We start from the raw sequence: 71,812 nt of genomic DNA, 5'->3' as shown, positions 1-71,812 counted from the left end.
GTTATTGTCATTTTATTTCCTGTCAGTAGCTGAAGTACTGGTGACAAAAGAGAACGGTTGAGTTCCGCCTCATAAAACTGACACCGCTCCACTAATTAGAGTGGAGTAGAAGGGCGTAGTCAGTAACCACTCTTTCAGTCTAATACCAGAGAAGGCTCTGCAGTTCTGTTTTAATGGGTAATCAGCCCACTAAGTTTACTGTTGACGAACAGTGGTTAGGAAAAAAGTGTCCAGGCGCCGGACAAATTAGTGTGCAAAGATGGAGAAATTCTAAAAAGACTAAATGAGAATGTAGCCCATCTGCATTAATACAACTTAAAGAAGCATTACTGAAAAGAAATAGGAGAGACTAAATAAAGAAAGAAAGAAGGAAAACGCACGTAAGAATTGGAATATTTCCAAGCATGGAAGAGAGAGGCAGATAGACGATGTGAGAATAAACAAAAGAAACACGAAAAGAAGAAAGAAAAGGCAGAGGTATTAGACCCCCCACCATATGCTCCACTCGCTGCTGCGAGGCCGACCCCCACTTTTGCTGCTGTGAAACCAGCCCCCACTTCCGCTGCTGCGACCCCCCTTAAACAATCCTGTGATCCGTTCAGACCTCAACCTGGTCCTTATGCAGAGGCACAAAACATGTTAGATAAAATAGCACTAGGTGAAAATCCACAGAAAAGAAAAAAAAAAAAAAAAAAAAAAAAAAAAAATAGGAAAAGATCGCTACGGACGAGATATGGGAGGTGATGTTGATCCACCTGGTCCTCCCGGCATTTTTCCTATGATAGCAGTACTAAACCCCAGATACGGCCAACCCGCAGGGGAAGGTGGAGAAGGTGGAGAGGTAACAGACAGGGACAGAGGAGGATTTAAAGGAAAGGGCCAGAGATATGTAGGACAGACAGACTTACGCGAAAGAAGTGAAGAAAGAGATAATACGTGTTGGAATTGTGGCAAGGAAGGGCGTTTCGCCAGAGATTGCAGACATAAAACAGACAAACGGCAATATTCAAATGAATGACTAAATGAGAAAAAGCCAAATGAAAATGATAAAAGTGACGCAGAAGTATTTACTGTCTATCAATTAGTGTCTGAAGTAAAAGGCAAACCTACACTGACAGTATATGTTAATAGCAAACCAGTGCAGATGTTATGTGATACAGGAGTATGTAAAACCGTTTTGAACAGAAGACCACAGGAAGTACAATTCTCAGAAGATACTCTAATAGTAAAATCAGCATCAGGTCACACTACAGTGCAGTGACTAATAAAACCCTTATTAAGTGAAAACTAGAGATCAAAATAGTTTAAAGTAGTTTAAAAAGGTTGGAAACAGACCCCACCGAATAGATATAAATATAAGAAGTACAAAAATAAAATAAATAAAGACAAAATTATATTAGAACTTATTTTTACCGTATTGAAACTAATAATAGGAAGGATAACAACCTGTAAGCTGATATTAACAATGAAACATAGTTGGCATGACAATCATGCCCAGAATGTATAAAATCAATAAAAGGAAATAATTCACACGAAAACCTTTTAAATAAAATAGAGAGGTGCATAAGGTACATTAGGGCTGTGTCATTGTTCAGCCAAGGAAAGTGTGTGAAAAGGTAAATGTCTCCAGCTTGGGAAAGGGTGAAACTGCAGATCACCCGAAGCCCTTGATGGATACAAAATAAAATATAAAATATATAATAATAAATTGCTTGGTTCGTCACGCAACAGAGAGAATGAATGTGACTGAAGGTTGGATCTGAGATGAGACAAACAGAAGACCAGTCTAAGAAGTAGGTGCAAACCTGTTTAGAGAAAAGCAAATTTGTACAGATTGGATGAATTCTAAATTATCTGTTTGCTGAGTAAGATGATCCTAACTATTAAATTGGCTCAGTAGTAGTATAGTGGTATACACTAATAAAATATTGTAGTATACTATTGTCATAATATAGAAAGACAAAGATGATAATATTAATAATGACATAATATTAATAATGAGAAGCAACCTAGTCAGTTATGATGTGAGGTGGATGATTGTTATGAAGTAATCTGCATCAAGCTTAAGGTTGCTCAAACTCAGTATAATGACACATTAGATGAAGAAAATAAAGAAACTATCTAAACTAATTACGTGCATAGAGGTACTTAACCTGCTTAAACATCTGTCATTTATCCTGGATAAAATATTACTGAGATATAGAGCACACCTATAACAACAACTAATAAGCCAAACCCTGTAGACAACAGCTAAAGCTACAGGATTGAGAAGCTGAATTAAATATGTGGACACCGCTAAGTTGATGAGCATGTTACACATTTTCTTTTATTTTTATTTATTTGTTTTTAGAGCAGAAGCTGCATTAAAAGCCAACACACGCAGCTGTCTGTGAGCTCAGTTTTTCCCTCACACTTCTGCTCTGTTTCAGTAGCAGCATTTTTCTTTTTGTGTCCTGACTCATGTATGTTTTTTGTTTGATTATTTTATTTTGTTGATTTGGAAGCGAATTTGTGACCATACTTGTGGATCACAGTGACACATAGTGATTAGGCATATGATTTACAAATGCCTAGTTTTAGAACTGTGAGCAATTCAAAATTTAAAAAATATATATATAAAAACCCTAACTTCAAAGTTTGAAATGTGTGAGATGGGTGGATTCTTTGAAAAACTAGAAATTATCTAAAAATGCATTAAGTGAAGATGTAATGTTGCATCTATAGAGAAGAAAGACGAAGCATTCAGTTATTTAAAAATAGGCATTACAGACAGATACAGTTTTAGCACTGCCTGACTATGATAAGCCTTTCTACTTACGTGTAGATAGAGGAGCAGGTTATATGGAAGCTGTGATAACACAGGCATTTGGAGAAAAACAACGCTCGTTAACATTCCTGGTGAAATTTAGACTCGTGTAAATTAGACTCTGTAGCGTCAGGCCTGCCTGCATATGCAAGGCTATGCAGCCGCAGCAGAGGCAGTAAAAGAGTCGGCTGCACGTATGCAGTCATATGTGCATATGAATTGCACGCAGGCCAAAATATAAATATATACACTGACAGCCAGTTTGTTTTTTCAGCAGTGCACCACTTTGCAAAAATTTGGCATAACAGAGGTATGGTCACCTCTACGGATAACCCCGTGCAACACGGCAGCTTATTAAAAATCTTATTGGAAGTGATCACCTTGCCAAAACAATTGGCACTTTGTAAATGTGCAGCACATCAAAAAGACAATTTTATTGTCACAAAAGGAAATAATTTTGCAGATCAAACAGCAAAGCAGGCTGCACAACAAACGATAACGCTTCTAACATCCGAACATTGTACACAAATACCACTTGATGTACTAAAAACCGAACAAAAAGCTGCAACAATCACTGAACAGAACAAGTGGCTGAAATGTGGAGCACAACTGAAAGATGACTTAATGGTCTGTGATGGAAAACCAATATTACCAGAGTCGTTACACAGGACAGTGGCTGTAGTGACACATGAAGTAATACATGTGTCAACAGGAGGGAAATATAGTATAGATAAATAATACTTTTACACTATAAATTTTGAAACTTCAGCGAAAAATTTGTAAGAACATGCCTATTCTGTCAAAAACACAACTCATAAGGAAACTTAAGACCTAAGAGAGGCCAGTTCTCCACACCATCCACATGGATTTTATTGAATTGAATGAATGTCAAGGATTAAAATATGCCTTAGTGTTCATAGATGTGTTTTCAAACTGACCAGAGATATATCCAGTGAAAGCAGAGGCAATCTCCATTGCAAAATGTTTATGTAATCATTTTATTCCAACATATGGTATCCCTTCTCTGATAAGATCAGACAATGGGACACATTTTGTCAATGATGTGATCAGTAAGGTCTCTGAAGCACTAGGATTCAGCATAAGAAATCACTGTGCTTATCATCTATGGAGTGCAGGGTTAGTAGAGAGAACTAACGGCACCATAAAACAGAGACTCAGAAAATGTCTGAAATAGATAAAAATGCAAAGAGTTTAGTTTATTTAAAAGGCAGTGTGTGTGAGAGGATTATGAAATTATTGTGTGAATGACGTTACATTTTAGATTAGAAGTTAGTAGAATTACAGAGGGTTTGTAGACTGTAAATACAAAATGAGTTTGATTAGCCTGTAGAAACACAAAAGAGAGTAACAGGAAGTGTGTGTGTGACAGGAACTTTGCATGCCCATATAAGGAGTGAGCACCCAGCGAGAAAAACAGAAGAGACAGACTCAAGCCAGATGAAGCAAATGGAGGCTTTAAGAAAAGAAATGAAAATGATATTAATGGTATGGTTTAGTGTGTCAATATAGGTCACAAATAAATAAAGGTGGACTTTTCTCAACCTAGAATTTTGAGCATAGCAGCAAAACCATAGATTAACATAATTGGGAGAAAACAAGCCAAAGTTTGGCTTAAAATTTTATAGCTTGACCTCCCACTTGTCCCGATCCTGAAAAGAAGCTCAAAGGACAGTCAATCTCCTGATGAAGACCAACAGAATATCGTGGAAATGAAGAATTAACAGCAGGCTGGTAAGAACAGTGTGACATGACTGTTTAAAGGCACTGAATGTGATATTTTGCCTGGCTGGGACTTAATCTAAAAGGAAGAAACAGAGAAGAAACAGATTGTGTTTGCTGGAGATTTAAGACAACAAAGGACACTTTGAGAAGGGTACAGGGGCCACTGGGAAGGTGAAGCCCAGAGGAGTATAATTGGGTTGAAATTGAAGCCTGAACTCATGATGGTGTTTAGAGATGTCCACCAGATCACAATAAAGAGGTAAACAAAAATAGAAAACACACATATATAAATTGTTACATGTGAAATTATTTTTGGAAAGAATCAGAAGTAAGATAGTTTGAATCAGACCTCAGTGAAAAGATGCATGAATTGATGAAAATGAACCAATAGATAAATCTGTTAGAAAGACAACTTTAGTAGAATGAATGGCAAAACTAGTAGAAAATAGGGATATTGTTTTGAACTGCCATGCGACGCTTCTCAAGTCTCTTGCAGATTAAAACCAGGCGATTGGGTCCTTATACGAGTACTCCAGAGAAAGAATTGGAACCCATCCCGGTGGGAAGGTCCATACCAAGTACTCCTAACGACGCCAACAGCTTGCAAAATCGCTGAGAGGCCCTCTTGGATCCACCAGAGCCATTGCAAAAATGGAAGTGAGTGACAGCACAACCTAAAGACACCACCACCCCGACTCTTTGGTGATCTACAGGTGAAGGGAGGGCTGATTGGGTATATCCCGCCTTCTACTTCTCGCCTGTAGTCTACTCACCAGAGTAAATCGGTGTGTCTGGTCATCATGAAGATTATTCTGCTTACCACCTTGGCCCTGCTGCTTACAGCATGGACCCTGATGCACTTAAAGGATCAAGAAGCCAACATGCATAGAAGAGCATGGACATATGACAACTCACACCTGGCTGAAGTGACACAGGACCACATCCATCCCTGGATGAACAACGCCTGGTATAGATACATATATAATCGCAAAGAAGACAAAGATTGTTATATATGCTCACACATGCCTGCTACAACACAGCATGCTACATTATATGGCAGACTTATGAACATGATTCAAGTGACATGCGCAGCAAGCTTTGCCAGTCTAGGTTATCAATATTCAGGAATTGTCCTAAACCACAGCGACCTCCTGACTATTGGACTATCGTTTTGGACTGTTTTTAAATGCATCGACCAGCATCAACAAAGAGCAAAATCAGGAAATTGATGCCATAAGAATAACTGTTATGCAACACAGAGTTGCCCTGGACATGATCTTGGCAGAAAAGCGCGGACTGTGTTTTGTTTAATATAACTTGTTGCACATATATTCCAGACAATGTGCATTCTGATAATATGACAAATGCTCTACAATTACTTAGAAACGTTCAACAGGCACAGGTAACCGATTGGGCAAATTCACAAAGTAATTGGTGGAATTGGTTTATGAGCGGCTCATGGAGAACACTGATGTTTAAGGTTTTAATGTTTATTGGCCTAATACTTATTATGTTTTGTATCTTTACTACATTCATTATCCCCTGTGTAAGAGGAATGGTATCAAGAATGATATCTCAATCTCTTGTTGCATATGTCACTGTGCCAGACGAGGAAGAAGGAGAAGATGATGAGTATGAAACAAATGTGATGAATGATTATGTTTGAATGATACACATTTTATGACGACCAGACCGAAAGCACTCACAATGTAGGGTCTGTGTCTGAAACACATTGATGTATTTGCTTAAAATCGCTACAAACAGGAGGGAATGATAAGAGATTTTTTAGTTTTGTGATTATTGTTTAGTTGTAGCTTCATTTAAGATAGGAGAGCTTGTGAGTTGGAACCACCACAGGAAAGGAAAGTGGAACCAGATGTGTAGAGGAATGCGGTGACATACATACTACATCCTGAGTTAACGGTCACCCCCCTCTCTCACTCTCCTTTTAAGGAAATGTTTAAGTTTCTATACATACCAAGCTATCTCCTATTTCAACAGACAAGCTAAAGGTTTCTCCTATTATGGAAACGTTTTTGTATACTGAACATACCACTCCCACTTCCTTGAAAGCTCACTTGGAGTATAAATAAAGAATGCGCTGAGAGCCCTGCGCGGTTTTTCTGTCACATCTGTTGTGCGCACTTTGACAGCAGAGCAGATCGGACTGACCGCCCATGCGCATGTAAAAATTAGATATCTGAGTGTGACTTCATTTGCCTTTCTAATAACTTTTCTCTTCACATTAACGTACAATCCTTAATATGTTTTATGTGTGTGTGTGGGGGGGGGGGGACGGCGCCAGAGAGAGTGTTCGCCCGGGGCGCCAAACAGGCTAGGACCGCCACTGACCATCACGTTAATCTAGCTAAGTGTAAACAGCAGTAAATACTAAATATTGAATGTTGTTGTGTAGCAAGGAGGACCGACAGCGCACAATGTGCTTGGAAATAGCACCAATAAAGGTGTAGTTTATGTCTATGAACAGTGAACACCTGTGTGCACACCTGTGTGGATCAGCGCGCTTGTATTCAAAAGGTTTCCCCATGTAATGATCTGCTAGAGGATGTAGAGAGCCATAGCCCCGTCTCCCAGGGCATGAAGCAGGCATGGAGGAGGCCCCAGAGTGCAAGAGCCCAAGGAGGACCACCGGAGGGGCATCCGTGCCACCCTCCTGGGAAGAGCTGAGGAGAGCCCCAGATGAGGGGTCACCCAGTAGCCACAGAGCAGAAGCCAGAGGGGGCTGCAGTGGCGTGCCCGCCGGCTCTGCTGGCAGCCAGCTGTGCCAGAGTGAACCGAGCCGCAGGCCCAGAGGCCGGAGGCCCGAGGGCCCCCTTTGCCCCGGAAGAGGCCTGACCGGGCAACAGGCACCAGGCCCTGCCAAGTAGTCACCGGGAGTGAGCTGGTACATACCTGAGCGCCCAGCCCCGGACACCAAGAACCACCAACCCACCGACCCCTGAGGGCATCAGTTACCGGCAGGGAGTGTGGTGAGGGGAGATAGGCCTTTGGAGGGCCTGGGAGTTCCCAGAGAGGTGGACTGTAAGACCCGACCTGACATATAGACACAGACAAACTCTGTACATAAGATGTAAGGGCGGTGGCCACAATTCAGGGATGGTCCTGGTGTTTCACTGGGATGCTCTCTCCACATTGCAATGTGTTTATTAAACCCACTTCAAATCAAGCTCACTGGGTGTGTTGCAGGTTATTGTTAACATTTCCACAACAATGTGTATATGTGTTAGTAGGATTAATGCATTTTCTGTTTGTGTGTGTGATTTTTGTGTGCCTCTCCTCCTTGCAGTGTTTCAGACACTTTTCAATTCTCCACTCAAAGGCAGTCGCTTTTCCTCCCCAGGTTCCTTAGCCCAATTTGATCTCCCACACTAAACAACAGCGTTCTTCCATGTCTCCTCCCCCTCCTTCCACTGTAGTCTCGTCTCCCCCCTTGCAGCAGTCCATTGCAGTCAGTTGTCTTCAGCTTTGTCCTGTGTAATCCCACTGTCTCTGTCTGTTTGGTCATGCAACATGCAGCACCTGTATAAAAAAGGCCAAAGCAGACTGTACTTCCTCAGGAGCAGCACAGCACAGAAGGACTCATCCAGGCTGGAAAAACCAATCAGGAAGGCTGGCTCTGTGGTCGGCATGAAGCTGGACACTTTGGTGACAGTGGCAGAGAAAAGGACATTAAAGAAACTGATGGAAATTATGGACAATGCTGGGCATCCTCTGCACACGGTGGTAAATAATCAGAGGAGCCTGTTCAGCGACAGGTTGCTTCTCCCAAAGACAAGAACCAACAGGCTTAAAAACTCCTTTGTCCCACACGCCATCAAACTCCTCATTGGAGGGGAGAGGGAGGGGAGACAGGAGGACAAAGGAGGGCGGGAACAACTGAGCTGTAGTGCTTTTTTTTTCAACTGTGCAATATTTGCAATATTGTTTTATATTCGACCTTTTTTGTGGGGCAAATAATATTGACACCAGTCATTTTGTGTTTTTCTGAAATTATTCTATTACTGTGTACAAAATAATTGTGTTGGTGACAGCTTTTGTTATAATATCAATAATATTTCTATGAATATGGGATACTGTTACATGTTTGCATAGACTTTTGTGGAATATGGAGACACTCCTGGCATTATATGAGCAAAGTGAGACTCATTTTTTAGGGTTGGTGGAGATGAGTGTGAAGATCCAAACAATCCCTGTCAGTGATGGAGAAGCTTTGATGAACATATTTGGTAAAAAGTTCACCAGCATGAAGGAAATGAAGTTTCAAACTTTCCTTAGGAGGAGCCCAGCACGCCTGCTTAAAGAAACGTAAGTGTGGCGATGTGGATGCTTGCAGCGACTGCTGTATAGAGGCCATCCTGCTACACATGAAACACATCAGAGTCATAATTGTTATTTTAGTCACGTGTTTGTTTATTATCCTTATTGTTTTATCTGGGACTGTTTGCAGACATCTCAGAGAGAGGAGACACCAGCATCTGAACAGAGACTCAAACCAGCAACCTGCAGCTCCCTGCTTGGCTGCTCCAGTTTTCTCCTCACTCATGTTGCCCACCAGTGATTTCTAGCTGCCCACCCACACAGCAGGCTAGAATATGCGCTGAGCCTCAGCACCCAATACTCGGACATGTTTTCTTTATTAAACAATGAACCAGACCCCAAAAAGTAAACAGCTGTTATTGCTAGGCAACGGGAGCAGCATTTGGAGATGCAGCACCTGACATTCCTGACCATGTGGGCGGAGCATGCATGAAATGGAATGTTCAGTAGAACTGTGCAACACAAGCACTTAGTTACAGCATGTTTCATTGTATCCAGACACAGCTAGAGACACATCTACAGCAGCATCTCTGTGCAGGACAAACGACAGTTGACGAAGAAACATCGAAAACTTCACTTCACTCCTCTACAAAACGTTGGTTCCTTTGTTTAAAAGGCCAAAATGAATGAAGGGAGATGGAGAAGAGGATCGGCGAGTGCTTCACCTCACAATACAGTACAGCTGATTCATTTTAAATTTCAAATGATACAGGCTGAAAATGTCAAATTAAAAGAAGAGGCAGAAAAATCAAGAGGAGAAGCTAAAAATTCAAAGTTTGAAACTGAAGTAGTATTGCAGGAATTACTGCATGTGGGTCTCAAACTTAAAGGAGAGAAAATGGGAAAACAACAGGCAGAAAACGAGAATGAAAACATGAAGAAAGAACTGTTGGAAGCTCAAAAAGCATTGGAGGAAGAGAAAAGCACAGCACAAGAAGCCAAAAATAAATATCAAACTGCAAAGAAGGAGGCAGGAAATGTGATGCAGGAATTACAGGAGGTGCAGGAAGCTTTTGAAGAGGAAAAAAGGAAAATGCAGTTGGAAACACAAGAAGCTGCAAATGTAATGGCTGAAGCTGAAACACTAAGGAAGGAATTACTGCATGTGAAGCAACAACTTGAAGAGGAGAAAAAATGTAAACACGAGGCAGAAAATGAGATTGAAAATATGAAGAAAGAATTGTTGGAAGCTCAAAAAGTGTTGGAGGAAGAGAAAATTCAAATACAGGAAGCAAAGAAAGAAATGGAAGATACAAAGAGTTACACTCAAAACATGAAGAAGGAACCGATGAAAGTGCAAGAGGAACTTGCAGAAGAGAAAATTGAGGTGAAGGCATTCAAGAAAGAAATGAGCGGCTCTGCGGTGACCAAGAAAGACTGCAAAGACGCACTTAAAGAAATACGAAAGCACAAAAAGGAAGCTAAAGAGCTCCTCAAACAGAAAGTGAAACTGGCCAAACAGCAGCTGAAAGAAACATTTAAAGATGCCGAGGAGCAGCTCAACAAAACCTTAAAAGAGCTGAAGGCAAAAGAAAAGAAAGCCGAGGACAGGAGGGGATTCTGGAGCAGACTGCTGAGAAAGAACTGATCCAGCAGCATCAAGTTTGAGGAGATCAATAGTTTCTTCCTCCTTCCCCCTCTCTCCACCTTTCTTTCACCCCATCCTTCTTCTTGGGACGTTTGTTTGTTTTTTAAAAACTCTAATCTAAATACATGTACTGAAATACACAAATAAAATCTCCATAACTTGACCTCATGTTGCCTGCTTCTTTTCTTGTGTGTCTGTGGATGTAAAACAGTAACACACTTTCTGCTCTGTGTCTTTAATTGTAAATAAATGCAATATATCTTCATTTTAAAATGCAGTGCAAAAAACTTCTGCTCTAAATCTTTTTTTTTTTTTAGCAAAAAGCTTTTTTTTTTGCCTGTTGTGGAAGTTTTCCATTTAAATAAAGCCTGCAGACGAGCGGTGAGCGGTAGCTAACATTCTTTAATCAAAACACACAAAGAACAGACGAGCAAGCTTGATGAAGTCCCTGCATGACCGCGGGACAAACGGTCAGCAGAGTCTCCCTGAGCCTAGCATGGCTCTCAGTTAATACATGACAAAATAAATCTGCCACCACAATTGTTAATGTTTACCTAACTGGGCTAAGACAAGTAAGACAATGACAAATAATTGCCATCACTGATCCCTTTATCTGTTTGCTTTAAACACAATTAATTTCTTTTACTGAATAGACATGTATATGAGATTCCTTTTGTCAGGTAATCATATCTTTGTTGTAGATGACTCAGTCTGCATTGTTTTAATCAAACAGAAAATTTCAAAGAAAAACTACTAGCAACAGCCAGTAGTGCCCCTCAGCCTCCCAGCAGATGTACCTATGTAATGAATTTCTATATCCTATGTCGCCATGTTCTCAAGTTATCAATTTACAAGATTTTCATAAAAATTTGACCTCAAGGTCAAGGTTACTGATTTTAAACCAATTATAGATACACCTGTGGTATCAGTTTGAAACTCCTACGTCCCTTTGTTCTCATGTTATTGCATTCACAACTTGGGTGGACAAGTTGCTTTTTATGTTTTAGGGTTATTGATATAAATTCTGTGTTTCTGTGAGAAATCTGATGTTAAATATTTATATTTCCATTTTTTTAAAGAGTGTATGATAACTAGTTTACTTAACTATCTGTTACTCTCAAATGTAAAGGATAATTAATCAAATTTTAAAAAAAGTTGTGAATCTACTTCATGTTTCATGCTGCCTCCTGACTTCTTAGTGACAAAAAATACAGAGAAATTCAGGAAAACAAACTCAGGGAAACTACACCTCCTGCTGTCCAAATTTCAACAAGATTACAACAGTGTTGCATCTTTTTAATTGTTACTCTTTTTTAACTAAATTTTTATTTATTTTGAATCAGCAGTGATACATCCTACACTTCCTCTATTCAACTGTAACTACACAAAGCAGCCATGAATGTCCAGCACACGTGTGTGTGTGAGTGTGTGTGTGTGTAGGTGTGTGTGTGTGTGTGTGTGTGTGTGTGTGTGTGTGTGTGTGTGTGTGGGTGTGTGTGTAGGTGTGTGTGTAGGTGTGTGTGTGTGTGTGTGTGTGTGTGTGTGTGTAGAGAGAGAGTGAGCTCACAAAATTAGGTGGTGTTCTTCATTGTAACAGTAAAGGTAGTATGTAGTGTGTAATTTGTTCCATCAGACAGACATCATACACTCTCTGGATCCATATATCCATATGTGGGAGTTTCTGGTTTTAATCATTTGATAGTTATGCATTTTAGGGCTGCAGTGAGTCATATATTTAGCAGGCAAGTTTTGGCTTTGCAGTCAATATGTTCTGCAATCCTTCCCAACACTGCTACTGTAGGACTTAGTGGAATATTTACCTTGGAAAATGTCTTTGAGAGCATCAAATATCTGCCTCCAGAATACACAGAGTTTAGGGCAGAGCCACAATATGTAAGTATGGTTGGCAGAGTGTGTCCCACAGTTCCTCCAGCATGAACTCAGATGTGTTGGACCCATCTTAGCAGTTATTTCTGGTGTTCTGTAGAATCTGGTACATTAATGCCCCCTTTATTTTGGGCAACTGCAGGGTTTTGAGTCTAATTCTAGGCCGCTGTTTAGCCTACATGAAGTTAGAAATTCTTCAATACAGCTTGGACTCTCCACCATTTGACCCTTAGAACTGAAGAAGCTTCTCGGATGAGAGGTGAAACGTCTTCAAGTAACTCAAAGAAGTCCAGACGCTTTTCTTTCCAAGCTCCTTAGACTACGATGACCTGGATGACTGAGAACCTTCACAGACTTCTCCACACTTTAAATGCGCTCTAATGATGGGAACGTGTGGTAACATTTAGTCTGAACTGAAATAACATATTGCATCTATAAATGTGATTAAAATGTTTACCAAAGACTAACGTTTTTCATTCAGAACAAACAGCATATTTCAGGTTAGGGCTGCACAACTATTTTGTCCAATATTTTTTTTTTTGTGTCCCGTTTGGATCTTTAGCCATCAGAATTGTTGTCTTAAGGCCAAGAAAGATGCCAAGCGGATTTATTTTACCAAGTGGATCATCGTGGCCTTGCCATATTGGTCCATTTGATTGACCTTTATTATAATTATGAATTTATTTTATTTTCGGTTGCTACAAACGGGACAGACATGACTGGGGGATAAGACAGGGAGAAAGAATGAAAGAAAGAGAGGGAGAGAAAGAAAACCAGAGGGGAGAAGAGACGGTGAGAAAGGGGGAAGAAAGAAAGAAAAACTAACAAAACACCTGGATCACCTGTATGGAGAAAAAAAACAGAAGAGAAAGCAAACAAAAAAAGAGCAACATAATAAAAACAGCACCATCACAATAAACTAGCTAGCAGTAGATAACAGTAGATACTAAATATTAAACGATATTGTGCAGCACGCAAGATAGACAGCGCACAATGTGCTTTGAGGCAGCAGCCAAGAAAGGTGTAGTCCACGTCTGTGAACACCCGTGTGTACACCTGTGTGCACACCTGTGTGGATCAGCACGCTTGTATTCCAAAGGTTTCTCCATGTAACGATCTGCTAGGGAGTGTGGGGAGCCATAGCCCCGTCCCCCAGGGTATGAAGCAGGTATGGAGGAGATCCAGGCCCCAGATATCCAGAGGCCCCAGTGTACAAGGACCCGAGGAGGACCACCAAAAAGGGGGGGGGAACCGTGCCACCCTCCTGGGAAGAGCTGAGTAGAGCCCCAAACGAGAGGTCACCCAGCAGCTACGGAGCAGAGGCCAGAGGGGGTTGCAGTGGCGTGCCCGCGGGCTCTGCCAGCAGCCAGTTGTGCCAGAGAGGACCGAGCTTCAGGCCCAGAGGCCAGAGGCCTGAGGGCATCCCAACCCCCGGAAGGGGCCCAGCCGGGCCACAGGCGCCAGGCCCCGCCAATCGGCCACCAGGAGTGAGCCGGTACATACATGAGCGCCCAGCCCCAGACGACAAGGACCACCAACACACCAACTGAGGGCATCAGCCACCGGCAGGGAGTGTGGTGAGGGGAGATAGGCCTCCGTACTTTGGAGGGCCTGAGATGTACCCAGAGAGGTTGAGTCTAAGACCCAACCTGACATATAGACACAGACGAACAGGCGCACGCGGACACAAACGTGCATTCCCACCCCATATGCACAACCAAATACTCGGCACTCACCCAACATGTAGACAGACACAAATAGACACTGCACAGACAGTCGCACTCCCCAAACATACTCTATATCCCAGGTCCAGGTACCCCCGCCCCCAGAGGGGCAAGCCGCACCTAGACCCAGGAGATGTAACCCTTCTCTCTGGGGTGGAGTCAAGCGGACCACCTCCTTATCTGCAGTAGCAGGGAGGCCCTGCATCCCAGACCCCAATCTGACGGCCAGCACCTCCTCCCAGCCCCCCAGCCCTGACGGCTAACAGAACCGGGGTGAGTGAAGACCCCAAACCTCCCTACGCCTGCTCATGGTTCCTGCTTCCTCTCAGAGAGAAGCACGGCTCTTCCCGAAAACCCTCAGTGTCTATATGCATTTAAAATTGAAGGTAGGGCACCAGCGCCAGGGGTGGGTTGGAATACACCGACCATCCTCTGGATGCTGTAAAACGTGCACACCCCCAAGGCCCTATATGTATGTGTTATGTGAGAGTGTGAGTAATGTGGATGTCTGGGTTGCAGAATAAAATTGAGGCACAGGCGGCCAGAAGGGGACAGAGGGGGAGTGCCTCCCCTGCACCTTGGTGACATACCTGCACCCCAAGCCCTGCGTGTGTGGGTGGGTGTGGTAGAGTAGGAATAGGGAGGCAGCTGAGGATGGGGAGGGAAGAAAGGGAGGGGCAAGCGGCCCCTCCCTGGGGCGAGCTCCCCCGCTGACCCCAGTAGGCACCCCCACACTCTGGAACCTATTTTGTCCAATATTAAAATGACAGTTGTTTGTCACAATTATTCACAGATTGTAGTGGCAAAATGTGTTTTGATTGCACTGTCGTGTCAGAATACTGCTTTCACCTTTACTTTGTGCTACACTCATGTTAATGAATCTTCATAAATTAATGTTTGCAAACACAAAATATAAAGTTTTCCACTCTGTTATTTGTACCTGCACAATAGATGTGAATAAAACTCAAACCTATATGAGCTCCTTCTCTGTTTCCCTGCAACATTTTGTATACATCTAACTTTTTGCCACATGAATAACCTTCTGATGTGTTTACAGTAAATGTATTTGACATTAGCTTATTTTGTAACTTTTAGTGGGCCTATGCAATGTTCCCTCTAAGCTGCGCACGTGCTCAATTGCGCACTGCTGGCACAGTCTCTGCGCACAGAAATTCTGCGTTGCCCACAAAAAAAATCTAACCTGAATTGAAATTAAAATTAATACTTTAACAATTCTGTTTTGCAGTGTTAGTCAGTAAGTGACTGGCTGCTCCCATATGGGAACGATGCCACCTTATCACATAGTCCAGCCAATGATGCGTATATGCGCAGCCAATCAACCTTGTTGACAGACTATGACAGCGTCCTTATGTGCCGACACCGGTGTTTTAGCTGGCAAAGCGGCGTGGCTGATGTGGAGTGAAGCCACGTTACTGACAACGTGTACAACCATTGGAGATGTGAGCAGGACAGACGGAACAATTGACGGAAAAATTGGGGACTTTATACCAGTTTTTAAATTGTGTTGATCGGCCACGTAAAACCAGAGTTGTGATAAAAAAATATGCAATGTTTGGTTTTCTTCCTGAATACTGGTTGTTTATATTTACTGCAGGAAGAAACGGTTAAATCGGCGTTTTATAAGAAAAAAGTCTCGAAAGCGCTCTCCACCTGTGAGCAAAAACAAACCCCTCCCCCTCTGCCTTTCCTATTCGTCCAAAAAAGTACCATGTCGACCAATCAAAAAATGATATGGCAACGTGGCATCTAGTTGTTAAGAAACGGGGGAAGTTTTAGGAGTGAGGGCGGTGCTTTGAGATGTGAGAGATTTGCGACGTTTAGCGCAAATCTTGTGTAGTTAGTGTGTAGTGTAGTCAATAGTTTTGTTGTGTGTGTCAGAACAATGAGGTGACTGCTGAATGTTACAGGTGTTACAGCAGTGATACATCTCCTGCTGTCAGGCCTGCAGGTATCAGGCTGTTGTTCTCCTTCATCTCATAGTGGACAGAAATAAATTTTTGGAGTGACACAAATAATTTGTGTGGCATCAGATTTGATGCAGAACAGCTGATTGTTCTGTAAATAGTTTGAAATGTTTATTTAAAAATGCCTTGGCTGCATTTAAAAAAATAGCTGCAAAAAACTTTGTTTGCCAAACTGAGTAACTTTTTTGAAGAAGTAACTATATAATTAATTGCTCCTCTAAGATCCATAAAATGACATGTGGTGTGCCCCAAGGGTCGGTTTTAGGCCCTGTACTTTTTAATTTGTATATGCTCCCTCTTGGCGGTGTCATCAGGAGGCATGGAGTGAACTTCCACAGTTACGCGGATGACACTCAGCTGTACATCTCCGTGTCTCCCGGTGACACCAGACCAATGGATGCCCTTTTTAACTGTATTTTAGATATAAGATCTTGGATGGCAGAAAACTTTTTACAGCTTAACCAGGACAAAACTGAAGTTTTAATCATCGGTCCTGAGGCTCAGAGAGAGAAACTCTTGTCTAAATTACAGGCATTTTCACTATGTCCTTCACTACAAGTGAAAAACCTGGGTGTTATTTTTATCTCTGAGCTTGGTTTTATCCCACATATTAAACATGTAACCAAAATGGGATTTTATCATTTAAAGAATATAGCCAGAGTCCGCCCTATTCTCTCTCGGGCCAACACGGAGATGTTGATGCATGCTTTTATTAGCAGTCGCATTGATTACTGTAACGCCCTGCTCTCTGGTCTCCCCAAAAAGAATATATCACCCTTACAACTTTTACAAAACTGCAGCTCGTGTGCTGACGAAGACCAGAGGGCGGGCCCACATTACACCGGTTTTAGAATCGCTGCATTGTCTCCCCGTGTGTTTCAGGATCGATTTTAAAGTTCTTTTGTTGGTTTTTAAATGTCTTAATGGTCTTGGGCTTATCTCTCAGATCTGCTTTTACCATATGAACCCTCGCGGACCTTGAGGTCCTCTGGCACTGGCCTTTTGACTGTTCCCAAAGTCAGGACACATACTCACGGAGAGGCAGCTTTTCAGTGGTATGGTCCTCGTCTGTGGAACAGCCTGCCGGAGGAGCTCAGGGCCGCAGAGAACGTACATGTTTGTAAGAACAGGCTCAAGACCCACCTTTTTAATTTAGCTTTCACCTAACGTTTATTTATTTTATGCTTATGTATTCTATCCTGTTATTCTATTTATTAATTTAGGTTTTACCTAATATTTATTGATTTTATTCTTATTCATTTTTTATCTTCTTACTCTATTTCTATTTCTATTTATATTGTATCCCGTTCTTATTTACTTTATCTTTTTACCCTGTATATATCCTATTGTGTCATATCTCCAGTGTTTCCTCGGAGGGGGCTCTCTGCACCGGGGCTGTGATCGACCGTGGCTGCTGGGGCTCTGGGGGTCCTCTCAGCCTGGCTGGGGGGCTTCTTTGCCTCCCTCCTGCTGTGTGCCCAGCCTGGAGGGTCCCGGTGCAGACGGCTCCCTGTGATAGTGTTTCCTCACTTGGCTCATGCGTACCCAGCCCAATTTTACTCTTTAAGTGTGCGTGTGCGTGTGTGTGGGAGGGGGGGGGATGTGTGTATTCATGATCGTTTATGTTAATGAGAGTGTGGGGTGGGGTGGGCTGCTTTTAACCATGTAAAGCACTTTGTGCTACTTTTTTTGTATGAAAAGTGCTTTATAAATAAAGATTGATTGATTGATTGATTGATTGATTAATTAATTGCCCAGCTTTGGTCATTATATACTGTATTTTGGAGACAGAGAGTTACAGACTCTCTCCCAGACCACAGACTCATAATACAAGTCAGAGCTTTATAAAAAAAAGAAAAGAAAGTTGTGTTTTCGAAATTGGAGTTCAAGTTATTTTTACTTCCAACAGTGTTAACATACTACACAGGTCATGAACAAGATTTCTTTTACATTTTCATTGTAAATGGGCTGAAGCAGTTAATTAAAAGTAGTCTAACATAAATGTAAACGCTGTAATTTGATTATTTTAATAAACCATGAAACTTGGATGGATTCGATGCCGGCGTGACCACAGTGCACACGTCTGATGTCGCTCACAGTGGTCCAAGGAACCGCTCAGGGAGTTTGTGTGTTCGCTCAGACACGTGAAAATTTAGAGGGAACATTGGGCCTCTGACATTCAATACCCAGTTATTAAAATGTTAAGTGTAAATCATCCCCAGCCCACAATAGCAGCTGAATTTACTACGATTTCAGATCTTTTTACACGTCAATAAGAAACCACCGATGTGTAAAACAGGCTGACAACAGAATGACGTAAACCACACTGCTGCAACTGTGCAGCTCTCAGGTTTTATCTATTGTTTCTCTGTGTGGCCAGCAGGGGGAGGTGTTTTGCTTAGTTTTTTTTTTAAATATTAATGAAAACATTTTTCATGAAAGTTGCAAATTTGTTATCTGTTTTTATGACATTTTTCACTGTGGATTACAACAACATCAACATTAGAAAATGAAATACATTTATAGTAGGTGATCATTAATCACTATTATTGGCACTATTAAAGGGCCCCAAAAATCAAACTTTGCTTAGGGCACCACGGAGGGCCAACCCTTTTTACACTTCAACGATTGTACACAAAATACAATCATCCATCCTTCTATCTATTTTCTTCTGCTTATATAATTCAGCATCACAGGGAAGCTGGATCCCAGTTGTTTTTCACAGAGGGCCAAGCAGTGGAGGGAGCTGCTGACCTCCCAGCAATACATGTAAATGCTTTATTTTATACTGACTCTGGTCATCTTTATCTATCATAAAAATTTGCTTCACGATCTGAAACACGTAAGTGTGGCAAATATGCAAATAGCTAAGAAATCAGGATGGGGTAAATCGTTTCTCACTGCACTTCTGTTAGGCGACTGAATAAAAACACAAAGTCAGCAGTCTGGCTATGAATGTCTTTAATGTTTCCAAGATCAGAATCACATCAGGGTGTACGACCTCACCCCTGGCGCCGTTGCCCACCTCTCAATTTTAAATACACGTAGACATTGAGGGCTACCAGGAGGGGCTATGCGCTTACCTGCTGCTGAGTAATTGCATATGAGAGCATGAGGGTGGGAATGGATGTTTGTATCTGTGTGTGCCTGTTTGTCTGTGTCCATATGTCAGGTTGGGTATCAGACGCCACCTCTCTGGGGACATCTCAGGCCCTCCAAGGTATGGAGGCCTATCTCCCCCCACCACTCCCCCTGCCAGTGGAAGACGCCTTCAGACATCGGTGCATTGGTGGTTCTTTGTGTCCGGGGATGGGCGTCCAGGTACTGCTTGTCGGGGCCTGGAGCCTGGGGCTCGCTCGGGCTCCTTCGGGGGTGGGGTGCCTTTGGCCTCTCGGCCTGGGGCTCGGTCACTCTGGCACAGCTGGCTGCCGGCGGAGCTCACGGGCACGTCACGTTTAAATCATGCTTTTTATCTGTTTTTGTTTTTTAATGTTCTGTAAAGAACTTGGGATCACCTTGTTGTTGAATTGTGCGATATAAATAAACTTGCCTTGCATTTTGGCTGCTACCTCAAAGCACACTGTGCGCTGTCGATCTTACGTGCTGCACAATAATATTCAATATTTAGTATTTACAGTTATATTCACATAGATCATCGCGATGATGTTGTTTATTATATTGCTCTCTTTTGTTTGCTTGTTTTCTCTTTTTTCTTTCTCAACAGGTGATCCAGGTGATTGATAGATGGATTTTTTGTCTGTTTGTTTTGTTGGCTTGGACAACTTCCTACCAGACCCGTGGAAGTGGAAGCTTCAGTGAAGAAAGATTCCTGCTCCCTGCCGTTCATTGGCTCGGCATTTTAAACCCCTAAAGGGTCACCTGGCCTGTAACTAAACAGGGCCAATAAAAAAAAAAAAATCACAAGAGTAATACAAAAATTTCAGCCAGTTTATCTTAATACATTAACTTATTCTTGTGTACACAGTAATTCATAAATAAATAATGTATATTATCAATAAAGATTGATCTAAACAGTTTAACTGCTATGTACAGATAAAGGTTGCACAGCTTTAAAACATTTGCTATCCAGCAAATATCAGTCAAACTCAACACAAAAGGTAACATAACAATGGTTCAAATTGTTTGGACCGGTGATCCAAATCAACTGGCGTTGGTCAAACAGATGTGTGGTAGACTTACTTTGAAGGAGCTGCTACCGACAAACCAGCAAATAAACACCAAATATTTCATCTGTGACATTTGTGAGGTTTCCTCAAACACACTCCGTCAGTCTTGTTGCTGTTGAACGACAAACTATTTAAAAATGTCGCGGGTTTACCTGGTCATATTCTCATTCACGGGGCGATCGCCAAAACAAAAGCAAACAATTAACACCACGCCGATGCTGTTCACAGGACAGCAAGAGTAACGATCAGGAGCATCTTGTCTTCGTTATCGTTCCCCTCGTACGTGTTATTACTGCGATTTCAGCGTTTTCGCTTCACAACTAAAGTGTGCAGTTTACTTTGTGTGCACTCAAATGGAGACGAGTCAATTAGCGCCACCTGTGGTCAAGTGCCATAGCCTACAGCCAGATTAACTTGTGACACACATCTGAGCCACGTTTGAATTCCTGTTTCATGCACAATACATTTGTAACTTTTCATTTTTTCTGTTTTTGTGTCTTGCAAATAAACCTTTAAACTGACTGAAATGATGTTATGTATTTATTTTTGGCCTATATCTACGGTGGCCCTGAGAGGCCAAACGGACTGCAACTTAAGAAAACACCAGCAATAAAAAAAAAAATGCTGCAAAAGCACAAAAAACAGAACTGAAATAGGAAAAAACAGGGAGACAATAGTAATTAGTAATAAACAGCCAGTGTGACTAAGTGGAGCTTGTGAGAGTGAGTGGATTGAAGAAAGTGAGGGACTCAGATGTGTCAGTTGGTTTGTCTTTGTTTTTGAGTGTGGAGGAGAGTTAGATTGGGTTGGTTTTAAAGCTAAGTTAAGAATATTCTGAATTTCAATTCAATTTTATTTATATAGCACCAAATCACAACAACAGTCGCCTCAAGGCGCTTTATATTGTACAGTTTAATTTCCAAAACTTGCATATGATCTTCAGTTTGCAGCTGGACTATCACATAGCAGCTGGAGCAGTCTCAAATGGAGGCCAGTCCACTGCTGCCACCTGTGGCCAAGTGCCATAGCCTACTACTAGATGAACTTGTGACACACATCTGCAGTAGAGGCTGAGTGGCTGCTCTCACACCTGGAGCATCCAAATCGACCCACAAACACGTTGAAAGATGCAATGCCATCAATGTGGATTGTCAAGACTGAGAGACCTCTTCCCTCTGACCCCTCCCCAAACCCTCAAACCCTCCTACCCACCTCGACATACAAACTCTGTGTGGCTTCACGTGTTCTGTTGATGTTTACATGATCGAAATAACTTGAACACAAACACAAACAAACAAAGAGGAAGACCGCACCGGAAGGAAAAAACTACAAGTCCCAGCATCCTCTGTGTTTAGGGAGCAGCAGTGAAAGTGAAAGTATTGAGCCTCCGTTCAGAGCAGCAGAAGGAGGAAGGTGGAGCTGAGGCAGGTGAGTGTTTACATGAATATGTTTCTTCTTATGACATAAAATAATTCCACGCTGTTCGTGTCTGTGGGTGAAATGTGAGGCCGGTCGGCTCCTCTGAGCGCTGGTTTCCTGTAAGTAGAGAGGAAGTGAGTTTAGCTGAGCCTCCGTTTAGTGTGAGAGAGCAGGAGGAGAGTGAGAGCTGTGCTGAGGCAGGGTGAGTGTTAACACCGCTCTGACATTACTGTGTCTCTGTGGCGGGAACAACAGGCTCCGTCAGTGGAGGCAAAAATAATCAGACTTTGGTTTTTCAAAGGAAACAACTTTATGTCGGAAGTTCCCGCACGCTCATTGGATAACGATGTGTCAATCTCGAGCTATTAGCCAATGAGCGTGCGGATTCACAGAAAGACCCGCCTTCATCACGGGACTTTAAAAACTACAATAGCGACAGAAACTCCGTGAGTGGCAAGGGTGTAGATTTGGTTGTGGCATTGGTGGGGACGGATGATTCAACCATCGACCCCTGCCCCGTTTCTTATTTTTTCCTTTTTGTTTTTGCTTCTTGATAAAAAGAGGAGAAATATACTTTCCTACATGTGCTATTCTACATGCTTTTAAACCGTTTAAAATTACAATTCATAGTTTTATATGTGAATTATATAATGTTAAATTACTATTAAACAAATGACTGACTAAGTATTTCAGGCTTTAGTTTACTTCAGCCATATTCCATATAAATCAGGCATCATACAAAAGTAAAAATAGCTTCAAATACAGTCAAGACAATAAAAGAACATGACTTTAAGGACTTAACAACATTACTTCAGCTATAGTACACCAACATCTCTGATACATTAGCACTAAGGGAACACTGAATGATCTGGTGGGTTTTGTCCATAAAACTACTCATCTAAGATTACCACAAAGTAAATGATCTCTCAGCAACATTATGCAACATTTTAGGCACTACTGCCCTCTATCAGATCAGTGAGCTGGGATGTTTAATTCTAAACATGAACTACTGTTACAGCAACAGATATGGACTACATGCCCACACAACAAACACATGCCTGCTCCTCTCGTTAGCTGAAATGAACTGCTGGCATATTTGTTTTACATCTATACTGTCCAGTCTCTCCTGGTGGACATGGAATCACATTATTCGTGGTTACATACAATTTTAGACTGATGTGGACCAAGCCTAGCACCTACTTGCCAACCTTGAGACCTCAGAATTAGGGAGAAAGGGGCTGGGGGGGGAATACATGTACATATATATACAAAAAACTTGAAACTTACAGTGTTTATTTATCGGATAAAATAAGTTAAATGTCACTGTTATTATTGTCCAGCCGGAAACAGGCCGGGGGTGTCCAACTTCAGAGGCTGCGTCCACCTGAGGACGCGGCCTTAGTGGTCTAAGTGGGCCGGGTCCTCCGAAAGCCGGGTAGACCGGAAATGAGCGACTGTGAAATTGGACGGTCTAGCCTTCAGAATTACGTCACCCGCCGTCTGTTCCTTGCTGTCTAAAACATAACCGGACGCTGGCGTAGATGGTCGAATAAACTGCTGTTTTCACACAGCAGTTTATTCAGCTGTGTGAGAACCCGGCATAGCCTGTAACGTTATTGTGACGGACACATTATATGAGTGAACTTGACTTTAAGTGACTTACAGGTTTCTTTGAAAAACAATTTCTTATATCCAGGTTCTTCCTTTGCGCTGCCGTCCTCCTCTCCTCCTCGCAGCGCAGGTTTGCCGCTGCTGAAACTAAACAGAGCTCCCTGAAAGGCTCAGCCAATCACATTGGCCATATTTGTCACATGACGTAGGACTCCAGTAGAGAGCGTAATTTAACTTTTTCTGCTCCGCTCGCTGAATGAGACGCTGACAGATCGTTTTTTTCTTACTATCGGGTTTGTTTTTCTTTACTCGAAGAGATCAAATTATTGGTGGGGACAATTCAATAATCGCTGGATATTGGTGGGGACACGTCCCTTCCGTCCATGCCAAATCTACGCCCTTGGTGAGTGGAGTTCAGGGTGATGTTATGAAACTGTGACGTTTGAGCCACTTCCTGTTCTCAGTCCCAGCGTCCTGATCACCGAGGTTTCTGTTGCTCTGATATCTGATATTGATTATATTGGTAAACAGGCTGTAGCATAAACATCAGGTCTGCTCTGAAAACTGGCTTTATTTTTTCAAAGTAAGGGAATATCTGTGGTCTGATACCGCGGGCTCATGGGCTAAGGACTTGGATTGACAAGTCAAGCGCAGATGATTGTGTTGTTTCTTATAAAGGCTTGTGTGTGTGTGCCTTCCTGTGTGTGTCCTTGTGTCAGTGGAACTGAATCAGTGTGTTAGAGAAAGTGCTCCTCTGCTGTGCCGTCATCGTGTGGATGCTTCTTTTAAAGCTGGAACTCATGTCTTTATGATCTTCTTCATTTCATTGAACCTTTATTTCTAACCATGAAGTCCCTTTGAGGTTACAGCCTCCTGGTTAGGTTTAGGCTGTTATTGTGCTTCAGGCTGAAATATGAGGAGTAAGGAGTGGGGCTGGTTAGCCCTCATGACCCTCACCATAACACATACGTCACAGGACAGTGTTTACCACAGAAACTCCATGAAATGATCAATGAGAACTTTAGAAACCCGTCAGTGTGATGCTTCCAGTACAACAGCACCTCTGAGTGTGTGTGTTTGCCTCCCAGACTAACTCCACCCTGACATCAAGAAGATGGAGGAAGAGGATGGAGCAGGATCTGCAGCATCCAGCTGTGTGTCTGTGAGGAGTGACTGGTCCAAAGATCAACCTCCAGTGTTCAGTAATGAACCTGCAGCAACAATGTAAGAGAGCTGCTGACTCATTTATTCAGTGTAAATAATGATTTTTGATGCAATGGGAGAAGAAAAATGACAAAAACTGTTTTAAAAATTAGGATTAAAATATTACAAACTATATTTTTGAGTTTCCTGATGTAGTACAAAAATATATGAACATAACTGTATATAGGACAGATATTTTACGGTTCTTTTAGGCAGCACCAAAAAACAAAAAGACTATTTTAAGCTGTCTGAGGTAGTGAGTCAACATGTCACACTGGGTCAAAGGTCAGGGAGTAAAAGTGTGTTTTAAAGGAGGTTTAAAAGCAGCGAGTGAAGGAGCCTGTCGAGGTAAATCGTTCCATAACTGATCAAATTCAGTTGGTGGACCTCTGTGTGAAATCAAGCATCTGGTTCACAGAGAGGATAACCCTCAAATGGGCTGTACAACATTATATAGGGAGACAAAAACAGAGATTATCGTAGCCATCGCTCTCTCGCATGGACGTGGCAGTCTTGCTGTCTGCTGCGAATCCTCCCCGTACCTCCGTGACCTCGTCTGGTATCTGCTCCCTCCTCTGTAAGAGACAGTAAAGGAAAACACGTCTCTGCCTAGTCTTGAAAATCTAATCTTATCATCCATTGTTCTTCTAGGGCCTCTTCTTCTTGTGGCCTCAGCTAACTGCTAATATTTAAATGGCTAACATTAACATTAACATTTTTTTTCAAAAACTTACTCAAGTAAACGTAACGGAGTAAATGTAACTCGTTACTACCCACCTCTGGACTTGACTGCGGTAGTTTGTAACCAAAGATCATCACACTGCCCCTCTGATTGTCTCCCCCCAACTACTCTTTCAAGGATTGTCAGGTTGGAGATATAATTAGCTAAGACAGCTGGGTCTAGAGATGCTTTTTAAGTAAAGGTTTAACTACAGCCAGCTAGGGATGGGTACCGTTTAGAAAACCTGCTAAATCAGAATCAGTTGCTGATGATGGCTTTTTTCTTTTACATCAATCACGTATAATCTTAACTCAAAGTGAACATAGACTTGATTGAAGTAACTCAGATCAGCCAATTCAAAATGCTAATTCAATCAACTCTGAGTTTATGGCTAGACTCAGTTTCTTGGCCCTGCACCTTAAAACTATTCCCTGTTTGTCCCTCATGTTTTTTGGATATTGTTTTCACATCTTATGTCACGGCTAGCGGGGCGAGCCATGTTGAATTTAATAAAGGACCCAAGATGCCGACATTGCTGTGACGTGAGTGAGCTGTATTGAAATGGTGAAGTGCAGTGGAGATGGCCTGTGCAGAAGCTAAGATAACCTCTACTGAAAAAACTAAAAAACTAACCTGAAACCTTAAACGGAGACACGGGGAGACAACACAGACGAACCAGCAACAAGCAGGAGAAAACAAAGGGCTCATATACACAAAAGAGCAATCAGGGAATGAGAAAAGGGAGACACAGCAGGATTCATTGGACATAACCAGACAAGGGGAAGCAAAAGTAGACACACTAACATAGGACATGGCACTGTCAAAATAAAACAGGAAGTGAACACAGAGACACAATACTAACACAGTACAGAGGGAACACAGAAACCAAAACCTCAGAACTAGAAAATCTTAATCAGAATGAAATTGTAACAAAAGACAATAACAATCAAAACAAAACTACTGAGTCCACAGACTCGGGACATACATCGGCTCAAACTGTGGTCATAAATATTTTGTACTTGTAAATCAGACTGTGTAGTTGTGAACTGAGTTTTGTAACATTGTAAAACAAAATATCTGGAAAGTTTATGTTTTTGCGTTCATTGATTTGTGTGTGTAAAAATGTAAGAAATGTAATAAATGTAAGAAACATTAGAACTACTTTTGCTGACACAAAGTTTGGCGAGCACTGCAAGTTGTCCCTTTAAACCAGTCACTGATATAAAGAGAGCACCTTGTTCCAGGGCATCTGAGCATGGAGGGAAAGCTTTACGCAGGAGATGGTAAGAGCTGTTGGGACTAAAGAAACTGAGCAGAAAACTACAGACATCTGGAAACTGAGATGTTAATTCTCAGTGGGATCACCAGGACTAGCAAAGCTCCACCATGACAGTCATCTGATTGACTGAACCCATCCAAACATCACTTCATGGACCTTTAGCTTGTGTCTGTGTGTGGACAGACATAACATGAGCTAATTATACATTACTCCTCCACAGAGTGGACCAGCAGAGAGCAGAGGTTTCCACTGGTCAGTCTGCACAGCAACATCCAACACACCTGGACTCTGTGGTTATGGTTTGTAGTACTACGTTTACATTTGTTCTTTTCAGTCACCTGTATGCTGCACTTTGTGGACCAGAGGATTGTCAGTGTGTCCAACATAAATCAGAGTTTGGGCTCCATGATTTCAGTCAGATTGGGGTGACTGTAGCTCAGGAGGGGAGCAGGTCAGCTACTAGTCAGAAGGTTTGTGAATCAAACCCTGGCTGGCAAATGTACTGGGTAACGTACTAAACCCAAGCTGCCCTCTGATGCATCCATCAGAGTGTGAAAGAAAGTATTTAAGCTAGGGCTGCTCAATTAATCGAATTTTAATCACGATTACGATCTGGGCTTTCAACGATTATTAAAAATGACTAAGCCGATTATTAGCACCTCCCTCGTGCTTTACTCTCGCGCTGCTCCGTGTGGCAAATCGAGCGCACCTCTCTGCATTTCGAACAAGCCTCACAACAATTAAGAGGACCCGAGGGAAGCTCGGAAAGCTAAGCAGAAGTTATTTGGAGAGGAGAGTGACTGCCGTTGGTTGAAAAGAGAGGTAAAATAAACTTCAGTGGGGTGGAAACATTATGGGTTCGCGGAGTCAGACGTGGATCAAGTAGACATAGTGTGTAAACTTTGCTACGGTGTCGTAGCTGCACCACAGAGCAACACTGCAAAGTTCACTAAACATAGATGTTTACATTTTTCATTTACTTTTTATATTGCAAACATTTGCACTGTTATCAGTATTTGCACACTAGTTTATATTATTTTTAAAAGTCATTATTCAATACATTGTTATTGTTAACCCTTTAAAGCCGGTCAGAGCGGCAAGCTCCGTTTTGCGTAACTATTTTTAAATCCCTGTAGAACCGGAACCGCGTAAGCTAGCGCAATAATTTTTTTTGCATATGAAACCGGAGGAGTTGTACTTACATCTTATGCCATCAGCTTGTCATAGGTCACGGTTTCCTTCCACATACAGCTTTGCAAAAATTGCATAAAAAGCGCTTGCAGGAACAAAAACATAATATTCCAGAAACACACCGATCCGATCAGCTGTTCGTAACACTTCCCACATTGAAAAAGACGTCAGCCATTTCCTGACCGAAACCGGAAGCGACGTCATTTCGCGGAAAATGTAGTTTTTTACTTGTAGGCCTTAAAAGCCTATACTGGTGTTTTTATAAGTCATGTTTGACTTTTCTGAATAGTTTCTGGGATGCTTAGAACTCGAATTGCACTGCTGGAAATAGTTTATTTTGATGCACCTGCTGTTTTCTTTGCAAATTTGCATCATAGGATTGTTTTTTGTTTTTCCTGCAGTATATAAAAATTGGTGTATCTCCAAAATAAAACTATGAAGACACTCAAAATAAATTTCCTGTTGTTGTAAACTATTTTTTGCAATTTTTTTGTATTTAAAGTTTTGAGGGATAAGCCTCTTAAATTTCTCCAAGTAGAAATATATGTAAAAAAAAAAACAAAAACGATTTTCAATTTTTTTTTAGTTTATTGCACTTTTTCGCAATTAATGTAGTTACTATGGATTTAATGCATACATATTATTAAAATATGGTCTATAACAGTTGTATTGATGTATAGCAACTTGAAATGCTCCCACAAATGGCTCTACAGCATGTAAAAAAAATAATATAAGCTCTGGCGGACTTGGTTCTATGGTAGGTCTTAAAGGGTTAAATAAATATCGTCAAATAATCGAGATCTCAATTTCAGCGAAAATAATCGTGATTATCATTTTTGCCATAATCGAGCAGCCCTAATTTAAGCATAGAACAATGTGCTTGGTTGAATGAGGCATGTTGTATAAAATGCTTTGTGTGCACAGAGTATCAAAGAGAGCTATATAAGAACCAGTCCATTTACCACTGGGTAATTCATATAGTCTTCTTTTCCAGCGGCTGGAGGACAACATCACCATGTTTGTGAAGAACGAGCTGAAGAAGATCCAGAAGGTTCTGAGTCCAGATCACCCAGAAACTTTAAAGAGCCAGATGGAGGATGAGGAGATGTTTGAAGGTGAGGATGAAGATGAAAGAAAGAGCTGCAGAGAAGCATTTCTGAAGATCACACTCCACTTCTTGAGGAGACTTAAGCAGCATGAGATGGCTGACCATCTGCAGAGCAGTAAGAGAATTTCTCTAAAGACTGAATATTGATCTTTCCTAGTAGCTCAAGAAATGGACCAATAGACATTCATCCTTTCAGGGTACTGAAAGGCTATGATATTTATTATATAATATTTTTTTCTGAATTTCTTACCTTCAGAAATATTTGCTTCACTCCGTAAACGAGAACTTAAAGTCCAACTGAAGAAGAAGTTCCAGTGTGTGTTTGAGGGCATCGCTAAAGCAGGAAGCCCAACCCTCCTGAATCAGATCTACACAGAGCTCTACATCACAGAGGGAGGGACTGCAGAGGTCAATGATGAACATGAGGTCAGACAGATTGAAACAGCATCCAGGAAACCAGACAGACCAGAAACAACAATCAGACAAGAAGACATCTTTAAAGCCTCACCAGGAAGAGACGAACCAATCAGAACAGTGCTGACAAAGGGAGTGGCTGGCATTGGGAAAACAGTCTTAACACAGAAATACAGCCTGGACTGGGCTGAAGACAAAGCCAACCAGGACATCCAGTTCATATTTCCATTCACTTTCAGAGAGCTGAATGTGCTGAAAGAGGAAAAGTTCAGCTTGGTGGAACTTGTTCATCACTTCTTTAATCAAACTAAGGAATCAGGAATCTGCAGGCTTGAAGACTTCCAGGTTGTGTTCATACTTGATGGTCTGGATGAGTGTCGACTTAATTTGGACTTCAACAAAACTAAAATCCTGACTGAAACAAGAAAGTCCACCTCATTGGATGAGCTGCTGACAAACCTCATCAGAGGGAACCTGCTCCCTTCTGCTCGCCTTTGGATAACAACACGACCTGCAGCAGCCAATCAGATCCCTCCTCAGTGTGTCGACATGGTGACAGAGGTCAGAGGGTTCACTGACCCACAGAAGGAGGAGTACTTCAGGAAGAGATTCAGAGACGAGGAGCAGGCCAGCAGGATCATCTCCCACATCAAGAAAGCTCGAAGCCTCCACATCATGTGTCACATCCCAGTCTTCTGCTGGATCACTGCTACAGTTCTGGAGGATGTGCTGGAAACCAGAGAGGGAGGACAGCTGCCCAAGACCCTGACTGAGATGTACATCCACTTCCTGGTGGTTCAGGCCAAAGTCAAGAGGATCAAATATGATGGAGGAGCTGAGACAGATCCACACTGGAGTCCAGAGAGCAGGAAGATGATTGAGTCACTGGGAAAACTGGCTTTTGATCAGCTGCAGAAAGGAAACCTGATCTTCTATGAATCAGACCTGACAGAGTGTGGCATCGATATCAGAGCAGCCTCAGTGTACTCAGGAGTGTTCACACAGATCTTTAAAGAGGAGAAACAACTGTACCAGAACAAGGTGTTCTGCTTTGTTCATCTCAGTGTTCAGGAGTTTCTGGCTGCTCTTCATGTCCACCTGACCTTCATCAACTCTGGACTCAATCTGCTGGAAGAGCAACAAACAACTTGGAAGGTGTTTCAAACAAGAAAATCTTCAGAGAAATACTTCTACCAGTGTGCTGTGGACAAGGCCTTACAGAGCCCCAATGGACACCTGGACTTGTTCCTTCGTTTTCTCTTGGGTCTGAAGACTAATCAAACTCGTTTGCAAGGCCTGATGACACAAACAGGAAGTAGCTCACAGACCAATCAAGAAGCAGTTCAATACATCAAGAAGAAGCTCAGTGAGAATCTGTCTGCAGAGAAAAGCATCAATCTGTTTCACTGTCTGAATGAACTGAATGATCGTTCTCTACTGGAGGAGATCCAACAGTCCCTGAGTTCAGGACGTCTCTCCACAGATAAACTGTCTCCTGCTCAGTGGTCAGCTCTGGTCTTCATCTTACTGTCATCAGAAAAAGATCTGGATGTGTTTGACCTGAAGAAATACTTTGCTTCAGAGGAGGCTTTTCTGAGGCTGCTGCCAGTGGTCAAAGCCTCTAAAAAAGCTCTGTAAGTTATAAAAACACACTGCCATCAACTTCTGTTTTGTTTTTGTCGAAATCACTGTAATATAATCACTGTACCTTTATATACACGTGACTTGTATTAATGCTGCTGCCCTCTTGTGGCTAAAGTGTAATTATGTTCTTGTTATTAGGGAGGATTTGAGAGTAACATGCCAAGTGAGTCAGCACCTTCGCTTTAGCTTAAAAAATCCAAATTCTTATGTCATCAGTTATAGTTGCATGTATTCATTATCATAATTTAACCTTTAATATTGATGTCTTAAAATTATTTTGAGTAAACTAGCAATAATGTTATGGTTTATTAAATAAATACATCACTAATGAATTATTTATTTCAGTAATTAATTAAAAATGTACATAATTAATTAAAAATATATTGATAATGAATCATCAGTTAATTTCATTTAAAATAATTCATTATTTATTTATGTACAATTCTAATTAGTTAAATACAAATTTAATCAATTATTGGTTTGTTTTCTATTTTAATTATTTTACTGACACATTTAATGAATTATTTAATGATGTATTTATTTAATTCACGTTTCATTTAAAGGCTGACAGAAGTGGAGTGGTGACGGGGAGATGTTTGACAGGACAGTGTTTCAGCCTCCACAGGTTCATGTTGTGCTCCATCAGTCAGTGAAGATGAAGTCAGTGCTGATGAGGCTGTAGAGTGTGTGAGGGATGTGAATGAGGATGATGAAGATCTGATGATAGCAGATAAAAACAGGCTGCAGAGACTTTGAGCCATACAGGGCACACAGTGTGTGTACAGAACAGCTGAAATCATTATGGAGGCCTCACTGGAATATGGAAGCATCACAGTACAGCTTCAGTGAAGCATTAAAGTCTCTGATATGAGATGAGAAATGAAGCAGCCAGAGCTTTTTCATGAGTGGAAATCCACTGTGACTGTGAGCTGCTGCTACAGCCTCCAGATTAGCCAGCAGCTCATCCTGCTCAACATTTCCTCACCAACTTTAATGGAAGTGTGATGTTTTCAGCTGGAGTGATGGTCAGGGTGGCCTCCCTCTCCTCTTCTTCTCCTCTTCCTCTTTCATTTGTAAAGCCACTTCTGCTGCTTTCATTCATTTGGAAGTCCTGTAGCTGAGTTTGGGAGAGACTAACAGCCTCGGCAGCAGAGGGGAGAAAGGCTGTAACACCACCACTTTACTCTGTTCTACCTGTCACATCATTTTATCAGGAAACAAATATGCTCATGTTTTTACTATGTTTGTCTTGAAGATGTAAGAAGATCACATGGTGCTTTTTATTATTGTGTTGGTTTGTTTCCTGTCTCTTGGATGGAGCCCAGCTGTGCGTGGCCCCTGGGCCTGTGGTCAGAGTGTGTGCTGGATAATCCGGCCCAGGATGAGGCCAAACTGACATGGGATGAAATGTCTGTCACATAATTGAGCTTAGTGTAGTTTCATTTCTGCACAATTTAAAAACAACCAAAACTTTTTTTCTGTCTTTTCTATGTTATACTGTAGACTTTCTTTGATACTGTGTCCAAAAGGAGCAGCTTTTACTTTGAAGGGGAGGCGTCTCTGTTTCCTCTTCAGGTTGGATGATGGAAGCAAATTAGTGTGTGATGTTCTTTCAGTGTTGCACTTTGTAGACGCTCCCTGAGCACTGGTCTCACAGCCAGCTGCACATAGAGACCAGTGTTGTTAGTCCAGGTCAGAAGATGACTTGTTGGAATGAAAATGAGCTTGTAGTTTGTCTGCTTTAATAATGTGACTGGAAAAAGGTGTTGGACTTCAAATATGTCCATTTCTTTCACACTTCACCTTTAAAAGTGAAGCCTTGTGGTTCCTGGAAGGAAAAACACGACTTTTTCAAGTCTTTGTCCTGTTTTTATGATAAATGTACGACTTTAATGTGAAACATTCAGTTTTTTCTCTTGTTGTGTTTGTTTGAAGCTGCTTCCTGTTGGCTTCAGCTGTTTGGAGTTTCCATTTTCTAAACTTCTACATTCTGAACCTTCTTCAGCTCTGAACAGATGATGAAACACTGAATGATTTCAAGCTCACACTTTGTCTAATAAACTTACATCTTTCATTCTTTATACAGATTGGAGAACTGTGGTTTGTCAGAGATCAGCTGTGATTATCTGGCAGCAGCACTGAAGTCCAACCCCTCCCATCTGAGAGAGCTGGACCTGAGCTCCAACAACAAGCTGCAGGATTCAGGAGTGAAGCATCTGTGTGGTTTCCTGGAGAGTCCAGGATGTGGACTTGAAACTCTGGGGTCAGTCAGCATGTTTTAGTTGTGCTGAGATGAATATGATGTGAAAGTTGTGCTGACACTAAACTGCAGACATCAGGCTGATATTATACTGATCCACACTGAGGATCTTCATGGTAAAGTCTGTTTTCTTCTTCTGTGGTTTAGTCCATTGACTGCAGCAGAACAATGTTCACATTTCAAACAGTGAGACTCAACGTATGGCCCGCGGCCCACACGCGGCCTGCCCACCTTCCCTGATTCAGAGAGAGGGGACCCTGATTAACTGTGTAGTGTTCTTCCTCACAGTTCTAAGTATCAGACACAACAATGAATAATCCACAGCTGACTGTCTTTAGCAGGTCAAAGGTCACGGCACACAGCAGACAGTGGGAAATATTATAATTCTGATCATTTATCAGCACATATCCATATGTATAAAAACAAAGCTGACACTGTCAGACTTGATCAGAGGTGTGATCATCACAGCAGAGGCCTTTGTGTCAAAGTCACTGAGGATCAAACAGAAACACATGAAGCAGATTTTCCTGTTCTGGCTTTTTATAGCAGATAACCTTCAAAATATTCTGCAGTCGATCAAAAACTGAAGCAAACCATGAATCAACATGTGAACATGAGCTGATGCTGCTGAAGTGAAGCAAAGTTACAGAGGTTTGATTACAGACACAGCTGAGAGTTTGTAATCTGTCATCATTTTAAAAGGTTTCAATTTCTTCAGTATTGAACAGCAGAAATGAGGCTTTGTTTTGGGAGGCCGACAGCAGTGAACACAACAGCAGACTGGTGCGTAATAAGCAGTGAAGAATGCAGGAAACAGATTTTTGAAGGTAAACTGTTCTTGAAGTACACTGAGAGAGAGAGAGCTGTGCAGGAAGTAAACGTCAAAGTCAGAGAGAATTCATGACGATGTTCATCAAACGTAAAGCGTAGTTTGGATCTTCTTTTGCTGCTGGTTCAGTCAGTTTTGGTTGGAGACAGATGAAACCTGCAGCTTCAGGATCTGTGAGCTGTCCACTTTCAGCCCCGACGGCGTGTCCGTGTACGTGCCGTCGAGTGAACGATCCACGCTCTGTGTTTCCATCTTTGTGTGTTTAGCTGCTCTCATTTACTGTTTTATCTGTTTGCTTGTTGTTGAGATACTTTTGGGAGCTTTAACCTGAGATTCTGGCAAAATACATTTATATTAAACATCGATTCAGGATTGAATGAATCAACATCGCTTTATTCAAATTAAAACCATTTAAATAGGAAAATCCATTTTTTTACAGCCGCCTCTAATGCTGGGTAATGTCAGCTGGTCCATGTGCAGCTGGCTGTGAGGCTCAGGGAGCGTCTACAAAGTGCAACACTGAAAGAACATCATCCATAAATATTGAGTAATAACTGGACTCTCATACAGCGAGACTCAAGTGCCTTTAAACATCAGCTTATCCTGCTGATCCAAGTCCAACACTGAGTTTGTAAAAACATGTTTGTCAATCATTTTGTTTGGTTTCTGAGGAAAATGATTCAATAACTTGCTGCTAATACACAACATTTCATCATATTTCCTCATAACCCTCTTTTGTCTGACCATTTGATCCCATTTGAATTTGCAATAAAGGATCCACAGAGTTTGGTGACAATAATGACAGTAGATGTTTGTGTGGAAGTGCTGGAAGCAAATTAGTGTGTGATGTTCTTTCAGTGTTGCACTTTGTAGACGGTCCCTGAGCACTGGTCTCACAGCCAGCTGCACATAGAGACCAGTGTTGTTAGTCCAGGTCAGAAGATGACTTGTTGGAATGAAAATGAGCTTGTAGTTTGTCTGCTTTAATAATGTGACTGGAAAAAGGTGTTGGACTTCAAATATGTCCATTTCTTTCACACTTCACCTTTAAAAGTGAAGCCTTGTGGTTCCTGGAAGGAAAAACACGACTTTTTCAAGTCTTTGTCCTGTTTTTATGATAAATGTACGACTTTAATGTGAAACATTCAGAGTTTTTTCTCTTGTTGTGTTTGTTTGAAGCTGCTTCCTGTTGGCTTCAGCTGTTTGGAGTTTCCATTTTCTAAACTTCTACATTCTGAACCTTCTTCAGCTCTGAACAGATGATGAAACACTGAATGATTTCAAGCTCACACTTTGTCTAATAAACTTACATCTTTCATTCTTTATACAGATTGAGTTTCTGTGGTTTGTCAGAGATCAGCTGTGATTATCTGGCAGCAGCACTGAAGTCCAACCCCTCCCATCTGAGAGAGCTGGACCTGAGCTACAACAACAAGCTGCAGGATTCAGGAGTGAAGCATCTGTGTGGTTTCCTGGAGAGTCCAGGTTGTGGACTTGAAACTCTGGGGTCAGTCAGCATGTTTTAGTTGTGCTGAGATGAATATGATGTGAAAGTTGTGCTGACACTAAACTGCAGACATCAGGCTGATATTATACTGATCCACACTGAGGATCTTCATGGTAAAGTCTGTTTTCTTCTTCTCTGGTTTAGTCCATTGACTGCAGCAGAACAATGTTCACATTTCAAACAGTGAGACTCAACGTATGGCCCGCGGCCCACACGCGGCCTGCCCACCTTTCCTGATTCAGAGAGAGGGGACCCTGATTAACTGTGTAGTGTTCTTCCTCACAGTTCTAAGTATCAGACACAACAATGAATAATCAACAGCTGACTGTCTTTAGCAGGTCAAAGGTCACGGCACACAGCAGACAGTGGGAAATATTATAATTCTGATCATTTATCAGCACATATCCATATGTATAAAAACAAAGCTGACACTGTGAGACTTGATCAGAGGTGTGATCATCACAGCAGAGGCCTTTGTGTCAAAGTCACTGAGGATCAAACAGAAACACATGAAGCAGATTTTCCTGTTCTGGCTTTTTATAGCAGATAACCTTCAAAATATTCTGCAGTCGATCAAAAACTGAAGCAAACCATGAATCAACATGTGAACATGAGCTGATGCTGCTGAAGTGAAGCAAAGTTACAGAGGTTTGATTACAGACACAGCTGAGAGTTTGTAATCTGTCATCATTTTAAAAGGTTTCAATTTCTTCAGTATTGAACAGCAGAAATGAGGCTTTGTTTTGGGAGGCCGACAGCAGTGAACACAACAGCAGACTGGTGCGTAATAAGCAGTGAATAATGCAGGAAACAGATTTTTGAAGGTAAACTGTTCTTGAAGTACACTGAGAGAGAGAGAGCTGTGCAGGAAGTAAACGTCAAAGTCAGAGAGAATTCATGACGATGTTCATCAAACGTAAAGCGTAGTTTGGATCTTCTTTTGCTGCTGGTTCACTCAGTTTTGGTTGGAGACAGATGAAACCTGCAGCTTCAGGATCTGTGAGCTGTCCACTTTCAGCCCCGACGGCGTGTCCGTGTACGTGCCGTCGAGTGAACGATCCACGCTCTGTGTTTCCATCTTTGTGTGTTTAGCTGCTCTCATTTACTGTTTTATCTGTTTGCTTGTTGTTGAAATACTTTTGGGAGCTTTAACCTGAGATTCTGGCAAAATACATTTATATTAAACATCGATTCAGGATTGAATGAATCAACATCGCTTTATTCAAATTAAAACCATTTAAATAGGAAAATCCATTTTTTTACAGCCGCCTCTAATGCTGGGTAATGTCAGCTGGTCCATGTGCAGCTGGCTGTGAGGCTCAGGGAGCGTCTACAAAGTGCAACACTGAAAGAACATCATCCATAAATATTGAGTAATAACTGGACTCTCATACAGCGAGACTCAAGTGCCTTTAAACATCAGCTTATCCTGCTGATCCAAGTCCAACACTGAGTTCATAAAAACATGTTTGTCAATCATTTTGTTTGGTTTCTGAGGAAAATGATTCAATAACTTGCTGCTAATACACAACATTTCATCATATTTCCTCATAACCCTCTTTTGTCTGACCATTTGATCCCATTTGAATTTGCAATAAAGGATCCACAGAGTTTGGTGACAATAATGACAGTAGATGTTTGTGTGGAAGTGCTGGAAGCAAATTAGTGTGTGATGTTCTTTCAGTGTTGCACTTTGTAGACGCTCCCTGAGCACTGGTCTCACAGCCAGCTGCACATAGAGACCAGTGTTGTTAGTCCAGGTCAGAAGATGACTTGTTGGAATGAAAATGAGCTTGTAGTTTGTCTGCTTTAATAATGTGACTGGAAAAAGGTGTTGGACTTCAAATATGTCCATTTCTTTCACACTTCACCTTTAAAAGTGAAGCCTTGTGGTTCCTGGAAGGAAAAACACGACTTTTTCAAGTCTTTGTCCTGTTTTTATGATAAATGTACGACTTTAATGTGAAACATTCAGAGTTTTTCTCTTGTTGTGTTTGTTTGAAGCTGCTTCCTGTTGGCTTCAGCTGTTTGGAGTTTCCATTTTCTAAACTTCTACATTCTGAACCTTCTTCAGCTCTGAACAGATGATGAAACACTGAATGATTTCAAGCTCACACTTTGTCTAATAAACTTACATCTTTCATTCTTTATACAGATTGGAGAACTGTGGTTTGTCAGAGATCAGCTGTGATTATCTGGCAGCAGCACTGAAGTCCAACCCCTCCCATCTGAGAGAGCTGGACCTGAGCTCCAACAACAAGCTGCAGGATTCAGGAGTGAAGCATCTGTGTGGTTTCCTGGAGAGTCCAGGATGTGGACTTGAAACTCTGGGGTCAGTCAGCATGTTTTAGTTGTGCTGAGATGAATATGATGTGAAAGTTGTGCTGACACTAAACTGCAGACATCAGGCTGATATTATACTGATCCACACTGAGGATCTTCATGGTAAAGTCTGTTTTCTTCTTCTGTGGTTTAGTCCATTGACTGCAGCAGAACAATGTTCACATTTCAAACAGTGAGACTCAACGTATGGCCCGCGGCCCACACGCGGCCTGCCCACCTTTCCTGATTCAGAGAGAGGGGACCCTGATTAACTGTGTAGTGTTCTTCCTCACAGTTCTAAGTATCAGACACAACAATGAATAATCCACAGCTGACTGTCTTTAGCAGGTCAAAGGTCACGGCACACAGCAGACAGTGGGAAATATTATAATTCTGATCATTTATCAGCACATATCCATATGTATAAAAACAAAGCTGACACTGTGAGACTTGATCAGAGGTGTGATCATCACAGCAGAGGCCTTTGTGTCAAAGTCACTGAGGATAAAACAGAAACACATGAAGCAGATTTTCCTGTTCTGGCTTTTTATAGCAGATAACCTTCAAAATATTCTGCAGTCGATCAAAAACTGAAGCAAACCATGAATCAACATGTGAACATGACCTGATGCTGCTGAAGTGAAGCAAAGTTACAGAGGTTTGATTACAGACACAGCTGAGAGTTTGTAATCTGTCATCATTTTAAAAGGTTTCAATTTCTTCAGTATTGAACAGCAGAAATGAGGCTTTGTTTTGGGAGGCCGACAGCAGTGAACACAACAGCAGACTGGTGCGTAATAAGCAGTGAATAATGCAGGAAACAGATTTTTGAAGGTAAACTGTTCTTGAAGTACACTGAGAGAGAGAGAGCTGTGCAGGAAGTAAACGTCAAAGTCAGAGAGAATTCATGACGATGTTCATCAAACGTAAAGCGTAGTTTGGATCTTCTTTTGCTGCTGGTTCAGTCAGTTTTGGTTGGAGACAGATGAAACCTGCAGCTTCAGGATCTGTGAGCTGTCCACTTTCAGCCCCGACGGCGTGTCCGTGTACGTGCCGTCGAGTGAACGATCCACGCTCTGTGTTTCCATCTTTGTGTGTTTAGCTGCTCTCATTTACTGTTTTATCTGTTTGGTTGTTGTTGAAATACTTTTGGGAGCTTTAACCTGAGATTCTGGCAAAATACATTTATATTAAACATCGATTCAGGATTGAATGAATCAACATCGCTTTATTCAAATTAAAACCATTTAAATAGGAAAATCCATTTTTTTACAGCCGCCTCTAATGCTGGGTAATGTCAGCTGGTCCATGTGCAGCTGGCTGTGAGGCTCAGGGAGCGTCTACAAAGTGCAACACTGAAAGAACATCATCCATAAATATTGAGTAATAACTGGACTCTCATACAGCGAGACTCAAATTGTCATGCAGCGGCTGTGTGAAGGCAAGAGAGGACCCAAATGCACGGCTCTAGACACACGGGGATGAACTCAAAGGCAGGTCTTTATTAACAGGAACATAAGAAGTCATACAAAAACTATACTGGGAGCAACTAAAGCTGAGGCGCTGGGAAGACACGGTAAATGCACACAACCTAGAGGGACGACGCAACACGGAACAAAGGGATACTTTGACATAAATACACAGAAGGTAATGAGGGAAGTGGGAACACACGGGGAACGCAGCTGAGGACAATTACTCGTGACAGAGCGGGGAGGACACGAACCTGAAAATACTGACACCAAGATGTGGACCTTGAACACAACACAGTACACAGAGATGAGGACAGAGAGAGAGGCAGAGAACAAGGATGAATACACGAGGGGATGAGGAGAACACAGAACACAAAGGACGGGAACACGGTACCAGAACAAACACCACAATAACAGCATGGACACAGGGGGGATCCAAATACCAAACCAAACAATCCAATGAACATAAGGAACAAAATACAAAACCACAGGAAAACTAAGAACACTGGGTCAAAATGACCCAGGACCATGACACAAATGCCTTTAAACATCAGCTTATCCTGCTGATCCAAGTCCAACACTGAGTTTGTAAAAACATGTTTGTCAATCATTTTGTTTGGTTTCTGAGGAAAATGATTCAATAACTTGCTGCTAATACACAACATTTCATCATATTTCCTCATAACCCTCTTTTGTCTGACCATTTGATCCCATTTGAATTTGCAATAAAGGATCCACAGAGTTTGGTGACAATAATGACAGTAGATGTTTGTGTGGAAGTGCTGGAAGCAAATTAGTGTGTGATGTTCTTTCAGTGTTGCACTTTGTAGACGCTCCCTGAGCACTGGTCTCACAGCCAGCTGCACATAGAGACCAGTGTTGTTAGTCCAGGTCAGAAGATGACTTGTTGGAATGAAAATGAGCTTGTAGTTTGTCTGCTTTAATAATGTGACTGGAAAAAGGTGTTGGACTTCAAATATGTCCATTTCTTTCACACTTCACCTTTAAAAGTGAAGCCTTGTGGTTCCTGGAAGGAAAAACACGACTTTTTCAAGTCTTTGTCCTGTTTTTATGATAAATGTACGACTTTAATGTGAAACATTCAGAGTTTTTTCTCTTGTTGTGTTTGTTTGAAGCTGCTTCCTGTTGGCTTCAGCTGTTTGGAGTTTCCATTTTCTAAACTTCTACATTCTGAACCTTCTTCAGCTCTGAACAGATGATGAAACACTGAATGATTTCAAGCTCACACTTTGTCTAATAAACTTACATCTTTCATTCTTTATACAGATTGAGTTTCTGTGGTTTGTCAGAGATCAGCTGTGATTATCTGGCAGCAGCACTGAAGTCCAAACCCTCCCATCTGAGAGAGCTGGACCTGAGCTCCAACAACAACCTGCAGGATTCAGGAGTGAAGCATCTGTGTGGTTTCCTGGAGAGTCCAGGATGTGGACTTGAAACTCTGAGGTCAGTCAGCATGTTTTAGTTGTGCTGAGATGAATATGATGTGAAAGTTGTGCTGACACTAAACTGCAGACATCAGGCTGATATTATACTGATCCACACTGAGGATCTTCATGGTAAAGTCTGTTTTCTTCTTCTCTGGTTTAGTCCATTGACTGCAGCAGAACAATGTTCACATTTCAAACCTTCAAAGAAGAAGAAAAATCCTCCACTGGATAATTCACTGTGAAACTCTCAAACTCTTCATTCCACCTTAAAGTCTGTCTGACACTGAAATCCAAAGCAAAATGTGCGTTTGCTTTACAGACAGCAGTCCAACACAAACATACACACATCATCCAAAACACAGTCCAACATCCAAATCTCCTCCACTGCCAGCATGAATGATGGGAAAGAGAAGGAGGAACACTCTGACATTCAGGGTTAGAATGAGTTTCATAAAGCAGACTGTGAAGATCAAAGCTGCATTAGAAAGCTTACATGAATGAATGAGTGGACAGAAGTGGACAGAGATCATCTGAAGCACTTCAAAGGCTTTAAATCAGCACATTTCTCTTTATTCTTTATCAACTCTGTTAGTTTCTCTCAGTTTTCTGTGGAATGAAGCTAACAGCAGGCTAATAAGATGCTGACCAATAGGTTTCTATTAAAGGTTGTAATTTGTATATGAAAAAGTGCTTTGGCTCAGCAGGGATCAGCTTACAGGCAGAATACAGCTGCTGGATGGGATTAGCATGTCATAGCTATCTACCAAACTGCTAACTGGGGAAATTCAGGCCATCTATGGATCATTTTTGCTAACTGTTTATTCAGCTTAGGCTCACAGGGCTGCAGCCTGTGCCCTAGCTGTCATAGGGCAAGAGGCGTGGTCCACCTGCACAGGTGAGCAGTCCATCACAGGGCCAACAGAGAGAGACAGAGAAGCACTCTCTCACATCCACACCTACAGCCAATTTAGAAGCACCAATGAACCTAAGCAGCATTTCATTGGACTGTGGGAGAACATCCAACCTCCACAGAAAGGCCAACAAGCTTCAACCTACAACCTTCTTGCTTTAAGGCACTAGTGCGAACCACTTTTCCCCATTTCAGCCCAAATCCTGCATCTTCCTGTTTCTGACTCCAGGCCAGCTCCACTAACACTTTCTCATCAGACACTGCCACCTAGTGGAGGAAGTCTTAGTTCCATTTGAAGCGTCAGATTACAGTTAGTTCCTTTACAAAGAGGTGGAGGTGGTGGGGCCACAGCACCATCATCACTGAGTGCCATAGGACACTTAACCTTTGTTTCCATATGCTGGGAACTTCCTGTTGTTCCAAGGAGGACTGGAAAATGTGTGAAAATCTCCCAGTCAGTTCCTCACAGCACACTTCAATCATTTCCCTCCCACAGCATCAGGACCAGGGCTTTTTCTCTCTTTGGTCCCACTAAGAGATTTCCACACAAACACCTCATCAGTGGGACTCTCAGAGCTACCAGCCCTTTGCTACAATCACAAAGCTCTTCATTGAAATCAATGATATCAAAGCTGGAATCAAATGAGTCCAAGTCTTCTGCTGATTCAGCATCACATTCATCTTTGCTCCTTGTTCTGCATCCCCACCATGGACTTCATTCCTTTCCAAGCCAGCCTTGAGTGTCCTTTATTCAGCTCATCCTCTGCTTTACTTTTACACCTGATTTTAGCTGCTTTATCTCTCTTTCAACAAGTTTCTGTGCCTCAATCTTTTTCTTCTCTCCCTCGTAACAAGACAGCTTCTTCTGCCTGAGAACATGTTGGAGTGATTTACTAATCCAGGGCTGCTTATTGGGGAAAATACTTCCTGTTTCCAAAGTAATCCCCATTTTCCCCAGAAAGAAATGTAAGTAGAAATTGATGATCTAAGTGAGAACATGAGCCTTTAAAAAGTCCCAGTGGGTGCAGTCAAAGCAGTCCCTCAGTCCCAGTATAGAGTCTTTGGTCCAGACTGGAACAACTGTGTGCCCAGTTTGAGCTCTCTTCAGTCCTGTGACCTGACAGACCCAGAGGGGCCATCACATCACATTTAGAAGCTCCCCTAATGGAGCCACAACACATGTCCAACACTTAGTCTGTCTTGTTGGACCAACTGGAAGAAATGATTCAAGGACTTAGTCACAGAACAGAGATTCAAATCTCCAAAATCCAACTGGCTGCATCAGGACATATAGTCTGAAACTCTGCACAGTTTCCTGTTTGAAGCTGCTTCCTGTTGGCTTCAGCTGTTTGGAGTTTCCATTTTCTAAACTTCTACATTCTGAACCTTCTTCAGCTCTGAACAGATGATGAAACACTGAATGATTTCAAGCTCACACTTTGTCTAATAAACTTACATCTTTCATTCTTTATACAGATTGAGTTACTGTGGTTTGTCAAAGATCAGCTGTGATTATCTGGCAGCAGCACTGAAGTCCAACCCCTCCCATCTGAGAGAGCTGGACCTGTCGGGAAACAACCTGCAGGATCCAGATGTGAAGCAGCTGTCTGATCTTCAGCAGAGTCCAGACTACAGACTGGAGACTCTGTGGTCAGTAGAGTGATGGAGTGAGTGGGTGGTGCTGTCAGCAGTATTGTACTAAACACAGTCAGTATGAAACAAAGATCCAGTGTTTCCTGTAAAGCTGCAGCTTCTCAGTGAAGCTGTGAGAGGAGAATGGTGACAGGCTTCAGGATTGGACACAAACACTTCCTGTTTCTGACCTTTATGGTCACCATAGTAACGGCTGACACGCTCTGATCAAACGCTGTCAACAGCCAATCAGCTCTCTGAACAAAGCAGCACGCAGACCAATGACTGCATTCATTTCCAAGTTTAAAGCAGTGAAGAACACAGTCTGTAGGTGAGGAAGAATTTAGTGAGAGCAGATGTTTGGATGGAATTCCTCCAGTTAACAGCTGGAACCGTCCATCTGGATTGTTGGGCTTGTTGTTGGGGTTCCTACAGAGCTCAGAGTGGACACACCAAGGTTCTTCTAATGAATGAAAGTCCAAACTCAAACTAGGAGGGAAAAACATCTTCATCAACTTCAATAAAAATCCAAAGATTAGAAAAAGTGAAGCAACAATGAGTCCTAGTACAGTCCCAGCACTGAAGTCCCTGCTGCTCTTTATACTGGATGTGCTGCATCACTGACTGACAGCTGATGAAGAGTCTCTGGAAACACTCGTTTATCTCCTCTGCTCTTCCTTCTTCTCTCTGCAGGTGGAGCTGATGATGGTAAACAGGACGGTGTGTGTGCTGAGAGAGGAGGAGCTGTGTCCTGATGATCCAGAGAGGTTGAAGCAGCAGCAGCTTGTGTGTAGAGACGCTCTGACTGGGCCATGTTACTGGGAGGTGGAGAGGAGAGCTTCATCCAGCAGTGACTGACAGAGGAATGAGAAGAAGTGCAGATGACTGTCAGTGCTGCAGAGTGAACTGCTCTGAGAACAGCTCCACTGTCAGACACAATGTAGAGTCCAGCATCATCCCTGTGTGTCCCTCTGGATCTGACAGAGGATCATCAGTGTATCTGGACTGCTCTGCTGCTGCTCTGTCCTTCTACAGTCTCTGCACAGTCTCTGTCTGACTCTGGCTTCAGACCCTCCTGGATCAAACTCACCTGGAAACACTTTCAAATTCAAATTTTATTTGTCACACACACAACCATACCCAGTATGACATGAGGTGAAATGCTTGTAGCTGTGCAATGCCCGACCATTAAATGACAGTGGTTTTACAGTATTTACAATTTACAGGTTGTCAGGTTTTGTATTGTTGATTATCATTTATGCTTAGAAATATCTACTTATATATGCTTAGAGTTTTATAATTAGTTTTAGATTGGTAGAGGTTTGATCCTTAATAGTCTGCAAAGGCTTGGTGTGCATTCCAGAGTGTTCTGGCATTCACACCCACATCCTGGGAGCATGGGAGAGGTCGTACCTTGTCTTATTGATTTATGGTAGGATAAACGTATCTATATCTGTTTTAGTCTAAGTGCCTTTTGTTTAGATGAACTGCTGGACTTCCAGACCAGCAGGGTTAGAGAAGTCATTTATGGGGTCACACTCTGACCCCCCACACACACACACAGACACACACACTTACACAACGCACAGGCAAGGTACTCTTTGTTTGTATGTAGACGTCATATGTTAATGAACCTATGTATATATGTATATTCATGTAACCTCAATAAAAGAGCAGTGTTACGGGGGAGCAGACGAGAGCAACTGGGGTCAAGCGAAGGAACGGCATTTGTCCGGTTCTCTCCCGTGCACGAGAAACATGAAGAACTTTGCCTACTCGTGTCTTGTTTTCCTGTGTAGCAAATTGTCCTTAACGTTCCAGCGAATAGGTTTACGCTAAAAACCTATCACAGGTTATTATAAAATTTACAGATTTAACTTAGAAATTTACAGTAAAAATGTGCAAATAGCAGAAAGAGATTATAAGGAAGTGTACATGAAGAAAAACCAGAGTGTGTGTGGTGATGTGATGTGTGTGAGAGTCCAGTCTTATAGTGATGTGATGTGTGTGGGAGAGTTCGGTCCTACACCTGGTTCACGCCGCAATGTATTGCGCCATTTTCCGGGTCCACAAATCAAAACAAACGCACCGTGTTGGAACGACGACGACAAGAAACATGCTTAAAAGCAGGTCAAAAGAAAACAGACGGTATAGAGACCGATTGCGTCCAGAGGCGAAGCAGCAGCACTTGAAAAAATTAGAGCGCATCGCAAATCTGGACCCATATGAAATACGGCAGTGGAGTAAAGACCCAGACGACTTACCCCCACTGTCCTACCCTGATATCTTCACGTATCTTGTTTGTGGAGTAAGCGCTTACACTGCGAACCAGTTTCGTAATTACAAGTCACTGGAGGCGCACATCCAATTTACAAATGGCTGGGTGCAAGATTTGGCTATTTTCAAGCCGCCAAACTGTGAGTACGTCGTCATTCATACCAAGGTAAGTCAGCTGGAGTGCATCGAGTGTAATAGCCATTGTCCACCCCCCACCATAATTAATGTTGTGTGATTGGGCCATCTGAACATCCTACCTATATAAATCCCAGCAGGAAGCATGTTTTAATAGTGTGATTGGGCCATCTGAACATCCTACCTATATAAATCCCAGCAGGAAGCATGTTTTAATAGTGTGATTGGGCCATCTGAACATCCTACCTATATAAATCCCAGCAGGAAGCATGTTTTAATAGTGTGATTTGGCCATCTGAACATCCTACCTATATAAATCCCAGCAGGAAGCATGTTTTAATAGTGTGATTGGGCCATCTGAACATCCTACCTATATAAATCCCAGCAGGACGCATGTTTTAATAGTGTGATTTGGCCATCTGAACATCCTACCTATATAAATCCCAGCAGGAAGCATGTTTTAATAGTGTGATTGGGCCATCTGAACATCCTACCTATATAAATCCCAGCAGGAAGCATGTTTTAATAGTGTGATTTGGCCATCTGAACATCCTACCTATATAAATCCCAGCAGGAAGCATGTTTTAATAGTGTGATTGGGCCATCTGAACATCCTACCTATATAAATCCCAGCAGGAAGCATGTTTTAATAGTGTGATTGGGCCATCTGAACATCCTACCTATATAAATCCCAGCAGGAAGCATGTTTTAATAGTGTGATTGGGCCATCTGAACATCCTACCTATATAAATCCCAGCAGGACGCATGTTTTAATAGTGTGATTGGGCCATCTGAACATCCTACCTATATAAATCCCAGCAGGAAGCATGTTTTAATAGTGTGATTTGGCCATCTGAACATCCTACCTATATAAATCCCAGCAGGAAGCATGTTTTAATAGTGCGATTTGGCCATCTGAACATCCTACCTATATAAATCCCAGCAGGAAGCATGTTTTAATAGTGCGATTTGGCCATCTGAACATCCTACCTATATAAATCCCAGCAGGAAGCATGTTTTAATAGTGCGATTGGGCCATCTGAACATCCTACCTATATAAATCCCAGCAGGAAGCATGTTTTAATAGTGTGATTGGGCCATCTGAACATCCTACCTATATAAATCCCAGCAGGAAGCATGTTTTAATAGTGTGATTGGGCCATCTGAACACGCTACCTATATAAATCCCAGCAGGAAGCATGTTTTAATAGTGTGATTTGGCCATCTGAACATCCTACCTATATAAATCCCAGCAGGAAGCATGTTTTAATAGTGTGATTGGGCCATCTGAACATCCTACCTATATAAATCCCAGCAGGAAGCATGTTTTAATAGTGTGATTTGGCCATCTGAACATCCTACCTATATAAATCCCAGCAGGAAGCATGTTTTAATAGTGTGATTGGGCCATCTGAACATCCTACCTATATAAATCCCAGCAGGAAGCATGTTTTAATAGTGTGATTGGGCCATCTGAACATCCTACCTATATAAATCCCAGCAGGAAGCATGTTTTAATAGTGTGATTTGGCCATCTGAACATGCTACCTATACAACAGAGCCATTAACCACGTAAGGTAGCATATTCTGATAAGTTAGCATGGATTGATAGACAAGACTATAAATTTACGCTACGGTAGGATGTTTTGACAGAACACTGTTTCTCCTCCCCAACATTTTTCTTTTGTTAAGCTTACTGTTATCAAGGCATGGTAAATGAACAGTAAACCTTACCTGATGACTAATCTTCCCGTTTCCCTCTCATTGATTTATTTGGGTTGTCATGGCAGAAGTATTAAACAATGCCTTTTATTAGAACATAAGCATTTAAATGCAGTAATTGTATTTGAATTAGTTAAATATGAGTGGGCAACTCTTTTCGTCCTGGTCGCGGAACACTGGACCAGCTCTTTATCCTCTCAAGGATACTTGAGGGTGCATGGGAGTTTGCCCAACCAGTCTAGATGTGTTTTGTGGACTTGGAGAAGGCATTCGACCGTGTCCTTCGGGGTGTCCTGTGGGAGGTGTTGCGGGAGTATGGGGTGTCTGGACCATTGCTACGGGCCATTCGATCCCTATACAACCGTTGCAAGTGTCGGACTCGTTCCCGGTGGGTGATGGGCTCCGCCAGGGCTGCCCTTTGTCACCGGTTCTGTTCATAATTTTTATGGACAGGATTTCTAGGCGCAGCCAAGTGGCGGAGGGCTTTCACTTTGGTGGCCTCAGAATCTCATCTCTGCTTTTTGCGGATGATGTGGTTCTGTTGGCTTCATCGGGTGAGGGCCTCCAGCTCGCACTGGAACGGTTCGCAGCCGAGTGTGAAGCAGCGGGAATGAGGATCAGCACCTCCAAATCTGAGGCCATGGTTCTCAGCCGGAAAAGGGTGGAGTGCCCACTCCAGGTCAGGGATGAGTTCCTGCCCCAAGTGGAGGAGTTCAAGTATCTCGGGGTCTTGTTCGCGAGTGATGGGAGAAGGGAGCCGGAGATCGACAGACGGATTGGGGCTGCAGCTCCAGTAATGCGGACGCTTCACCGGTCCGTCGTGGTGAAGAGGGAGCTGAGTGTAAAAGCGAAGCTCTCAATTTACCGGTCGATCTACGTCCCTACCCTCACCTATGGCCACGAGCTGTGGGTAGTGACCGAAAGAACGAGATCGCGGATACAAGCGGCAGAAATGAGCTTCCTCCGAAGGGTGGCTGGCCTCTCCCTTAGAGATAGGGTGAGAAGTTCGGCCATCCGGGAGGGGCTCAGAGTAGAGCCGCTGCTGCTCCACATCGAAAGGAGCCAGCTGAGGTGGTTCGGGCTTCTAACAAGGATGCATCCTGGGCGCCTCCTGGGTGAGGTGTTCCAGGCATGTCCCACCGGGAGGAGGCCCCGGGGCAGACCCAGGACACGCTGGAGAGATTATATCTCTCGGCTGGCCTGGGAACACCTTGGTGTTCCCCTGGATAAGCTGGAGGAGGTGGCTGGGGAGAGGGAGGTCTGGGCCTCTCTGCTTAGGCTGCTGCCCCCGCGACCCGGCCTCGGATAAAGCGGATGAAGATGGATGAGTGGGCAACTCTGACCATGACAAGACTGCATTTGCTCTAAAAAATTAATAAAAAATTTAGACATATTGTTGTCATTATTTTTACTCTTCAATTTTATGTGTTTTTTCTTTAAGATGGGATCAGAAGTTGCTCCTCCACCATGAAAAAAACCATCTGCATGTATTCTTTCACTACATCCACAATTCTCCTCTGTGGTCTTCCTCATTCATCCTGTTTGGAGCTTAATGTTCAACATCCTTTATCTATTAAAATTACAGAAGGAGAAGAAAGTAATCATCAGAGCAGGAATCATGATAAATGATAAATAGATTACCAGTACATACAAACATAACACTTGCATAATTTCTCTGATAACGCTGCATTGGATGGGTTTATTAACTGTGGGCTGAAATTGTACTACAGTCTGCTGGTGAGGAACTTTTTTGAGTGTTGAATTAAATGTCCTCCACAATCTGTATATGAATTGTCATTAAAACCACAGAGATTCTTACTTATAAAGGAAAGAAAAGTGGGACAATGCCCATCAACATATAGTGTATATTTTCTGAAACATTACAAAGATGCAGGTAATTCTGGGTTCACCTGAATTACAGATTAGACTGGTGGACAAACAGAGATGTTGTGTACAACTGGTGACAGCATCAGTGACAACAAATTCATCAGCAAGGCTGGAAGCAGAATTAGGAGGCGTCAGAGTCAGCGAGGGTCAGAGATCAATGAACAAATTGCCCACCTTCATGGATAATGCATCACCCTCAAAAGGATTCAAAATTTGGGCCATGAAGAACAGTTCAGGAAACCTATTTTACTGTTTCATCTGTGAAACTGTATAAATGAAATGTAAATTATGTTAAAGGCAAACACATTTGTAAGCCATAAGAAACAAACATGCTTTGCTTTATACCTTCAAACATCTGTATAGATTTGATACATTATTTATTAACTGAATTTGCTAACATGTCTTACATAGTGAGAGTGTTTCTTTTACTGATGATATTTCAATGATATGTATTTTTTATGACTCAATAATGCTCTATCGAACACCTGGCAATAACAGCAGGTGTGGCAATTTTGTAATTTGTTGTTTAAATTTGATATTATTTCAGGCAGTATATTTTCTTAGCCTTTGTCATACTCATGCTTAACCCTCTCAGGCTCAAATTAAGTTTTTGTTGCTAATGCACAAAAGAATACCTGCAGTGGTACTTCTGAGTAAAAAAAACTCATAAAATATGTATGTGGGGTGATCAGGTTGTTAGCTTTTAACTGCTGCAAATCTGCAACGCCTGCCTTGAGAGGGTTAACACAGCAATCTCAGAAACAGTACAGTAATTTTGGGTGTGGATCACAGGGTGAAGAGTGGGGGTCACCCAGAGTCAGAGACCTGTGAAATATCAGTGTCACCTCTTACAGTTTCCTGTAATCTGATGTCAAAGATGAGAAAATATATAGTACAGTACAGTAAATTGGGTAAAGTTTACTGTTGATTTTCTGGAAAACCGTACAGTAATTTTGGGTGTGGATCACTGGGTGAAAAGTGGAGATGGCCTAGAGTCAGAATCCAGTGAAATATCTCTGTCACCTCTTACAGTGTTTGTGTAATCTGAGCTCAAAGATGAGGATATTAAAAGTACAGTACTGTATATTGGGTAAATTTTACTGTTAATTTTCTCGTACAGTAATTTGGGCTGTGGATCACAGGGTGAAGAGTGGAGATGAACCAAAACTAGGAGTGGATTGTGAAGTACAATAGTGTCAGGACACAAAAGACTGCGTTTCTAAGCCAGTCGGCACCCGTACCGTAATGTGCATAAGAATAGTGCAACAACATTTTAGGTGCGGCTAGCTTGACTGTGTCTTCGTAAGTGAGGGCTCACTAGACCGCGGTCAAATATGGTGCTGGAGAAACAAACTACAGAGAACTTCGTAAAGAGAGTATTGAGTGCTTTGGCGATGTAAATGGACTGGTTCTTATATAGTACTCAAAGCACTTTAAAGAACTTGCCTCATTCAGGTGTACGCAAGCACTTTTCTCTGTAAGCACTTTCTGTGTAATGTTCACACACATTCGGAGAGCAACTCTGGGTTGGTATCTTGTCCAGGGATATTTGGCATGCAGACGGGGATTGAAGCACCTTCCTCTACTACCTGAGCAAAGCCGCCCCATGTTCATCTGTGCACAGATTTCTTTCAATACAGTATTATCACAATTGTGCAAAAAATACAGGCATGAAAGCTTAAAGTGCGCGATCACAATAAAGGTGACGTTCAGAGACTGACTGAGTGATCTGAGAACTCATCAGCGCTCATCACTGCCTTCACTTACTTGCTGCTATGGGTGCAGGAATAACACAGTTATGCAGTTACTTTCTCAGTCTGCTAGAGCCTCCACTTGAATGCAAGAACCTTCATTTATCTTCTCAAACGGAATTCAAAATGTTTTTTACAAATTGAAGGATTAAGATATAAATCGTAGAAGCATCGATCCACACATTCAAAGAAGAACAACCCAACAAACTCTTCATAAAACTCCAAGAGATATGAAAATCTTTATTTCTGTCTATTCTGTGTTGTTAATAACATCACATCTTCACATAGTAGCAAAAACATATTAAAAAAACATTAATCTCAACATGCATACTGTACTTCAAGTTTCTCTCATGGAAAGGCCAGTGTTACTTTTATAGTATCCTTTCCATAAATATCATAAATATCTTTACCCATGTAGTGGAATTATTTCATTTTTTCATTTTAGTTAACAACACTCAGAAAAATTATGGTTCTTAAATGGTTCTTCAGATGTCTTCATGGTTCTTTAAAGAACCATCATACGTCAAAGAACCTTTTTATTTTGTGGATGGTTCTTCAGCTATTACAAATGGTTCTTTAAAGAACAAAAGGTTCTTCATCCTTAGCAATCTAAGTTTGATGGTGTAAATGGCATAAATATTTATTCACTATAACGAGGCTGTGAATTATACTGTGTGTTTTCTTTGTGTGCATGTGTGTGCGAAGGGGGAGGGCGGGTTACCTGGCAATTACCCTTTAAGAGAAGATGGTAGGAAACTGAATATTCAAATAAAAGTTAGAAATATTTGCTTAAAAATATACTGGTGGCAGGGGTGGGGGGGGAAAGCCTAAAGACCCTAACCCCCCCCCCCCCCCACACACACACACACCCCTAACCCTGCAAACCCATTATGAATATGGTGAGTTAACAAACAGTAGACACAATACACACATTCAAATACTGTACTTTAGTTTTAAATGTTAATAAAGCATTACTATTTTCTACTCCAAGGCATTACTTTTGAGATTATTATATATTTTTTGAAAATATAGCATAATGATAATACTAGTTATTGTAAACTTTACAAACCACCCAGCAGTATGTAAGTCAAATTATAAAATACAAGTAAATAACAATTGCAGAACAGAATGTCAGTGTAATGAACACACACTTCGTTTTGACAAAGCACACTGCTTAGGTAAATGATCTGAGTAGTTGTTCATCACTGAGCAATTTGTTAATATGTGTTTCGAGCCAAATAGATACAGGGAGAGAGAGAGAGATGTCAGAACACGTCATACTATAACCTCCCGGGAGCGGACGGAGGGGGTCAGTCGTTGGGATGCGCATGCGCAGACAGAGTGCGCGAGCGGCGGGCCTTGACCTTTAGGGGAAAGAAAACACTTTCTCACGGCCGGTGACAGCGAAACGGATAACAGTCTTCAGTACCTGCTGGACTTTGAAGCTCTGGATTCTGGGACTGTTGGAAAAGGTAAAACATTTTCATTAAAACCTTATTACTGTTTTGTTTTTGTTACTCGTCATTGTAGCTTGCTGTTAATGTTGTGCTAACAGTAGCGATTAGCTAGATACGTTAGCCGTTGACGTCAGCGCAATTTAGTATCCGGTATACAGAAACTGTTTTCCTAACAAAACCACTGTTTTAATTAAGTGAAGCTGCTCCCAACTATTTTGAACCTTTGGCTTCTAAAATATGTGGTTCGATTGCGAGCTGCGTACATAACCTAATGTCAGCTAGACCGAAATTAAAATTTAATATATTGTTAAAGTCACTAAAATGGCGCCTGAAGCCTGTTGTGACGTGAGCTCTGTGTCTGCTCTAGAAACTCTGTAGATCTGAGCCCTACATTAAATACTCACATGAACCTGTACTTTGAATTCTGTATGAGCTGTATAAAATACAGCTATGCATAAGTGTTTTGAATGAATAATTAGATTAGATAACTCTAATGATATAGAAATGAATAGAAATGTGACATGAGAAGGTGTGTCTTTGACTGTTCCTGTATAACTTATTTTTGGACTAGTTGACAAGGTATGCTCCGGTCTTTTCTTTGTATATTTCATTTTCCACCATCATACATACAAGCTAAGAAGAGGTCGTTATACTAACAAGAGGTATCAACGCTGGGCTAAAGTTCAGCACATGGTTAAAGTTTGTAATCCAGCCAGGGTGTAAATATCACTCAGCAGCCAGAGCTGAAGCAGGTAGCATCAACACATAAATCTACTCTACCCGGCTTAAATCACAAGAGCACCTCTGACCAAAAAGCTGTAGATTTTTCTTGTTTGCACAAATTAATCCAGATTCACATTAATTGTGTTCACAGCTCCAACAAAATGAGGAAGAGGAGGGGGAGAAACACAATTAGGTTGAATTACAATTGGATGGAAGGCGAGGACAAGGAGAAGGAAGCTTAGGATGAGGAGGAAGAGAAGCAGCAGGAGCATATTTAGGGATCCCTATGATGTCATTGAGGTTTGTTTCATTAATATGGTCCTCTCACAAAGAAAGATGACTTGTTTCAGTTCACTTACTTCCTGTATTAAATAGTGATGTGGAAAACGTTGTGGAAAACCACAGAGCAGGCACGTATAGGGCATCTGCAGGTAAATGAACATCAAATCTCTAAGACAGACTGAAATCTGTATATTTATCACCCTTATGATGAAACCCATGTCAGCCATTGGTTTATGGACTTTGTATTTTGAAGCCTCAACATTTGCTTTATTGCTGTTGCTATGTTGGGACCATATTAGGATGAGGGATCAGAATCTGGAGTCATGCACACTATTGTTTCATTTAGTGTGTATCCATAAGATTCGTACAGCAGATCCAAGTTGTGCCTTGAAAACAGGAAAGTCGTCTGCATAGAGGAGAACTTTAATAGCAGGCTTGTACAAAGTGAGGCTTTGTGCTCACATTTGCTGCAAACACTCGTTTTACCCTGTTTTGGTGCAGAATTCATTTGAAATCAGGCAAGAACTGGACTTATTTTGTATAATGTGTTCTTGTGAATTGATTGTGTATCGCATATGTTTGATTGATTTGACTTTCTGCAAGACAACAGTCGTCCGCTGGCCAAAAAAGTTTTCCAAATACCTCCACGTGATCTAGCCTGGATTTAGAAAAGGATAGCAAAAAAAATCTGCACCTCCTGCTTGAGATGCAATTTGTGTTTCTGTGTTCAGAGGCAGCGGCGAGAGGGGAGACCTCGGATCATCCAGCTGGAGAGCCTGACCGGGAGGAGTCGAACATTAACTCAGCTCTTCCAGGGCACCCTGCAGACTTGGCTGCTGGCATCGGCGAGGGATGACGTGAACGCCAAACTGGAGTCCATCACAGGTCAACTGCAGGTATGCGAGTCAGACCTTCTGAGGAGGGTTTCACTTTTCTGTCTTCTTTATAATTGACTCTTTTCTCTCTCTTTCAGCTCCTTGTCTCAGAGTGGGAGGGATTTGAAGCACAAAGGGAGGAACTTGTCGTTTGGTTGGCTGATATGGATGTCCGCCTAACAGGAAACACCAGTGAAAAACTGAAACAACTGCAGGTGTGGGCTTGTTTTGATACTAAATATATTTGATATGATACATACGTCAGAGACATTATCCTAAACTGGACTAACAAAGGACCATGAGTACAACATGAAACGTACATTACATAGCGTAAGGCTGAAGTTCATTGATCATTTTAATCATAAACTTGTTGTTGAAATGTTTTTACTGAACATGCAAACATCTGCTGATGAAAATGTGTTGATTTATTGGTCTGTTATGAAGCTATTGCTATTTCTAATGTGTTTTATCACTTTCTGATGTTTTATTAATTAAACAATACATGTATTAATTGTTGTGTTATCTGTAGATATAGTATTTATATATATTTATAGTATAGCAAATATATTTAATTATTACTGTTTAAAACACTAATATGTGACATGTATTAGTAGTGATGTTGTGCTGAGGGTTAAAATGCCTTTTTGTCTTTGGTATACTACAAAATGACAATAAACCATTAATATATGTCTATGCTGTGCTCGTATTTATTTTACCCTACTCAAATTCAATTTATGATACATTTTATTTTGAAAGATTTAAAATGGTTTTTTAAAGAACCACTCAAAAAAGGTTCTTTAAAATGTTTTTTTTTTTTTTTAAAGAACCATTTGAAGGATCTTTTTAAAAATGGTTCTTTAAGGAACCATTTTTAAAAAGGTTCTTTGAAAAACCTTTAAAGGTGCCCCAAAGAACCATTTCTTGATGGTTCTTTGGGGCACCTTTAAAGGTTCTTCAATGAACCACTGAAAGAAATGGTTCTTCAAAGAACCATTGTTTGAAAGGTTCTTTGTGGCATCAGTCTAAAGAACCACTTTTGGTTCCAGTTGGCACCTTTATTTTTCTGAGTGAAGTATAATGTGACCACATTCACTTTTTATCAGGACAAGCTACACCACCACGGTGGTTAGCATACAATAACACTGCCTTGTTCTCAAAGCTTCTTGCTAACTGTACTTTTTTCTGAGATGTTCTCTTTAAGTAAGGATACTGAGAGTGTAAGCAGTGTATACGGTCACATCACGTGCTTAAGGTTGTGTTAGCACTGATAATTCCTTCACAGTTCTTTAAAGATGCTGAAGTCATCATATCAGCTGTAAATGCAGTGCTGCTGCTGTCCTTACGCTATACTTTCAAGCATCACACTTTCTTACTGACCAGTTTATTTCCACTTTTTATGCTCTAGTATGGTGTGACTGAATGAAGTCAGCAAACCAAATTCTGTCCATCTGAGGATGAGAAAAAACTTGCATGCAATGGGAAGAATGAGATGAAGATGGCTCCTATGCTTTAGACGTGGCACTGTTTCTGCCATTGTAAGTACGCTAATGCTTGAAAGATCCATTAAAAGTCTGACACTTCACTCTTCAGCTGGAGCGTCCATCAAGTTTTTCATTCCAGGATTCCTCGTTGGGATTACGACTCAGACGATGATGTGAAAAATTAGTTATTACATTAAACCCATAAAATCAACACTGGCAAAAAAGCCGTGCACTTCACAGAACAGCTTTCTATGGCCGAGCAGCTCCTGCAGGTGTAAGGTGTAGGTGTCACAGCACTCTGGTCCAAAGAGTTTATGTGCAGCATGCAGACAGAAAATGGCTTTACAGAATATGACTGAATGTTGAGGCACCAAAACACACTCAGTCTGCCCCTCAGTCTGATCAAGAAGAAAACCTGGCTGAGCGCTTCATAACATCAGTACGATGATGTCCCAGAGGCCATGTTCAGGTTATTCTCCCGTCCACACTGAGCAGGTGGATCAGTGGAGTCTGCATTAGCTTTAACAGAAAGGTCTGATTTAAGCAGGTAAGCTGAATAGACAAGAAAAGCTAGAAAGCTTTATCAACTATAACCCCAGCGAGGACCTTGACAGGTGTCTTGTGTACAGGTGAAGGCTGGACAGTCAGCAGGATACCTTCCTAACATTTGTCATTCCCAGCATTGAACCGTTTCCTGGCACAGCCTCAGTGAAACAGAGCATCGTTTCCACCCCACAGTTACAGACAGGCTGTGCTTTTCTTTGGTAACACCGTCGAAAGAGAAGCCCCGTGTCCTCTCTCAGTAGCTGCTTTCGTGTCCTGTCAGGATGTACAGGCTGCTCAGTGCTGACGGGTCATCAGTCGGTGTGCTCTGAAGGATGATGTCTCTGCACATTGTCAGCAAATGAGAAGGAGATGAGTTGTAAAGGAGAACCAGAGAAAGGCAGTACTAACCTAAAGCCAGTGCCTCCACCTGCTTCTACTCCTCCCACCTCTAGTACTAACACTACTCTACTGATACTACAACCACTGTAGTTTGACTTTAATGCTACACACTGGTACAGTACTGGTACACTTACTGGAGTTTTACTCCTGTTCCTGCTCATCACCACGCCTACTACTTTTTTAAACTTTATGATAAGTGTGAACATTTACACAACAGCATACAAACAAGTTTAAAGTAGAAAAAAGGAAGCAAAGAGCTGAGAAATACATAAAACATAACACAGAAGAAAAAGAAACCTTTGCGAGGATTCCTTCTACACCCAGTTTGAGTAAAAACTAACTGAAACACAAGGAAAGAAGATAAGATCAACTAAATAAGGGTTGGCACAGTTGTATAATAATACTTAGTACTGGCAGCCACCAGCGCTAAGCCTCAGCCTCCCAGTAGACACACCTATGGTACCGATTTAAAATCCTACATGTCTTTGTTCTCAGGTTATCACGTTCACAAACTTTGGTGTCCACGCTATTTACCTGCCAGGCTGACAATGATTTAGATCACAGAAATCCAACAACATTTTTAAGCTGTTATTCCTGGTTTCACAGTGGAAAACTCCGGGTAACGTCCATTATCTTTGCTCCTGTATAAGACTTTCCTGAATGCTGAGGTTTGGTCTTCCACATGAAATTCAGTACTTTTGTTTCAGTTTCATTAATGATGCATTGATTTTGGACATCTATGTAATATATATGTGATACACGACAGTCTTTGAGTCCGTCCTTCTCATATATAATCTCACTGTTTTTGCACTTCAGAAGATTCCAGTAATGACTGATTTAAAAAAGATTGTGAAATATTTCTAATGAACTCACCACGATTCTTATTTCAAACTTCATTAAGAGCTACTGGATCAACAGGGGTGTCCTGGATTTGTTAGTAATATAATATAGTAATATATTATTATTAGTTTTAATTATTTAGTCAAAAATCAATTCCAGACTGCTCTGAAAGAAATCAAAAAGAAAAGGACATTTTCTGAAGACTGAGCTTTAATGCCAGATATCTATACGATCCAAATGTAAACACACACTTGTAGTTACTGAAATTATTCATTTTCACAGGTTGTGTGTCAATTGTTTGAGAAAACCTGGTGTTAATGTCCCCTCCCCCCACAAAAATGATCAAAAGGAAGTGCTGAGGTTATTATCAGGATGTCCTAAAAGCTCTCAGTTAATCCAACATGCTGCAGCGAGAGTCCTGACAGGGACTAGAAACAGAACATTTATTGGCTCCAGAATAAAAGATTCAAAATCCTCACATAAAAGGTTTTGAATAATCAGCCCCTGTCTTATCTTAATGACCTCATAGTACCATATCACCCCATTAGAGCACTTCGCTCCGAGTATTTAAAAGTAAAATGGGAGCCAGACCCTTCGGTTTCCAGGCCCCTCTTGGTAAATGGTAAATGGACCGGTTCTTATATAGTGCTTTTCTACTCTGAGCACTCAAAGCTTGCCTCATTCACCCGTTCACACCCATTCATACTCTGACGGATGCACCGGAGAGCAACTTTCATGCAGGATATCTGGCATGTAGACGGGGAGTAGGTGACCTGCTCCCCCACCTGAGCTACAGCCACCACTTCTGTGGAACCAGCTTCCAGTTTGGGTTTGGGAGACGGACACCCTCTCTACTTTTAACATTAGGATTACAACTTTCCTTTCTTCCCTGAATCCTCCCTTAGTTAGCCTAAGTCTAGGCTGCTGACGGGTTCCCCTGATGTGTTTCTTCTTCAGTCGCCCTTTTCACTCACTATCTGTTTATACACCTCTCTGCATTCAATCATTAGTTGAGAATATTCTCTGGCTCTCTTCCCCAGATTGTCTTTGTCCCGTCTTCCTCCTCTCACCACCCCAACCGATCGCAGCAGATGCCCGCCCCTCCCCCAGCGTGGTTCAGGTTTTCACCTGCTAAAAGGGAGTTTTTCACCTTTGTGCACCATAATTGCAGGGCCTTTACCTTACAATATACAGTGTCTTGAAGTGACTATTGTTGTGATTTGGTACTAGCATAAAGAAAATTAGCACTAAGGAAAGTAGTTTTCTGTACAAAGTGTCAGGTAGACGGTAGTTGGTAACTTTAATGGCTGGTTTTTTTTGGAGGGCTGCATGCAAACACATAGGCTGCATTTCCTAAATCCTTGGATCTGAGTAACCAACAGAACAAACACTCTAGTGTGACTCCTGCTTTAATGCTACCATTAATGCTAGTAGTATTCATGCTACTTCCACATGCTACTCTGAAAATCACTTCCAGGTCTATTAACAATAGTATCAAGAAAAATACTATCCTGATTACTTCTGATGTTCTAGGATTACTAGTTTCTCACAGTGATTGATAGCTCTTGTCAGCATACTGTTAACATACCTGTTTGTTCCCAGAACTCTGAACACACGACTCTCATCTGTAATTTCTTGTGTTACCTGCACATAAAGTGAAAATTCACATGTGTAATGACTTAGAACAAATATGATAAGCACATGATACGAGCTCAGCCAACGCTGGATGAATTTACTAGTTCATCAACTCATCTGAATGGAAACTCCTCCCTTTGAGGCCATGCTTCCAGAACGCCAGCACACTATCCTGCAAGCAGACTGACAGAACAGGAGGTGTCACTCAGCTTTCAGGACACACATCAGCTCTCATTCACTCTGTTTGTCACATCATTATTTCTACCTAGTGTTTCAATGGGGAAGTCAAAGACTATTTCTGCAGCCAGCTGTCTGGATGGAAGTCCTTGCAGGTTCACGATCTTTACAGTTCCTGTCCAAATGGTACACAGATTGAGAATGAGCACGAAAGACATTTGAAGGATTCACAATATGCGAGGGGACTTACTTTCCAAGGTGATGAGAACAGTGTCTCGGTCCAGCTGGGTTACCTGCACGGCTCTGAGTGCTCCACTATCTCCTGACGCACGGAAAGAAGGAAGCTTGTTGAAACAAGTTGAAGTTTGAAGCTTCAGGAAGTCAGCAGAGAAATTCAGAAACGGTCCTACCTGGCACTGGAACAGGAGCGCCGTTCAGCTCTATAATATCAAACCTGAGCTGTTGGCCGGTTGGTGGTTTATCATTACTACAGTCTCTCACTCCAACACACAGCTGAGGAAACTCATCTGTTGCCAACACCAGCAGTTCAAATATCGGAAGAGAATCTGGGAGCCTGATGGCGAGTTGCTGTGAAACAGTCACCAAGGAAAACAAGAAAAACTAAATAAATTCTCATGATGGTTAAGTGATGCTTGTTAAACTGGAGCTGAACCTGTTCATACAACCGTCCAAAACAGCACAACAGGATTCTTGTATGATTAGTAAATCTTGAGATTAAAGATAAACCGATGCCATCCACCCATCCATCCATCCATCCACCCGTCCATCCACCCATCCATCTGTCCATCCATCCGTCTATGCATCCATCCATCCAAGCATCCGTCCATCCGTCTGCTTCCGCTTATCCTTTTTCAGGGTGGCGGGGGGCTGGAGCAGTTGGAGAACTTGGAGAAGTTTGCCAGTGTGGGATTATAATATTATTTTATGCCATGTTAGACCCCTAATTAAAGATTGTGAATTATTATGTAGTTTTAGTTTGCATTATTCTCCTGAATTAGAAGAAGGTGATAACTATTGCATTTGTTAAACTGATTTGCATTACATTAGACTGCTGATTTATTGTGAATGAATGATATTGTTTTATGATGCATTATACTGCTGAGTTATAAGAAATACTGTTCGCAGAAAGTCATCGCCTTATTTGTCTGATTAGAAGAGAACAGAACACACTGGAGAGGTTTTCTGCCCCATCTCAGCAGGAGCAGATAAACAGGGAGCCAAGGTCGTAGCTTAGGCGCCGTGTGAGAGAAAGGATGTGAATGTTTAGGCTTTTATGATTAGGTGGGGGCCACTAGAGGCTATAAGAGTTTGATCAATGCTCCACCATTTTGAGATCTGATGCTGTCTGCGTACGGTGTCCATCTCCCACGCGTGTGATCATTAAAATCATCGTTTGACTCAACCCGGCCGGACCAGTGTTGTTATTGTGGTTTTTCCTCTTGTATCCATCCCCAATATTTGAATCCGTAACACCATCAAACTCCTCGTTGGAGGGGAGAGGGAGGGGAGGCAGGAGGACAAAGGAGGGCGGGAACAACTGAGCTGTAGTGCTTTTTTTTTCAACTGTGCAATATTTGCAATATTGTTTTATATTCGACCTTTTTTGTGGGGCAAATAATATTGACACCAGTCATTTTGAGTTTTTCTGAAATGATTCTGTTGTTGTGTACAAAATATTGAAAAAAAATTAAGCTATAGGGAAATCCTCTGGTTGAAAATCCTGTTTAAAAGCACTTGGGACAATTGTGTTGGTGACAGCTTTTGTTATAATATCAATAATATTTCTATGAATATGGGATACTGTTACATGTTTGCATAGACTTTTGTGGAATATGGAGACACTCCTGGCATTATATGAGCAAAGTGAGACTCATTTTTTAGGGTTGGTGGAGATGAGTGTGAAGATCCAAACAATCCCTGTCAGTGATGGAGAAGCTTTGATGAACATATTTGGTAAAAAGTTCACCAGCATGAAGGAAATGAAGTTTCAAACTTTCCTTAGGAGGAGCCCAGCACGCCTGCTTAAAGAAACGTAAGTGTGGCGATGTGGATGCTTGCAGCGACTGCTGTATAGAGGCCATCCTGCTACACATGAAACACATCAGAGTCATAATTGTTATTTTAGTCACGTGTTTGTTTATTATCCTTATTGTTTTATCTGGGACTGTTTGCAGACATCTCAGAGAGAGGAGACACCAGCATCTGAACAGAGACTCAAACCAGCAACCTGCAGCTCCCTGCTTGGCTGCTCCAGTTTTCTCCTCACTCATGTTGCCCACCAGTGATTTCTAGCTGCCCACCCACACAGCAGGCTAGAATATGCGCTGAGCCTCAGCACCCAATACTTGGACATGTTTTCTTTATTAAACAATGAACCAGACCCCAAAAAGTAAACAGCTGTTATTGCTAGGCAACGGGAGCAGCATTTGGAGATGCAGCACCTGACATTCCTGACCATGTGGGCGGAGCATGCATGAAATGGAATGTTCAGTAGAACTGTGCAACACAAGCACTTAGTTACAGCATGTTTCATTGTATCCAGACACAGCTAGAGACACATCTACAGCAGCATCTCTGTGCAGGACAAACGACAGTTGACGAAGAAACATCGAAAACTTCACTTCACTCCTCTACAAAACGTTGGTTCCTTTGTTTAAAAGGCCAAAATGAATGAAGGGAGATGGAGAAGAGGATCGGCGAGTGCTTCACCTCACAATACAGTACAGCTGATTCATTTTAAATTTCAAATGATACAGGCTGAAAATGTCAAATTAAAAGAAGAGGCAGAAAAATCAAGAGGAGAAGCTAAAAATTCAAAGTTTGAAACTGAAGTAGTATTGCAGGAATTATTGGTTGTGGGTCTCAAACTTAAAGGAGAGAAGATGAGAAAACAACAGGCAGAAAACGAGAATGAAAACATGAAGAAAGAACTGTTGGAAGCTCAAAAAGCATTGGAGGAAGAGAAAAGCACAGCACAAGAAGCCAAAAATAAATATCAAACTGCAAAGAAGGAGGCAGGAAATGTGATGCAGGAATTACAGGAGGTGCAGGAAGCTTTTGAAGAGGAAAAAAGGAAAATGCAGTTGGAAACACAAGAAGCTGCAAATGTAATGGCTGAAGCTGAAACACTAAGGAAGGAATTACTGCATGTGAAGCAACAACTTGAAGAGGAGAAAAAATGTAAACACGAGGCAGAAAATGAGATTGAAAATATGAAGAAAGAATTGTTGGAAGCTCAAAAAGTGTTGGAGGAAGAGAAAATTAAAATACAGGAAGCAAAGAAAGAAATGGAAGATACAAAGAGTTACACTCAAAACATGAAGAAGGAACTGATGAAAGTGCAAGAGGAACTTGCAGAAGAGAAAATTGAGTTGAAGGTATTCAAGAAAGAAACGACGGTGAGCAAGAAAGGCTGCAAAGATGAACTTAAAGAAATACAAAAGCACAAAAAGGAAGCTAAAGAGCTCCTCAAACACAAAGGGAAACTGGCCAAACAGCAGCTGAAAGAAACATTTAAAGATGCCGAGGAGCAGCTCAACAAAACCTTAAAAGAGCTGAAGGCAAAAGAAAAGCAAGCCGAGGACAGGAGGGGATTCTGGAGCAGACTGCTGAGAAAGAACTGACCCAGCAGCATCTTCCTCCTTCCCCCTCTCTCAACCTTTCTTTCACAAAAATCCCCCCAAACTTTACTTGGGACGTTTGTTTGTTTTTTAAAAACTCTATTCTGAATACATGTACTGACATACAAAAATAAAATTGCCATAACTTGACCTCATGTTGCCTGCTTCTTTTCTTGTGTGTCTGTGGATGTAAAACAGTAACACACTTTCTGCTCTGTGTGTTTTTAATTGTAAATAAATGCAATATATCTTCATTTTAAAAACTTCTGCTCTAAATCTTTTTTGAGCAAAATGCTTTTTTTGCCCCTTCCTGATTTCTTATGTTTTAACATGTTTGTTACATTTACATGTTTCCCATTTCAAGTGTTAACACAGATGGTCAGAGACAGAGGTTTGGACAGCTCTTTCCCTTTATTTGTATTTATTCAGGTTCTTTTTATACTCAAAAATCCATCCACAAGCTCCAACGCGTCCAGAACTCTGCTGCCTGTATCATCACCAGGACCCCTTCTATCCACCACATCACTCCTGTCCTGCAGCAGCTTCACTGGCTCCCGGTCAAATATCGCATCAATTTCAAAATACTCTTGCACACATTTAAGGCTATTCATCATCTCTCCCCTCCATATCTCTCTGATCTGGTTAAGATCACCGCCCCATCTGGTTGTCTCAGATCTACTTCTTCCCTTTCACTCTCCGTCCCCTCCCCCCGTCTTGCCACCATGGGGAGCAGGGCTTTCAGCTGCTCTGCTCCACGACTCTGGAATTCCCGACCTCCTGATTTAAGAAACATCTCTTCCTTCTCTCTCTTTAAGTCCCAACTCAAAACTCACTTGTTCAAAATAGCTTATCCCACATAACCTCTCCACTCTGCTCTTTTATTAGTTTATGTCTTATGCTTTTACCATTGTGTGAACTGCTTGCTTTTATGTTGCTTTTTATTCTAATGTGTACAGTGACCTTGAGTGTTTTGAAAGGCGCTTTCAAATAAAATGTATTATTATTATCTTTGAAATATCTCAGTGTGACACTGATACTGTACATGAGTGTGGTAGGTTTTGAAAACAGCATCAGCAGAGTACACAGCAAAGGGGAAAGGAACAATTGTTCCTTTCAAATTTTATACAAAACATCCAATCCTGGATCATATCCATATCCACTTAGGATTGAGTGATCCAAATACACCACATTGTGACAATAACCACGGCATAGCAGCTGATGAGCAGCAGATAGATACTGCTCATGGCACCACTGGTGCAACTAGACTTGCAGTCAAGACCGCCTAAACCAAGACCAAGACCAGAGGGTATCGAGACCATGACAAGACTAAGAACAAGTCGAGACGAAGTCGAGACGAGACCGAGACCGAGACCAAGATGAGACGAAGTCGAGACGAGACCAAGATCAAGATGAGACGAAGTCGAGACGAGACCAAGACCAAGACCAAGACAGACAAAAAAGTCTTTAAACTGCAGCCAGATGCTGCTTCGTTTACGGGTGTCAGGCATATTTATGTGTTTTTGCTTTCGCACAGCCCTCCTCACCACTGTCTACTGTCTCACTCACTTACTGAGAGGACAGACGCACCCTCCACTTGACTGTCGCGAAATGCAGATCCAAAAGCAACAACATGGCAGGTCAAGAGACAACAGCAGTATCCTGAGCAGCGAGGGGTCCAGCAGCAACAGCAGTATGTGCAAAAGGCATCAGCAAGGAGAAAACACCATCATCATGACTGGATGGATGGAGATGCAATGGACTGCTGCAAGGGGGGAGACGAGACTTCAGTGGAAGGAGGGGGAGGAGACATGGAAGAACGCTGTTGTTTAGTGTGGGAGATCAAATTGGGCTAAGGAACCTGGGGAGGAAAAGCGACTGCCTTTGAGTGGAGAATTGAAAAGTGTCTGAAACACTGCAAGGAGGAGAGGCACACAAAAATCACACACACAAACAGAAAATGCATTAATCCTATTAAGACATATACACATGCAATGAAGACCAGATAACATCTTAAGCATGCCTTTCTGTTTTATCATCTTGTCCAGTTCACTTAGTGGGATGAGAGGTGATATGTAAACTAGTGGACTAGTATTATGTTAGGAAAGATGATTGAATGATAGCAGGTGTAAACAGAATGCTGTAGAGAGGGTTTAAAATGGGTGGCACTAATAGATTCTGGGTTCTGATGTGTGGGGGAGGTTTTACCATGACACACACCTGCTTACATGGGAAGAAACTCATTATCTAATAGAACAGCAGTGTTATGTGGTGTGTGTGGCTGATGGATGAATGTTTTGGGGATTTATCTGGCTGAGGCATTTTCTTTTGTTACCAAGTTGAACCTGCCAATTAGTTTTGGTTTGAATTACCCTTCCAAGATGAAGAGCATGCTTAGATATGTCCTAACTAGGCCTTCCTGTCTGTTTGTTTGTTTACTTTCACAGTGCACTGAAAGTTTTGTTTGGTCATGCAACACGCAGCACCTGTACATAAAAGGCCAAAGCAGACTGTACTTCCTCAGAAGGCTGAGGTCCTTCAACATCTGCAGGAAGCTCCTGAGGATGTTTTAGCAGTCGGTGGTTGCAGGAGTACTGTTCTATGCTGTGGTGTGCTGGGGGAGCAGCACAGCAAAGGACTCATCCAGGCTGGAAAAACCAATCAGGAAGGCTGGCTCTGTGGTCGGCATGAAGCTGGACACTTTGGTGACAGTGGCAGAGAAAAGGACATTAAAGAAACTGATGGACATTATGGAAAATGCTGGGCATCCTCTGCACGTGCTCGTAAATAATCAGAGGAGCCTATTCAGCGACAGGTTGCTTCTCTCAAAGTCAAGAACCAACAGGCTTAAAAACTCCTTTGTCCCACACGCCATCAAACTGTTTAACTCCTCGTTGGAGGGGAGAGGGAGGGGAGACAGGAGGACAAAGGCGAGTGGGAACAACTGAGCTGTAGTGCCTTTTCACTGTGCAATATTTGCAATATTTTTTAATATTTGACCTTTTTTGTGGGGCAAATAATATTAACACCAGTCATTTTGAGTTTTTCTGAAATGATTCTGTTGTTGTGTACAAAATATTGAAAAAAAATTAAGCTATAGGGAAATCCTCTGGTTGAAAATCCTGTTTAAAAAAGCACTTGGGACAATTGTGTTGGTGACAGCTTTTGTTATAATAGCAATAATATTTCTATGAATATGGGATACTGTTACATGTTTGCATAGACTTTTGTGGAATATGGAGACACTCCTGGCATTATATGAGCAAAGTGAGACTCATTTTTTAGGGTTGGTGGAGATGAGTGTGAAGATCCAAACAATCCCTGTCAGTGATGGAGAAGCTTTGGTGAACATATTTGGTAAAAAGTTCACCAGCATGAAGGAAATGAAGTTTCAAACTTTCCTTAGGAGGAGCCCAGCACGCCTGCTTAAAGAAACGTAAGTGTGGCGATGTGGATGCTTGCAGCGACTGCTGTATAGAGGCCATCCTGCTACACATGAAACACATCAGAGTCATAATTGTTATTTTAGTCACGTGTTTGTTTATTATCCTTATTGTTTTATCTGGGACTGTTTGCAGACATCTCAGAGAGAGGAGACACCAGCATCTGAACAGAGACTCAAACCAGCAACCTGCAGCTCCCTGCTTGGCTGCTCCAGTTTTCTCCTCACTCATGTTGCCCACCAGTGATTTCTAGCTGCCCACCCACACAGCAGGCTAGAATATGCGCTGAGCCTCAGCACCCAATACTTGGACATGTTTTCTTTATTAAACAATGAACCAGACCCCAAAAAGTAAACAGCTGTTATTGCTAGGCAACGGGAGCAGCATTTGGAGATGCAGCACCTGACATTCCTGACCATGTGGGCGGAGCATGCATGGAATGGAATGTTCAGTAGAACTGTGCAACACAAGCACTTAGTTACAGCATGTTTCATTGTATCCAGACACAGCTAGAGACACATCTACAGCAGCATCTCTGTGCAGGACAAACGACAGTTGACGAAGAAACATCGAAAACTTCACTTCACTCCTCTACAAAACGTTGGTTCCTTTGTTTAAAAGGCCAAAATGAATGAAGGGAGATGGAGAAGAGGATCGGCGAGTGCTTCACCTCACAATACAGTACAGCTGATTCATTTGAAATTTCAAATGATACAGGCTGAAAATGTCAAATTAAAAGAAGAGGCAGAAAAATCAAGAGGAGAAGCTAAAAATTCAAAGTTTGAAACTGAAGTAGTATTGCAGGAATTACTGCATGTGGGTCTCAAACTTAAAGGAGAGAAGATGAGAAAACAACAGGCAGAAAACGAGAATGAAAACATGAAGAAAGAACTGTTGGAAGCTCAAAAAGCATTGGAGGAAGAGAAAAGCACAGCACAAGAAGCCAAAAATAAATATCAAACTGCAAAGAAGGAGGCAGGAAATGTGATGCAGGAATTACAGGAGGTGCAGGAAGCTTTTGAAGAGGAAAAAAGGAAAATGCAGTTGGAAACACAAGAAGCTGCAAATGTAATGGCTGAAGCTGAAACACTAAGGAAGGAATTACTGCATGTGAAGCAACAACTTGAAGAGGAGAAAAAATGTAAACACGAGGCAGAAAATGAGATTGAAAATATGAAGAAAGAATTGTTGGAAGCTCAAAAAGTGTTGGAGGAAGAGAAAATTAAAATACAGGAAGCAAAGAAAGAAATGGAAGATACAAAGAGTTACACTCAAAACATGAAGAAGGAACTGATGAAAGTGCAAGAGGAACTTGCAGAAGAGAAAATTGAGTTGAAGGTATTCAAGAAAGAAACGACGGTGAGCAAGAAAGGCTGCAAAGATGAACTTAAAGAAATACAAAAGCACAAAAAGGAAGCTAAAGAGCTCCTCAAACACAAAGGGAAACTGGCCAAACAACAGCTGAAAGAAACATTTAAAGATGCCGAGGAGCAGCTCAACAAAACCTTAAAAGAGCTGAAGGCAAAAGAAAAGCAAGCCGAGGACAGGAGGGGATTCTGGAGCAGACTGCTGAGAAAGAACTGACCCAGCAGCATCTTCCTCCTTCCCCCTCTCTCAACCTTTCTTTCACAAAAATCCCCCCAAACTTTACTTGGGACGTTTGTTTGTTTGTTTTTTAAAAACTCTATTCTGAATACATGTACTGACATACAAAAATAAAATTGCCATAACTTGACCTCATGTTGCCTGCTTCTTTTCTTGTGTGTCTGTGGATGTAAAACAGTAACACACTTTCTGCTCTGTGTGTTTTTAATTGTAAATAAATGCAATATATCTTCATTTTAAAAACTTCTGCTCTAAATCTTTTTTTAGCAAAATGCTTTTTTTGCCCCTTCCTGATTTCTTATGTTTTAACATGTTTGTTACATTTACATGTTTCCCATTTCAAGTGTTAACACAGATGGTCAGAGACAGAGGTTTGGACAGCTCTTTCCCTTTATTTGTATTTATTCAGGTTCTTTTTATACTCTAAAATCCATCCACAAGCTCCAACGCGTCCAGAACTCTGCTGCCTGTATCATCACCAGGACCCCTTCTATCCACCACATCACTCCTGTCCTGCAGCAGCTTCACTGGCTCCCGGTCAAATATCGCATCAATTTCAAAATACTCTTGCACACATTTAAGGCTATTCATCATCTCTCCCCTCCATATCTCTCTGATCTGGTTAAGATCACCGCCCCATCTGGTTGTCTCAGATCTACTTCTTCCCTTTCACTCTCCGTCCCCTCCCCCCGTCTTGCCACCATCATCATCATCATCATCAACTTTATTTATAAAGCACTTTAAAACAACCACAGCTGACACAAAGTGCTGTACATTGGAACTATAAAATAAAATTACATGAGATATAAATAAAAAACAAATAAAAGAAGAGTGAAATCATTAATTAAATAACTACTTCAATTAAAAGAGAAAACTAAGTCTCACTGAGGTTAAAAGCCAACGAATAAAAGTGGGTTTTAAGACGTGATTTAAAACTGGACAGTGAAGGGGCCTCTCTAACGTGCATGGGCAAATTATTCCATAATTTTGGAGCCACAATAGAGAAGGCCCTGTCCCCTCTGAGCTTCCTCCTGGATCTCGGTACCTCCAGGAGCAGCTGGTCAGCTGACCTGAGAGACCGACAGGGTATGTGGGGATGAAGAAGCTCAGAGAGGTAAGGCGGAGCAAGACTGTGAAGGCATTTAAAAACAAACATAAGAATTTTAAAATTAACTCTAAAAGACACAGGCAGCCAGTGCAGGGAGGCTAGCACGGGGGTTATATGCTCTCTTTTTCGAGTTCCTGTTAGGAGTCGTGCAGCTGCATTTTGAACCAGCTGCAGACGTGAGAGCAATGACTGACTGACCCCCACATAAAGTGAGTTACAGTAGTCCAGGTGGGAAGAAATAAAAGCATGGATCACTGTTTCAAGGTGCTGCCTCGAAAGAAAAGATTTTACTCTTGCCAGTCGCCTTAAATGATAAAAACTGGACTTCACCACTGCTCTGATTTGGTTGTCCAATTTAAAATCACTGTCCAACTTAAAACCAAGGTCAGTAACAACAGATTTAAAATAGACTTCCAGGGATCCTAAAACAACAGAGGAGGACTCACAGGGACCACTGGGTCCAAACACCAACACTTCTGTTTTCTTTTCATTAAAATTTAAAAAGTTTAGAGCCAACCAAGCTTTAATGTCATCTAGACATGTCAAGAGAGGTTTTATGGAGATGCCATCCTTGTGTTTTAGTGGCAAATAAATTTGGCAGTCATCGGCATAACAATGAAATGAGATCCCATGCCTTCTAAGGATAGAACCCAGAGGCAGTAGATACAGTGAAAAGAGCAGTGGCCCTAAAATTGAGCCCTGTGGGACGCCGCATGACAGAGGAGCAGAAGACGATTCGTAACCGAGAAGGCTGACAGAGAAAGTTCTATCTGACAGATAAGACCTAAACCAATTAAGTGCAGTGCCACCAATACCCACTACATCATGTAATCGAGAAATTAGAATATTGTGGTCTACGGTGTCAAAGGCAGCAGTTAGGTCAAGCAAGACAAGAACAACATGGTTACCAGAATCACATGCCAGAAGGATGTCATTAAAAACCCTTAATAATGCAGATTCTGTGCTGTGAAGGGTTTTAAAACCTGATTGAAAAACCTCAAAGATTCCATTTTCATCTAGAAAATCTTTCAGTTGACTAAAAACAATTTTTTCTAAAACCTTGGAGACTAAAGGCAGCTTGGAAATAGGCCTATAGTTCGCTAAAACTGTGTGATCAAGGCCAGGTTTCTTAAGCAGTGGCTGTACTACTGCATGTTTGAAATTTGCAGGAACCATACCAGAAGACAGACTGCTGTTAATAATGTCGAGGACATACTGTTGTATACTAGAAAAAATTTCTTTAAAGAATTGTGGAGGGACAGGATCCCGTGGGGAACCTGTGGGGTTAATATGGCGAACCACATCCTCTAAAGTGGAGAGGGTCACAAGCTCAAACTGAGTGAAAACAGCAGCGCAAGGGACAGAGACAGAGGGGTCAGAGTCAGGAGCTGTGATAAGAGCCCTGGTGGTGACAACCTTTTCAATAAAAAAGTTCAGAAAATCATTGCAGATCTCAGGAGAAACTTCCAAACAGACATTCAATGGAGTATTAAGAACAGTGTCAATGGTCCTAAACAACACATGTGGGTTATGACAGTTGGAAGAAATAATATTTGCAAAATATTCCCTTTTTGCCTCTTTAACAGTGTTCTGGTAACGATGCCAGCAGTCTTTTAGAATTTGAAATGATACATGCAGTTTATCCTTTTTCCATCTCCGTTCTGCTCGACGACATTCCCTCTTAACAGCACGACTGCTCTCATTAAACCAAGGCTCAGGTTTAGCCTTAGGCTGCCTGATTTTTAAAGGAGCCACAGAGTCCATGATTTTTTGACAGCAAGAATAAAACCAGGAATTTAGCTGTTCTGTATCAGAGGAAACAAAGTCAGAAGGGCCGCCGAGCTGATTAAAAGCAGCAGAAAACTGCGCAGCAGTGGCGGGGTTAATAACCCGACAGCACCGAGTAGCAGCGCCAGATTTAACTGCGGTATATGTCAAACCAACGTTGAATAACACAGGCATATGATCTGAGAGTGCACAGTCACAAATCTCCAAGTCAGTGACAGGCAGACCATATGACAGAACAAGGTCCAGTGTGTGTCCGTGCTCATGTGTAGGGCCACGTACGGACTGTACCAGGCTAAAAGAGTCAATAAGGCTTAAAAAGTCCTTTACCAGTGGCTTATCAGGACAACATACATGTATATTAAAATCTCCAACAATAAGAACACTATCATAGTTGGGCATAATCCCAGCTAAAAAATCAGAAAAGTCGTTTATAAAGTTCTTATTGTATTTCGGGGGGTGATAGATGACAGCGCAGAAAATCGGATTTGTACGACTCACCTCAAACGAGGTAAGTTCAAAGCTGGAGAACGAAGGCTGTAGAAAACACTGCTTACATTTAAAATCCTTTTTGTAAACAGTCACTGTGCCTCCACCTCTGCCTGACGTCCGTGGCGAGTTAAAATAGCAACAATCCACAGGTAAAAGTTCAGATAGAACACTGGACTCACCAACACTCAGCCACGTCTCAGTCACACACAGAAAATCCAGATCACGGGAACTGAAGAAGTCCCGAAGAATAAAAGTTTTGTTTAAAAGTGATCTGGCGTTCACCAGGCCAATCCTAGCGGGAGCTGGAGTTGGCGCTCGGGGTTCAGGAG

At 41.8% G+C, this 71,812-nt stretch overlaps 2 protein-coding genes and 1 long non-coding RNA gene across 11 annotated transcripts; 2 read left to right on the top strand and 1 right to left on the bottom strand.

Moving 5' to 3' along the window:
• Window positions 1-21,600: 21,600 nt before the first annotated feature.
• On the top strand, window positions 21,601-45,961 carry LOC146391706 (protein NLRC3-like). Of its 8 annotated transcripts, XR_014798609.1 has the most exons (12): window positions 21,601-21,686; window positions 24,377-24,512; window positions 26,712-26,790; window positions 28,677-28,905; window positions 29,047-30,838; window positions 32,935-33,111; window positions 35,268-35,444; window positions 37,600-37,776; window positions 40,523-40,699; window positions 43,070-43,243; window positions 43,919-44,451; window positions 45,078-45,961. XR_014798609.1 is itself a non-coding variant. In XM_084914863.1 (11 exons), the coding sequence occupies exons 2-11, from the start codon at window positions 24,403-24,405 to the stop codon at window positions 43,926-43,928; spliced, it is 3,102 nt and encodes a 1,033-aa protein (XP_084770989.1). In that variant the 5' UTR covers window positions 21,601-21,686; window positions 24,377-24,402; the 3' UTR covers window positions 43,929-44,991. The 8 variants fall into 8 exon arrangements, 7 of the variants coding, with proteins under 7 accessions (XP_084770989.1, XP_084771020.1, XP_084771030.1 ...); XM_084914863.1 differs by lacking the exon at window positions 45,078-45,961 and having other exon boundaries at window positions 43,919-44,991; XM_084914884.1 differs by lacking the exons at window positions 21,601-21,686; window positions 45,078-45,961 and adding an exon at window positions 23,719-23,871 and having other exon boundaries at window positions 43,919-44,991.
• A 4,477-nt stretch (window positions 45,962-50,438) lies between these two features.
• LOC146391705 (nesprin-1-like) lies at window positions 50,439-55,111 on the top strand. 2 transcript variants are annotated; one of them, XM_084915204.1, is made up of 4 exons: window positions 50,439-52,469; window positions 53,329-53,477; window positions 54,191-54,355; window positions 54,433-55,111. In XM_084915204.1, exons 2-4 carry the CDS (start codon window positions 53,421-53,423, stop codon window positions 54,580-54,582), a joined length of 372 nt encoding a protein of 123 aa, XP_084771330.1. In that variant the 5' UTR covers window positions 50,439-52,469; window positions 53,329-53,420; the 3' UTR covers window positions 54,583-55,111. The 2 variants fall into 2 exon arrangements, with proteins under 2 accessions (XP_084771330.1, XP_084771321.1); XM_084915195.1 differs by lacking the exon at window positions 50,439-52,469 and having other exon boundaries at window positions 52,478-53,477.
• Window positions 55,112-59,336: 4,225 nt separating this feature from the next.
• LOC146391704 (uncharacterized) lies at window positions 59,337-60,029 on the bottom strand. The gene is made up of 4 exons (XR_014798643.1): window positions 59,823-60,029; window positions 59,663-59,734; window positions 59,501-59,587; window positions 59,337-59,418 (listed from the first exon to the last, which is right to left on the bottom strand). It is a non-coding gene; the product is annotated as an uncharacterized LOC146391704 (long non-coding RNA).
• Window positions 60,030-71,812: the final 11,783 nt, after the last annotated feature.

Source organism: Perissodus microlepis, chromosome 3 (genome assembly GCF_051167445.1).
Source record: "Perissodus microlepis isolate ML-2025 ecotype Zambia chromosome 3, ASM5116744v1, whole genome shotgun sequence".
In the NCBI taxonomy this organism is placed as follows: domain Eukaryota; kingdom Metazoa; phylum Chordata; class Actinopteri; order Cichliformes; family Cichlidae; genus Perissodus; species Perissodus microlepis.
This window is presented reverse-complemented; position numbering and strand designations above follow the sequence as displayed.

Bases quoted from the DNA above. Each gene is read 5' to 3' on its own strand.
- LOC146391706 (XM_084914863.1), top strand. From the start codon at position 24,403: ATGGAGGAAGAGGATGGAGCAGGATCTGCAGCATCCAGCTGTGTGTCT. The intron at 33,112-35,267 runs GTCAGTCAGCAT...TTCTTTATACAG, and splicing joins TGTGGACTTGAAACTCTGGG to ATTGAGTTTCTGTGGTTTGT. The intron at 40,700-43,069 runs GTCAGTCAGCAT...TTCTTTATACAG, and splicing joins TGTGGACTTGAAACTCTGAG to ATTGAGTTACTGTGGTTTGT.
- LOC146391705 (XM_084915204.1), top strand. From the start codon at position 53,421: ATGAGGAGGAAGAGAAGCAGCAGGAGCATATTTAGGGATCCCTATGAT. The intron at 53,478-54,190 runs GTTTGTTTCATT...TTCTGTGTTCAG, and splicing joins ATCCCTATGATGTCATTGAG to AGGCAGCGGCGAGAGGGGAG. The intron at 54,356-54,432 runs GTATGCGAGTCA...TCTCTCTTTCAG, and splicing joins CCATCACAGGTCAACTGCAG to CTCCTTGTCTCAGAGTGGGA.